General features: G+C 36.9%; 1 protein-coding gene across 11 annotated transcripts; it reads left to right on the top strand.

Moving 5' to 3' along the window:
- The first annotated feature begins 16,611 nt into the window (after nucleotides 1–16,611).
- On the top strand, nucleotides 16,612–64,601 carry RIPK2 (receptor interacting serine/threonine kinase 2). 11 transcript variants are annotated; one of them, XR_014843021.1, is made up of 12 exons: nucleotides 16,612–17,001; nucleotides 22,415–22,568; nucleotides 24,390–24,545; nucleotides 49,065–49,222; nucleotides 49,897–49,946; nucleotides 51,014–51,175; nucleotides 56,747–56,832; nucleotides 59,921–60,010; nucleotides 61,361–61,454; nucleotides 61,848–61,920; nucleotides 63,065–63,220; nucleotides 63,776–64,601. XR_014843021.1 is itself a non-coding variant. In XM_021089139.2 (11 exons), the coding sequence occupies exons 1-11, from the start codon at nucleotides 16,829–16,831 to the stop codon at nucleotides 64,096–64,098; spliced, it is 1,602 nt and encodes a 533-aa protein (XP_020944798.1). In that variant the 5' UTR covers nucleotides 16,612–16,828; the 3' UTR covers nucleotides 64,099–64,601. The 11 variants fall into 11 exon arrangements, 6 of the variants coding, with proteins under 6 accessions (XP_020944798.1, XP_084877231.1, XP_013852079.1 ...); XR_014843020.1 differs by having other exon boundaries at nucleotides 61,848–62,069; XR_014843022.1 differs by lacking the exon at nucleotides 24,390–24,545 and having other exon boundaries at nucleotides 61,848–62,069.
- The last annotated feature ends 7,488 nt before the right edge of the window (nucleotides 64,602–72,089 follow it).

The raw sequence follows: 72,089 nt of genomic DNA, 5'->3' as shown, positions 1-72,089 counted from the left end.
GGTTCTAGAGGTCAGAAGTCTGAACCAGTTCTTTCTGGGCTAAAAGCAAGGTGACAACAGGGCTGTGTTCCTTTCTGGAGACTCTGGGGATAATCCCATTCCTTATATTTTCCAGCTTTTTTTTTAAGACGCCTGTGTTCCCTTGGCTCACGACTCTTTCCTCCATCTTCAAAACCTGCAACATTAGGTTGAAGCCCTCTCACACTGAATCACTTTAACTCTGACACTAGGCTGTGAATCTTCTTCTCTGAATATTCCGCTTTTCCCTTCCATCTTTAAAAAAACCTTGTTATTACATTGGGTGTACCTGAGTAATCTAGGATATGCTCCCCAGCTTAAGATTTTTGATTCAATCTCATCTGTAAAGTCCTTTTGCCATGTAAGGTAACATTCAAAGGTTCTGATGATTAATATGTGGACATCTGGAGAGGGGATGTGAGTCAACTATTCTGTTCAACACAGGAGACAAGACATAAACAACAGCAAATAAGATTTAACCACAATAATAACACAAAACATTTATTAATGTGCTTTACTTGCCTAAACTCATTTCCTTGTCAAGAAACCCAAAGGCTCTAAAAGATAATGCAAATTGCCCCCAGTTGTACAGATAGTAGCAAATCCAAGTCTGCCTGACCTCAAAGATCATGCTCTCAACCACTTGATTACATAATTAGGTACTAGATGTGTATACATTTAGTGGTTTGCAACTTCTCCCTAGCAGTACTCCTTTTTCTCTTTTCCCACAAGGACCTTATTTTGAAAGATTTTGGTTGTTAATTTTTTTCATTAATCAAAGATAATTGTAACATCTGATGGCGTCGAGCTAACCTCTTTGCCTATTTTGGGATTTATATATTTCCAGCCAAATAATACAACTTAATATTTTATTTAACATATTTTGGCATAGTTTTGTAATAGTGAAGTAGATAACCAATTTTGTGGATGCCTGTGGATGAAAAGAAGGAAATCAATGGGGGTAGAGCCATAGGGAGAAATAGGGTCTGACTTCAGTCTCAAGTCTGAAAGACTTAAGTTTCAAAGAAGCAGACATTTCATATAGACCAGAAAAAAATAAAAACCATGATTGATGTCTAGGAAATGATAACGAGTACATGTAGGAATGAGACATAGAAAACTTGTTATGGAGGACTGGAAAAAGAGAATAAAGGAGAATAAGTGAAGTACTGAGGCTTTGAAAGACAGGTAAATAATGTTAAATTTAACCAGAGAGAAAAATGCAGAAGCTGGAAAGTTTCTGAACAGCAGTTCTTGGGCCTGGGAAGGTTGATCAGCTAGAATAAAGAGCAAAAAAAGAAGGAAGTGAGAGACCGGCAATTATAATTCACTTTCCAAGAGGGAAATTGGGTGCTTGGAAAGCATAGAAAGGAGTGAAGACTAACCTTTCACTATATCCCCTTCTAATTCTTCTCTTTTTTTTTTCTTTTCTTTTTTTTTTTTTTTTGGTCTTTTTGTGTTTTTAGGGCCACACCTGCAGCATATGGAGGTTCACCCAATGAGCGAGGCCAAGAATCAAACCCACAACCTCATGGTTCCTGGTTGGATTCGTTTCCATTGAGCCATGATGGGAACTCCTAATTCTTTTAATTCTAATTCCCCAATATATGTAATAGTTCATACACGTGCATTGTATAAAATTATATATGTAATAAACATATATATTACATTACATGTATAAATGTAATACATAGAAACAGACATATGTAAGACTGTCATTACTGACCCAAAATTCCATATAGTAAGACTAGGCATCTATGTTAGCAGACTTAAAAGCTCAGGATAAATTAATCCTCAATTCTTCCCCCAACCCCACCCCCTGCCCTGAATAGAGCAACTTCAGCAATTTTTTCATTGGTTTTAAAAATTGCTCCTTTCATCTCTGTCTACCTACCTCATCCTAAGGATCAACTCCAGGTTGGGCTGGTGCCCAAGCATTTTATATTGTTCTTACAGATTTACCCAACTGGGATGAGAACCTACTTCAGAACTGACTCAGAAATTTCAAAGGATGTGATCATTCATCCCCAGGATCACTGATCAATAATACATCCTGACCCAGCTCAAGGTCCCGACTAAAAAATGCCTTCCAGCTGGCCTCATCTCCACACCCTAGGCTCTACCTCATCACTAGTCATTGGTATCAATATTTATCTTTTCAAAGGAAATTTTTATCTCATAGGTCAACAAGTATCCTATTGTTATCCAGTTGTTTTGTTTTTAAGAGCTAATTAATAAAATAACTCCATCAACATTTTTGTGGGAAGATGTTGAATCTTTGCACTTTCTAAATAATCTATGCTTGGACTTCCTGTCGTGGAGCAGCAGAAACGAATCTGACTAGGAACCACGAGGTTGCGGGTTTGATCCTTTGCCTCGTTCATTGGGTTAAGGACCCGGCATTGCTGTGGTGTGCTGTGGTGAGCTGTGGTGTAGGTTGTAGGCATGTCTTGGATCTGGCATTGCTGTGGCTGTGGCATAGGCCAGCAGCAGCAGCTCCAATTTGACCCCTAGCCTGGGAACCTCCATATGCCGCAAGTGCAGCCCTAAAAGCAAAAGACAAAAGGCAAAATAATAATAATAATAATAGTCTATGCTTTATTTGTAGTATTAGAAAGCTCAACAGTCAAAGCAAGCACCCCATAATGCCTAGGCATCCAATCTGCTGCATTAGTGCTCCAAGCAGTAGGTGAAGCAAATGGAGGGCTTTAGAATTCTTTAAACATTTTGAGGTTTAGGGAGAGTTGCATTGGAAAACACTTTCATCATACTGTGAATTAATGACAATGAAAGCCATAGTGTCAAGCTCTTACAAATAGTTTAGAAGTCATACATGAAGTTTACATAAATAAATACAAGTTACAGCAGGCATGTGAGAGATAATAAACCAAAACTGACTGGCACAGCTAGATCCCAAAGCCAGTTTGGTTACTCTGCACGTTTTCCCATGTGTAAGATGACATGCTATATTGTATGAATGAAAGTGTTACACCTAAATACTTTATCTGGTTGTCCTATGTTAGTCAGTGGAGAAATATTTATGGAACTCCACATGGATGAGTAATTTTAGAAACCATGTTAGCAGGAACACATCCAAGGGTGGAATAAGTGCTAAGCCTCTAAAAAACAGTTCTTATTCTCATAAAACTTCTGGAAGGTAGGAAAGACCCTTTGTTTTTCTATATGCGCCTTGTACAGTAGTCACCCTCAAAGGATACTAAACTGGAATTAAAGAAACCTTAGAGAAGAGCTATGATTCAGAACTAGAATTAATTAATGTGTCACAGCTCATGAAGTACTTCCATTTGTGTTATCTCATTCATTCCTCCCATAACACTTATGAATGAGGAAAGCAAGTTTCAGTAAGGATAAGCAATGCAACTACTAAAATAGAGACTGTTAACATGTTTTAATGTATGCGATTAAGACCAAACACACATTGTCCAGATATTTAAAGCCTCTATCCATCTACCCACAAATTATAGATAAGATATTACAAACTCATATTGTGGAACCTGACTCTTAAAACATTTTATTGCCCCAGAATATAGTATGGTACAGTATTCACTCACCATGTTATTGCTACTTTGCTGCATACAGACCTACCAGTGGTCCTGAAAGACATGGTTCTCATTTCCTGGATTTTGTAGCCCTCTCTAAAATGTACCAAAAAGTCTTTGCAAACAACTTTCATCCTATCTTGTAATATTAAAAATGATTCTCTCCTTTTCAGTTACACCTTCAGAACACCTCTTTCCATAAGTTTTTCCCAAGTATTTAACTACAAAATAATAGTGATTTAATTCCTAATTCACTAACTCTCTGGTAACCTACATATTTAGGCATATAATTGAACCCGCTTACAGTGTTTCTATTACATATTTGTGTTAATAAACATGTACAATCTGCTATGTCTCTAATGAGAGCTTCTTAATGACTGAGGTATCTCAGGCATTTAATTCAGATGTATGCACCATTTGAGTACTCACTATATAGAAATATATAAAAAGTTTTTATTCTAAGGAGTTCATCACCTCATCACAAAGCAAATGTAAAGAAGACCACAAATTTGTGACATTTGGATCTAACTTTTACATGTAGAGGCTGTAGTTTTACTGTGACTCTAAGATACTATACCACAAACCTCATCTACAAGGGCTCTCTGATGCAATAAACCTAAAAATAAACTACCTGGTTTACTCTCTATCACCTTGTACTTGTAATACTTGAGGCTAGTCAATCCACTCTTAGATTCAGTTTCTCCATCTTTAAAATGAGAATAATTGAGGAGTTCCCATTGTGGTTCAGCGGTAATGAACATGACTAGTATCCATGAGGACACAAGTTTGATCCCTGGCCTCGCTCAGTCAGTTAAGGATACGCCATAGCTGTGAGCTGTGATACAGTTTGAAGACGCAGTTCAGATTCCGCATTGCTGTGGCGTAGGCCAGCTCGGATTAGACCCGTAGTCTGGGAACTTCCATATGCCTTGGGTGCAGCCCTAAAAAGACAGAAAAAGAGAGAGAGAATTGTTGGGAGGACGCTTACCATCAATCACCTCAAACTGGATATTTTCTTCCAGGAAGAGTTCTTCCATTGGAATAACGCATCCAGACTGTTGCTGTACCATCCATTCCCCTGCCTTCATCTGGCCTGGTACTTCTTCCCAGAGGAAAAGGAGTATCTTATCTGACTTGTGAGTTTGGAAGATTTCTTCAGAATCTTCCTGCCTTCAAAATATCATTTATAGCCCTATCATATCTCAATAGGGATAACAGTTACAACACAAGACTGTCTTAATAATATTGTATTTGGTAGAATGTAAAATATGGATTTCCCTGGTGGCTCAGCAGGTTAAGCATCTGTCATTGTCATCACTGCGGCTCTGGTTATTGCTGTGGCATGGGTTCAATCCCTGGCCCAGGAAATTCTACATGCCATGGGTATGGCCAAAAAAAAATAAAAAGCATTTTTTATGTATGAGGAGTTAGTATTTCAATTTTAGTTCTTCTTTAATCTATTAATTTCATAATAAGTTTTTTAAGGAAATTGATTTGTTCACTCGGTCAGATGACTGAGTTTTCACTAAATCTGCTAAGAGGAGTAAAGTTAACATCTAATTATGCTTGAAATAGAATATCTTCCATCCAATATTTTCAGTTGTACATAGTTTATTTAATAATATTTTAATTTTCTAAACAGGTGATAGAAAATACTACTGCACTAGATACAGTCTGAGTTTAGAGATACAGTTTAGATTTAGAGAGTTATCAGAATATTGGCTGCAAATATTTTTAATCTGCTACTTTTTCATAACTTTACCTCTGTGAACTATAATTATTTTTAAACATGAACTTGTAACTTTGAAAAAAAAATTTGAAGTGAGTACACCAGATAATTCTGCATGCTTTTCACCCAAGAATTACAGTCTTCCACTGGCTATAACATCCTTCCTCAGCCTAAAGTGATAATAGGTAGATTATTATCACTTTTATTCATTGTCCTAGGCTCTGTTGAAGAAAACAGATATGGCCCTTGTCTTCCTAGAGATTACGTATGACACAAGAGCATGGCTACACAGTTTTCAAGTTATTTTTCAATAATTCAAAAGCCAGCCTTGACAATCATCTTACAAAGTTGATAATTCTTACATAACTAAAATTGGAAAGGCCCAAATACATTTTTGGGGAAAGGAAACTAATATTTATTGGGTATAATATTATACATACTATCCTATTTAATTCTCTAACTCCCTTTTTAAAATTATTATTTTCACTATTTAATAGATGAAGGAAATGAGACTCACTGGGATTACAAAATACTAAAGAGGTCATGCATGTTGGTTAATGAAAGAAGGCTTAAACTCATGTCCATTGGATTCCAAAGTTCCCTGTTTTTCTGCTAGAATCAGATCAGTTAATGCAAATTATATCCCAATTCAAAGTTGTTATTATAATGAGAAAGATTTCTAAAGAATACAAATGATGTATTTAAAGATTTTAGTCCTCACTTTTATAGGTAACAATGTAGAGTTTATCCTATGTCCCATATTATATGCCAAAGAGCCATTCACATCATAATCATTTAATAAATGCTGAATTAAGTTGTTGATATGTAAAAGAAAAAGAAAAGTACAGCTACCATAAAGTTTAAATTATTCCTATGAGAAACCATTTTAAAGAGGCATATCAGGAGTTCCTGCTGTGGCACAGTGAGTTAAGAATTCGACTGCAGTGACTCAGGTCACTACAGAGGTACAGGTTCTCCTGGCCCAGTTCAGTGGGTTAAAGGATACAGAGTTGCCACAGCTGTGGCATAGGTTATTGCAGCTGCTGCTCAGATTCAATCCCTGGCCTAGGAAATTCCATATGCCACAGGTGCAGCCATTAAGAAAGAAAGAAAGAGAGAGAGAAAGGAAGGAAGGAAGGAAGGAAGGAAAAGGAAGGAAGGAGGACTTTAAGATTGCTAGACTGAACTTCTTAAAAGATATCTTTCCACACATAAAATAATTCTTCATATAAAAGTGGGTTGAGCAGTTCCAAATCATTCAGACTCCATCTCTCAGTACTCTAGTACCATGAGAACAGTTGAACTAATTCAGACTACAACAACGTAATTTCCTTGGTTCAATTGTTGACTCTACCACTTAAGAGCTGTGGGACTTTACATAAGTAACTAACATTTCTGTGCCTCAATTTGTGTATCTGCAAAGTGAGAATGGTAATAGCATCCAGTGCACAGTGTTATTGTACCAAATGAGTTGTTATACAGAAATTGCTCATAAGAGTTTCTAACACATAGCAAGCATTATATACCTGTTAGCTGTTATTGCTATTGTTGTTGCTGTTTTAGAAATTCAGGACCTTATGTCCATATCCCCATAATCCACAAAGGACATGAAGGATGAGATTATAACCAGCCAGAAGCTCTTCTTCTGCAGTTCTGGGCTCTGAAATAGAACTAACACCATAGGCAAGGCCCTAGAGAAGTCAAAGGAGCCAACTCTTTAAATGAAATGTGGATAGTGAGGTCTCCAGGCTGTGTAATAACTGCTCTAGGAAATTGTCAATCTTGTCTAGCCAGAGATGACCAGGAACATATCTGCAGTTCTATGAAGCTGGGTTTACTGACTCTCTGCAAGTAGAAGGGATGTGTACCACAAAGAACCATAGGACATTTCAGTAAGAAGATGTCAGAGAAAACTAATTACAGGATTTGGACTTGTTGTGGGTGATTTTGGGGAGCATTCAAAAAAAGGGGTATCTTCTCTGCATTGGATTCTGTCTGGTAATTCTCTGATCAGTTATCTTAATAATTCATATCTAGACAGTGAGAAGAACAAAATTGAGCTTAAGCTATACTTAGTAAAGAAGGAGCAGGCACTCACTATTAGCCAGGAAAGGGCAATGTTTGCTCATTCTTGTGTTTGAACAATGTTTTTTAACTCTGTTCAAACATGATTATGAAGTGGTCTTATTTTTTCTTATTCCATTACAGTGACAAAGTAGTCTTGTCTGAGGCTGGTGTCCTATGAAAGTGTTTATATTGAATAGGAGAATGTCACAGAGTCACAGGGAGTACCAACCCAGCTCCCAGCTAATAGGAACTGGTTTTCTCTTTCTCAAACTAGGGCAGAGATGGCCAGGAAAATAACAACTATTATTATTATTATTTACATAGATTGACAGGTTTGTAGTTTATAAAGTTCTTTCATATTCATTGTGTAATTGAGTATCTGAGAACAACCCTGGGAGATAGGTAGGCTGTAGGGTCCCCACATTGCACAACTCCAGGGGCCCACTCACAATACATTGCATGTAAATGGCACCTCTCCAGTGTGAATAGTATCTCCTGGAGTTGTGCAACAAGGTTTCCCAGGTAGGGCAGACATTTCTATTCCTTTTCACAATTATGAAAATTAAGTCAAAGAAGCTTCCTAAGTGTTCTTTAGTTCCCAATAAATTTTAGAGTTCTCTCTGGCAACTTGTTAAGCTGCTGACGTTCGATCACTGCCTTGGTCATAGTGTCCACTTCCAGACAATTGCACCAGCCTGCCTTGTTATGACCTAGACTACTGGCTACTACAATAAGACAAGCACTGCCTTCCTCCACAGCTTTGTTCCTGCCCCACTGAAAAAAAAAAAAAAAAAAAAAAAAAAAAAAAAAAAAGGATGTTAAAAAGGTTAGTGAAATTACAATCTCTTTCACATAGCCACTTCCTAAAGCCAAAAAAAAAATGTGTTTCTCTGTGTGCTTCTGTGTCTATTGCCTAACAATATACTTTGGTATATTTTACTTACAATCTGGGAGTGACATATGGAAAAAATGACTTTTATTTCTGAAGATATTTTTAAAAGCAAAATATCCTGCTAAATTCAGGGGCTGAAATTTTTAAGTGCAGACTGAGCATAGTAATATATCTTTCCACACTCTTGGAAATCTGCCAAGTAAAATGTCAAAAGAAAATGGAATTTCCCAAGAAAAGTCCATAAATAATCAATTTTTGTCCAACACTTTTTGTATCTGGGAAATCCCCTCTTGCTAATAAATTCCTCTCCTGACACATTATATAAAGTGAAACTGAAAATGGAATAATCTACTGAAAGAGCAAGTGGTTCCCAGAAAGAATATGAGCTTTAACACAAATAGATCTGTACAGGAATCTTGTCCCTTTAATTTACAAACTCTATGACTTTGGGCAATTTGCCATACCTTTCTTTATTAAATTACCATGCATGTCTCTCTCCCCTAATATCTGAGTGTGCCCTGGACTTCACTATCAGACCCTGAACTTTCCTATCAGAACATTTTTCACACTGTACTATAATTTTATGCTCAGGTTATATCTCCCTTAGAACACTAAAAGCATTTTAAGGGCAGAGCCCTTATGTCTTATCCTTGAATTTCCAGCCCCTAGCATTATGGCACATAATATTCGTTAAATTTATTTGTCACCTTAGGGGAGGTGGACTGGTGATCTGAAGAGTCAGGAAGGCTTGCTTCTCATTTACATACCTTTTCATAATTCTCAAATATTTTATCATGTCAATCTGATACATGTATTTATTTTTAGTTAAAAGTCATATTTACATGAAAAGAAGAAAAAATGTTTCTTGAACATTAATAAGCAAATAAATATTTGGTAATGGAATAATAGGTACTCAATACCATCTAGCTTCCTTTCTTCTTTAAGCAGGAATCAAAGTAGGTGAGTTTAAAGCAAATTATTTTCTCTATTTTCTTCTACACAATAAACCATACGTACAATTTGAGGATTAAAGTATAGTTCATTTGGATATAATTTTTTTATTATGAAAAAGCGATAGTCCAGCTAGCTCTCTCTTAAATCCAAAACATTCCAGTTTGAGGTTAGATGGAGGACAGCAGCAAGAGGGAAGTTTCCTTGGGCCTTTTGCCTAGCATTCTAGTAGGCTAATGCAAGCTTTAAAAATATACTACTGGAGTTCCCATTATGGTTCGGCAGGTTCAGGACCTGATGTCGTCTCTGTGAGGATGCAGGTTCAATCCCTGGCCTCACTCAGTCTGTTAAGCTGTAGCATAGGCCTGCGGCTGCAGCTCCAATTCAGTCCTTAGCCCGGGAACTTCCATATGCCACAAGTGCAGCCGTAAAAAGAAAAAATACGTATTTGTTTTTTCCTACTACTTTTCATTTTTTGGTTGCTATTATTTGTCCGTATAGATTTATCAGGGTACCTCATGAACAGGAGGCCTGGGGACTGAGGCATGATGTGGCTAAGCTTGAGCACCTTGGCCTAATGCCATAAAAAAGCACAAAAATCCCTACCCCTATCCACTACTAATTTGAATTTTTGAGCAACTTTCCCACATAGAATATTCTGAAGACTTTAATTGGTTATCTTCTTACTCTGAATGACCACAATCCTTCAGTCTTTCCAAAGGACTTCTGTTTCTTTAGTTACATAACTCAGATCATGCTCATGTAAAAAGATTTGAATCAGAATTTATCTACCAATTGCATATTTTCTACTAGCTCATTCTCTATATTATCAATTTGAAAGGCTTAACAACATGGTCCATTTCAATGAGCAAATAAAAAGCAATTTTCCCAGGCTATAATCTGAAAAGTAAAGGGAAAATTTCCTATAGTTTTACAATCTATGTGAAAAATATTTTCTAGGGAGTTCCCTAAGGATTCAATGTTGTCACTGCTATGGCTCCAGTTCAGTCCCTGGCCCAGGAACTTCTGCATGCCATAAGCATGATCAAAACATAAATAAATAAAAAGAAGCTGGGCAAGCATTTGCTAGGCATTCCAATGAGAGATTGTACTAGTGCAGTGTCTTCCAACTTATTTTTTATTTTTTCATACTTTTACAGAAAGATATGTTATGTTAGTTTAAACCTCTCAGGAATTTTTTAAAAATAATTTCGCCTCTGGATTTCCCATCATGGCACAGTGGAAATGAATCAGACTAGGAACCATGAGGTTGAGGGTTCAATCCCTGGCCTCGCTCAGTGGGTTAAGGATCTGGTGCTGCCATGAGCTGCAATGTAGGTCACAGATACAGCTTGGATCTGGCATTGCTGTGGCTCTAGCATGGTCTGGCAGCTGTAGCTCCGACTGCACCCCTAGCCTGGGAACTTGCATATGCCATGGGTGTGGCCCTAAAAAAATAAATAAAATTCACCTTGGACTTCTCTTGTGGCACAGTAGGTTAAGGATCAGCATTGTCACTGCAGCAGCTGAGGTTGCTGCCATGGCATGGGTTTAATCCCTAGCCCAAGGGTACAGCTACAATAATAATAATAATTGCACCACTTTATGAATGTTAAATGATGAAGATACATCTTTAAACTGAAAAAATGTTTGAGAAAAGTGTTATCACTAAATACTATATTAAAAGTCTGAATTTACAATAGCTGAGACATGGAAACAACCCAAATGTCCATCGACAGATGATTGGATTAGGAAGATGTGGTATATATACACAATGGAATACTACTCAGCCACAAAAAGGAAGGACATAATGCCATTTGCAGCAACATGGATGAAACCAAAGACTCTCATACTGAGTGAAATAAGTCAGAAAGAGAAAGACAAATACCATATGATATCACTTATAACTGGAATCTAATATACAGCACAAATGAACATTTCTACAGGAAAGAAAATCATAGACTTGGAGAATAGACTTGTGGCTGCCCCAGGAGAGAGGAAGGGAGTGGGAGGGATGGGGAGCTTGGAGTTAAGGGATGCAAACTATTGCTCTTGGAATGGACTTACAATGAGATCCTGCTCTGTAGCATTGAGAACTATGTCTAGATACTTACATTGCAACACAACGATGGGAGGAAAAATTATGTACACATGTATGTGTAACTTGGTCCCCATGCTATACAGCGGAAAAAAAAATAAATTTAAAAAAAGGTTGAATTTAATGTTATCTTTACTAATAATCCCATTTTCTTACAATTGGCATGCATTTTGTTTTGTTTTATTTTTTTCTTTTTAGGGCCACACTTGTGGCCTATGGAAATTTGGAAGTTCCCAGGCTAGGGGTCGAATCAGAGCTGCAGCTGCCAGCCTATGCCACAGCTACAGCAAGACCAGATCCGAGCCACATCTGTGACCTACACCACAGCTCATGTCAATGCTGGATGGCTGACCCACTGAGTGAGGCCAGGGATGGAACCTGGATCCTCATGGATACTAGTCAGATTCATCTCTGCTGCGCCACAACAGGAACATCGACATGTATAGAATTTTTTTAATTTAGCTTATCAGAAAAAGCATCATTTTATCAATCAATTTTAAAATGACATCATGGGAGATCTCACTGTGGCTCAGCACTAACAAATCTGACTAGTCAGGTTTGAGCCCTGGCCTCATTCAGTGGGTTAAGGATCCGGCATTGTCGTGAGCTGTGGTGTAGGTTGCAGATGTGGCTAGGATCCACATTGCTGTGGCTGTGCCGTAGGCTGGCAGCTAGAGCTCCAATTTGCCCCCTACCCTGGGAACTTCCATATGCTGGAGGTGTGGCCCTAAAAAAACAAAACTAAAATAAAATAAAATAAAATGACATCATGTTCAATTTTAGGACTGAATACAATTAGAGTGATAAAAAGAGAAACATTATTGTGCTAACTGCCAAAATGTGTAGTTTTCACACTTAATAATAACAAACTCTAATGTCATCAGAGGTATCAGATGTTTTCTGATATTTGGGAGGAGAAAATGTAGCAAATGTGCCCACAATTTTAGTAATATGCAGTACATGGGTAACATGCAGAACATTCATTGTTATGTAATTATGTGTTTTTTAAACTTACATGATGCTTTTAGACCAAAAAATAGAAAAGACTGGAATGTTTTTAATTCTTGCACTTGTAGTTTTTTAAGTGGTTTACTTTTCATCTTTTCTGTCTTGTTTCTTATTTAAGAGCCTATGAGAAATTTCAAGCATGTCATTTCAGGCTTCTACATCCCTAAAATAGCATGTACAGGTTTAAATAACCTTTATTTATTGGAAAATGGAAAATATAACTGAATAGAATTTTACAGAATTTTGAATAGAGGAATTCAACATGCAGATGTGATTCTTGTTTTTTTTGGGTTGTTTATTTTTTTAAGCCTAATGTGAACAATTACTCTCATTTATTTTTTTGTTTCTTGAAGTTCAGCATCAGTATTCATTAGGCATTCTGTCTTTAGCCATTCATTATGGGCATAAATTAGACAATATCTGAATGACTAAGAATACATACTTTTTTAAACTATATAATGGTGAAACTATCATGAAAGTTAAAGATTTGAGGTTGAGATAAACAAACTGAGGTCAAATATTTAGAAAGTTTGCAATAAAAAGAATTTAAGCATTTAAATGAGTTTAGAAGGACTGAAATATAGTAATCAGCAGACAAACAATGTATCTCAAAAAGGAATGAAGACAAGTATGTGGAGAAACAGCACTCTCATTTGTCTGAAGAAAAAAAATGGAAAAATTTCAGAGAAGATCAATTCAACAATACAAATCAAAATTACAAATGAACATAACTATTTGGCCCATCAATTCAGCTTCTAGGACTTATACATGTAGATATAGTTGCACATGTATGAAATGACATGTGTAGAAATTATTTATTGCAGCATTATTTGTAATAGCAAATACGTGGAAACCATCAAGTGTCCATCAATGGAGGATAAATTATGATATACCCATCATTAAAATAGTTGAGGAGACTTTTTATGCATTCATATGGAAAGATATCCAAAAAAGATGGCTAAGTGAAAAACAAGCCAAGTGAACAGACATATAGTGTAACCTAATTACATAAGACATAATATATATCCACATTTATTATTTATTTGTATTTAAACCTATGAATTTTTTATTGAAGTATAACATACATACACAGAAAAGGACACATTGTGTAAACTCAGAGAATTTCTATAACTGAACATATCCAGTTATGGCACCTAGGGTCTAGGTCTTAAATCAAGAAACAGAGTATTACTGTCACACCAGAAGCCTCATCATGTCCCTTCTAGTTAATACATCCACCCTACAAGAATAACCATTATCCTGATTTGTAAAAGCATAGTTTTTGTATTTAACAGAAATTGACTCATAAAATGTACTCTTCTGTGTCTAGCTTTTTTGCATCCAGTATTATGTTTTTGCATTTGATCAGTATTGTACACTGTTCAATATCATTGCTGTTTAGTACCCCATTGTGTTAATGTGTCACAAATTACCCATTCCATTGTTTATGGATATTTGGGTAATCTCCATTTAAAGCTATTATAAATAGCACTATGAATATTATAGTATATTATATATATAGTCTATGCATATGCATGTCCACATATGTAGGCAAGGAATTGCTGAGGATATATGTACCAGAAATTTTAATAGATTCCTCCATGCGGTTTGCAAAACTGCTTATACCAACGGACATTCCTGCAAAATGTATAAAAGTTCCAATTGCTACAAAATATCACCCACACTTGGTATACTGTCTTTTTAATTTTAGCTATTCTTGTATCTGTGTAGTGATACTGCACTGTTTTTTAACTTGTTCTCTGATGACCAATAATGTTACGCACCTCTTAACATTTATTTACTATTCGCTATTTAGATATCCTCATTTGTGAGGTATCTAGGTCTTCTGCTTAATTATCTACTGGATTAGAACCGTGTAAATACATTTATTTTCTAAAGTAAACTTAAAATATAATTAAAAATAAAAATTATAGAGCTCTATGCTGCATGTTCTATCCTTCTTAGAGATTTATAATATACTACTATTTCAGGAGCTTTAAAAAGTCTTAAACTTTTCACTACCACAATAGTTTGGAGAAATGCTGTTTCCATTCCTCTATAATTTTTATTTTTCATAGAATTAATAATTACCTCATTTTTTCACTTGCTTATATTTTTAAAAATTCTGTCCAGTTTTATCACATATATCATTAGATCTATCAAACACCTATGAATGTAACTACCCAAATACTCAAAATTAGGTAATCTGTAATTCAATTATTTTAACTAGTTTCTCTTCTTGGAGCCTGCCCTCCTCCTGCTTCAGTGAAAATGGATTGCTCTCTAATTCTGCCACTTACCTTTCATCCTAATATTTCCCTTCATATTCTTCTGTTCTTGTGTTCTGAATCCTATGTCATTTTCTTTTTTTGTTTTACTCTCATATTTTGTGGGAGCACATCTTCTAGAAGCTTTCTTTAAAAAAAGGCAAATGGATGGAAAATAAATGTTTGCGTCTTTATATATAGGTGCAAATGTTTTTATTCTGTTCTTATACTTAATAGTTTGACTACAGAATTCCAGGCTGAAAGCTACTGTCCTTCAAAATTTGAAAAAAATCTCTGCAGTGCATTAGCATAAAATCATTATTATTGAGAAATCCAATGCCATTCTAATTCCCATTCATTTTTTTGTTTCTTCCCTCCGAAAACTTTTGGAATCTTTTCTTTCTTAGGGTTCTTATCTTTTTATTGATGTGTTTTAATATGTATCTTTATGCAAACTATTACATTTAGAATTAATAAGCAATGAGGTCCTACTGTACAACACAGGGAACTATATCCAATTTCTTGGGGTAGAGCATGATGGAAGACCATATGAGGAAAAAAAATGCACATATAAGTATGACTGGGTCACTATGTTGTACAGCAGAAATTGACATAATACTGTGTATCAACTATACTCTAACAAAAAATGTAAAAAATTTTAAAGATATAGGTCTTTTTTCATTCACTGTGAGGAGCTAATGGGCCCTTTCAATATGAAGACCTTTGTCCTTTGATACTGGAAAAATTTCTTAAATTGTTATTTTGATCATTTCCTCTTTATTTACATTTTACTCTCTTTGGAACTCTTTTTTAACTGGATGAAAGAATGAAAGGAAAAAGTTTTCTGAGCACTTTTTGAGCAAAAAGCTTATTAAGTAATAAACCACAGATTATCAGACCATATCTTTGAATCTAGACATTTTATTTTGAATGATCAAATTTTAAAACACTCTCATTACAGTTTCCATTTATTGTAAAATGTAACATTGCCACTATCATTTCAGACAATACAAAAAAGGAAGCACCGATTCTCTTTAGGCAAAAATCTCTCATTGAAATCAGGCATTCCTTATTACTTTTGTCTTAGAATTCATTAAATGTCTGGCATGATCTTGGTATTGCATATATTTGCACGCACACTTTGCAAAATAGTCATTTCAGTAGAAAAGTGTTTAAGGTAAAAAGATGAACAGATGTTTGCAGTTTTTTCTGACTGACATTAAACACTGTTTTCTTCCCAGATCTATAAGACAAGCGTTTTCAGTCTTATCTGGAATCAGAGGGAAGGAGAGACTGAAGGTTATTTTTCAATCTCTGTCTATAATTGTGGACTTTGGGGGTGGGGGAAGGAGTAAGAGAAATAGGTCTCATAGTGAACTAAACAGCTGAACTTTTTGTCGGGGTTAAACTCCGACAATCCACCCCCTCAAGACTGAAGTAGCTGGAAGTAATGGAAGATTGGAGTTCAGATAGGCAGGTAAATTTACCCCTATCTGACTCACTGGGTTCAAGAGCTGAGTCCTGGTTAGTCACCACTGCATTCCCTCAAAGCACATTCTGCGCAGGCGCACAGTCCTAGTTGTCAGTCATCACACCCGCCCCGCCACCCCTCCGGGGTTTAGCGACTCCCGGAACACTCGGGGCCCAGAGGAAATTCCTCCGGGGTAAGGTGGGGGGGGGGGGGGGCTGCTGCCCGGTATGAGGCTGCAGAGAGGAACTGTGCCCAAAAGCAAACTTTCCAAACCTAGCAGGTGGGGGGAGAGAAGACAAAATTGAGCGCCTCTGGTTCCCTTCCCCATCCCAAGCCCGCCCGTACCCCGCCGAAGCGGCACGGGTTTTCTGGGCGCCACCAGGCAGAAATCCTGGCCTCATATCGAGGCCGGAGCCAGCTGGAAGGACCGCGGGCTGTACAGGGGCCCTCTTCGTCGCTTTAGCGTCAGTCGCTGACGTCGACTGAGAAGTCTAGGGAGGGAGGAGCCCCGACGGGCGGGCTCTGGTGGCTGCGCCTGAGAGGAAGCTCCTCCTCCACCCGCCCAGCGACCCCAGTCTCTAGAGGAGTACTCGGGCTCGGGAAACGCTGCGGCTTGGTGTGGGCTGCTCGGGGAATGGATGACCTCGTGACCTAGCGTCCAACAGCGGGGAGGGCTGGCCAGCCCCGAGCGCGCTGGGACGGAGCCGCGGGAACAGCGGGCACACCCGGAACCGGCTGGTGGCCGAGTGCCCGCGCCGCCCGCCACCATGAACGAGGAGGCCATCTGCAGCGCCCTGCCCACCATCCCGTACCGAAAGCTCGCTGACCTGTGCTACTTGAGCCGTGGCGCGTCCGGCACCGTGTCGTCCGCCCGCCACGCAGACTGGCGCATCCAGGTGGCCGTAAAGCACTTGCACATCCACACCCCACTGCTTGACAGGTAAGTCTCCCCAGCGGTTCCCCCGCGGAGTCCCGAAATGTATGTGCCCTGTCCCCTCTGGCTCCAACCCTGGGCTGGCGGGCTCTTCTGCCCAAACGACGGTGACCATGGAGTCGGCCCTACCATTCGTCACTGCTAGGCAGCCCTTCAAGGCTCAGGGCTAACCTGATAGGGAAAACTGGCTTCTCTGAAGATGCAGCAGCCATCGCACTTCTTTTCACAGCCTTCTCCTCCTTGGCCTTACTTTCTCCAGGCACCAAAAATCTGCAGTCACAGCCCAACTCTAAACGTCCTCTTTATTGAAATTGGATTTTGTTTGCTTTGTTTTCACCCCTTCTTTTCTGTTTTTGTTGTTGTTTTTTGGGGTTTTTGGTTTTTTTGATTTTTTGTTTTTTTGTTTTTGTAGATGGGTTTCTACCCAATAGGTAGCTCTTAACCATAGGTGGCTTTTGAGCACTTGAAATGTGGCTTTCTGAACTGAAATGTGCTCTAAGTGTAAAATACACAGCAGATTTCTACCACTCACTATTGAAAAAATATATATATATCATTAATACTTTTATATTGATATGCTAAGATGATATTTTTGATACACTGGGATAAATATATTAAAGTTCATTTCAGGTGTTTCTTTTTACTTTTAAAGTGGCTGCTAGAAAATTTTTAATTGTGTGGCTCACATATTTTTATTGCACAGCATGGCTCTAGAGTCAGGGATGTTTCAGTTTTGGCTTTTTATTGTTGTTTTGGTTCGCTGCATGTAGTCATGAAAGTTTAGATATCAAATTCAATTCAGTTTGGTTTCTACCCTTAGTCTCACAGAGAAGGAAGCCTGTCCCTAGAGGAAATACATATTGTTTTTTGCTAACAATAAACCAAAATCAGAAGATGGTTATATGACCAAAATTTTTGAATGTCTTTCAAATCCAGCAACAATATTAGTGCAGTTGTCCAGGTTTTAAGGGACAGCTAGCAATGGTTTCTGTTTCCAGAAAAGTCTTTGAACCATATGTATTAGTCAGTGATCTAGTCAGCAGTCTTGTGTATTTTCTTTCCAACAGGAATTTAACTAGGCCCTGTATTCAATTCTTAGTGAGTTAACATTCATGATTGCAACATTCTCCTCTCCTCCTCCCTGTGTCTAAAGTGAAAATACATCATGCTAGATGCCTGATTGGCCAGAGGCTGTAGGCATCCAATAGCAGATTAATTCCTCAGCTTCAGCACTGCTAATATTTAACTTTCATCTGCCTGGGGCTTTTCTTTGCTCTCTTGTTGTCAGGCTTGGATGGACTAGATCTTACAGTAAGTTTGAGACATCTTTAGATATTTTTCACACTTTTTGTGTACCATAATCCAGACCTACTGATATACAGGGTGTGTTTATCCTGGGCCTTGAATTCTGTGGAGCAGGTCCTGGGCAATGTTGTGTATGTGAATGTAGTCAGCTCTGAAGAGTGGTGATTGATTAAAGAAGGCGGACATATTTTAGAATCAACTGTTTTAAAATGTAGAAGTCTAGTACTTATGTACTCATTAGGTATTTTAAAGCAAATTGATCCATTTTGGATCTGCTTCTCAAGATTTTAATTTAAGTTTTGTGCCATTTGGGGCCAAGAAATGAAGATGGAGTTTCCTTTCCATGCTCATTAACAATTTTTATAATCTAAAATTCTTTACTAAATTTGGAAGGAGACTAATTCTGTTGTCAAAGAAACCATAAAAACCAGTGATACGCTTTGGCATTACTGCATCACATTTTTTTCTCCCACTTATTACCTAGAATGTTAACATTAGCAGTATTTTGGTAGTCTGAGCATAGGGCTAGGCTGTGCTGTTGACTCACAGGTGTCTATTTCCTCACTTGTAAAGCCAGGCATACAAATACATGTACTTCTTGGGCTCTGGTGTGGATAATGTTTGCTTTGTTCTTTGGAATCATGAAAGAAAAATAAATTTATGTGCTGTCACATGTTCATTCTTATTTTAGTGATTGGTGAGTTCTCTATAACCTGACTTCTGCCCAATGAGTGGTCCTTCAATAGTCTTCCAACTCCTTATGAGTAGATGAGTCTGATTGGTTTTATGAACACCCTGTGTAGACAACATAGCTGTTTTGTGACTGAATTTTTTTTTTTTTTGGTCTTTTTGTCTTTTTGTCTTTTCTATGGCTACACCCACGGCTTATGGAGGTTCCCAGGCTAGAGGTCTAATCGGAGCTGTAGCCACTGACCTACGCCACAGCCACAGCAACGTGGGGTCCGAGCCACGTCTGTGACCTACACCACAGCTCACGGCAACGCCGGATCCTTAACCCACTGAGCAAGGCCAGGGATTGAACCCACAACCTTATGATTTCTAGTCAGATTCTTTAACCACTGGGCCAAGATAGGAACTCCCTAAAATTTTGATTTGTGTGGTTTTGGTGATGTGTCTGTAGAAGTTGTATTTTACATTTTTATTTTTAAAATATAAAAACCTATTTTTAACCTGTTTTGGCTTTTTCTGTTTTCCTAATCACTCATTCTTCCCAAAATCTGACTTCAAGAACTTTTCTTCTCTGATCAAGCAGTGAATGGAAAGAACAAAGGCTTTAGAATCCCACAATTAACAATTCACATCTGACTCCAACCCTGCCACTTATGGTTGGTATGATGGTTAGAAAATTACTAATTTTTCTGAGCCAGAGCACCTTCATATATAAAGTGGAGATAAACAAAAGAAACCAACTTTAAAGGGTTGGTCTTAGGATGATGGTGACTATAAAGTGGCTGACACTTAATATGATCATGGGAGAAGGAAGAATGCCTCATACTCTTAAAAGGAGGAGGCATTATTACGTTAAGTATCACTAAGATTTCCCTAAAATGCCCTCTCTATAGTTCTTTCTCATAGTATCCAGGAACCTTCAGGTCCATCCTGTCTCTGCAAATTTCCTACTCAATAACTGCCTTGTTGACCTACATCTCTTGAGACAAATACAAAACTGTTTCAATTTAGGAAATATAAATTTAATTAAAACAGATCTCACAAACGTATGTAATTGGTTGCCTCACAGCTGGGATATTAAGTGGCTGAAGAACAGGGAGAAGGAGGGAAACTTTTTGCTTTATCCTTTCTTATAACTCCTGAATTTTGAAACATGTAAGTATATTACCTAGCTAAGATTTTTTGCTTTATTTTGTTTTTTGTTTGTTTTTAAGGGAGGCCTCATAGTCTGGTCTGAAATGTCCATTGCTTTTCTTACTTCAGTAGCCATTCATCAAGAGCTTGGGTGATTTAAGCACCAACCAGTCGTCATCACTTACCTAATAAGCTTCTCCTAGAGACATTTCTGTTTCTGTTATTGCTCCTACCAACACCAAATCGTCCACAATAAAAATTGGTGGAAAATCTAGTTCCCTTCCTTTTTATATATTTATATACACCCCCCCCCCACTTTAGTCAATCAGTCAGTTACCACAGCCTGGGCATTCTATTCTGCTAGTATTTTTCTTTCCATTTCTACTGCAATCTTTATAGTTTCAGACTCTCATTGCTTCACATCTTAACTAATATTATATCTTCTAACACCTGGTTTTTCAACTCTACCTCTTTCTGCTGAGCCTACACCCTTGCTGCCAAGTTAATCATCCTAAAAGTTTGTCCCACTAACGTCATTCCCTTTCTCAATAACCTGCAGTCACAACTCAGTGACCACCAAATAAAGTGTGAACACCCTCACCTGCTTAAAGGCTCTGAAATGAGGCCCTACCCTACACTCTTCACCTTCACTGTATACATGGTGTTACACACCTATTCGTACTAAACAATTTGCCATTTTCCAAATATACCTTTCACTTTAACTTCCTTGAATACATTTGATACATACCTCTTAGACATATTCTGTATACTAGATACTATTCTACATCCTGGGGATACAGTGATGAAAAAGAAAGGCAAAAATCTCCCCCATCTTGCAGGCCACATCCATCTTGGATACCATTTTTCCAGTGGTAGAAATTTTATCCATCCTTAAAGTACTATTGAAATCTCTCTCTAAGAGCTATAGCAACTCCCTTAGCCCAAGTTACTAGTTCTTTGAGCTCTCTATAGTTATTTATTTACTTACTTACTTGCTTATTTACTTGTTTTTGATGGCAGCTCATTCTACTTTATATTGTAAGTATTCGATATTCTTTTTTATTTGCTTTTCTTATTTTTTAACTTTATTGAGGAATAATAGACAAATATAATTGTATATATTTAAAGTACACAAGGTGATTGTTTGCTATACATATCCATCATCATGGGATGATTAACAAGATCAATATAATTAGCATATCCAAAGACATACAAATGACCAATAGTTATATGAAAAGGTCTCAATATCGCTAATCATTACAGAAATGCAAATCAAAACCACAATGAGTATTTTCCTTAAAAAGAGTTCTGGACAGCTTGGGGTCACAGACTTTTTTTTTTTTTTGCATTAATAGTCTCCATAATGCTAAGCACAGTTCTTTATTCATAATAAAAGTTCAGTCATCTACTTGTCTTAATGATAAGCAAATGAAACTGGGATCCAGAGTTATAAGCATTTACCTGTTCCCATTGTTCTTTTCCTAAGTTCCAGTGTATAGTTTCTAAGCATCATTGACCGTCATGAAACTATTATCATCTAGCCGTTAAGATCTGTAATATTTAAGCATTTTAATATTGAGGATATTTAGAAAAACTTTATGTGATATGCAACCATAAAATTTAATGTAACATTCTAATCAAATTTGATCATTTTAATCAACATAAACTTAATGTAATTAGTTAAAGCACCTCTCATTCTAATATAGTAGACTTTTTTAAGGGGCCGGGGGGGTGGGCACACCTGCAGCATATGGAAGTTCCTAAGCTAGGGGTTGCATCAGAGCTACAGCTGCCGGCCTATACCGCAGCCACGCCAGATCTGAGCCGTGTCTGCAACCTATACCACAACTCACAGCAATGCCAGATCCTTAACCCACTAAGTGAAGCCAGGGATCGAACCTGCATCCTCATGGATACTAGTCAGATTTGTAACCCACTGAGCCACAACGGGAACTCCATAATAGAGTAGACTTTATAGACTTAAACATCTTGTTCTTTCCCTTCCCTAGGAAAAGGACAATAATAATTTGTATGTAGCAATTTTTTCTGTCAGCACTTTTTCTACAAGCACGTCTGGCTTATACAAGTTATTTTGATCTCTAATCAGACCTATAGAATATATACAGTAGATATTATCTCTACTTTAAATAGGAAGAAACTAAGATAAGTTGCATAATTTACATGACCAAAAGCTAATGAATGAAAAAAATCTAGGTTTAATTAATATTATGGGCATGATAATTGTCTATTTTTCGTTAATTTGAAATAATTATGCATTTTCTTTCTTTAGTGAAAGAAATGATGTCTTAAGAGAAGCTGAAATTTTACACAAAGCTAGATTTAGTTACATTCTTCCAATTTTGGGAATTTGCAATGAGCCTGAATTTTTGGGAATAGTTACCGAATATATGCCAAATGGATCGTTAAATGAACTCCTACATAGGGTAAGTATTATTTGTTTTCAGCGCCTGCAATTCTCTTATTCAGGTCATGTAGTGCTTTGGTTTTACATATGATCATATTATTTGGGGATATATAGATGAATAAGAATAATGAAAAACAATTGCAATGGTAAAGTTTCACCATTTATTTTATCAGAGAAGCCTTATTACTTCTTTAAATGATATAATTTTCAAAAGTTACCTTTTTTTTTTATTATTTATACGGTTGCAAGTACGACATATGGAAGTTCCCAGCCTAGGGGTCAAATCAGAGCTGTAGCTGCTGGCCTACAACACAGACACAGCAACGCCAGATCCAAGCTGCATCTGCAACCTATACCATAGCTCACAGCAACACTGGATCATTAACCCACTGAGCAAGGCCAGAAATCGAACCCCCATCCTCATAAATACTATTCGGGCTTGGTACCACTGAGCCACAATGGGAACTTCCAAAGTCACCTTTTTATAGATTAAAAGATTCAGTTACTCAAGGGAATGGGGATCTGTGTATACAGGAGAAAGTAATGTTCACCATTTGTGTTTTGTGTTTCTTTTGGTGTGCTGCGTTGTGTTATTAGGGTAGGGTTTATCTTGACATACCCTCCCCCAACCTCACAAAGATTGAACGAAATACTTATCAACACAAAGTATTTTGATCCATTCCCCTGCCAAGTTAATCAGTGAACTATAAGCTGACCCATTCACAGAAAAAAAATTCTCAAGAACAGTTTTGAGCTTTCACTAGAAGTGTACTTTATCATATCATTTAGAAAAATATACCCAGTGATCTCTCATGGTTCGTTGTCAAATTTTCCCAAATTATCTAATTTCTCTGAGTATGTTCATCCTCCTAGGAAGCTGTATAAACTTTTATGTTTAGAAAACATTTAAGAAAGTTCAGATGGTTATCACTTGTAAGTAGCAGGAAATAGAAAAAATTACATTTTTAATTGTCAATGTTTTTTTTGGTTTTTTTTTTGTTTGTTTTTTTTTTTTTTTTTTTGTCTTTTTGCTATTTCTTGGACCGCTCCTGCGGCATATGGAGGTTCCCAGGCTAGGGGTCTAATCGGAGCTGTGGCCGCCAGCCTACGCCAGAGCCACAGCAACGCAGGATCCGAGCCGCGTCTGCAACCTACACCACAGCTCACGGCAACGCCGGATCGTTAACCCACTGAGCAAGGGCAGGGACCAAACCCGCAACCTCATGGTTCCTAGTCGGATTCGTTAACCACTGCGCCATGACGGGAACTCCAATTGTCAATGTTATATACGCTTAGAAATTAAAATGATCTTTGTCCCCTTCATGAAAACTCCCAAAAGCTAATTTTTCAGGCTTGAGTGCAAATAAATTAATTAATATGATTTAAAAGTTTTATGTATTAATGCTTATTGAATATAATATAGTCATAATTCTAATTGATACGTGTGTATGTGCACGTGCATGGGCACAAGTTACTTGATGAATCCATAGAATGGGGAGATGGGCATAAGTATAAATATATATGTCTGGGTATTATATATAAAGGAATTAAAAACTGTCAACTAAGAAAAGACCTCATACTATGTAATTGCATTACCTATATAAACTAAAAGGAAATATCAGTAAAGTCATTTTCTCTGAAAATTGAGGAAAAGGAGATATAGGGATCTTAAATAATGTCAAATTGATACAATTTAATAAAAATGAGCATATTTTTGATCTATATTTAATTATACTAGATATTTAGTTTATATTTCCTCAAGGAATATTTCATTTTCTAAGTGAAAATGTAATGAAATTTGGCCACTAATTTTGGTTTTGTTTCTTTCATATATATGAAGAAAAATGAATATCCTGATGTTCCTTGGCCTTTGAGATTTCGTATTTTGCATGAAATTGCACTAGGTGTAAATTACCTGCACAATATGAATCCTCCTTTACTTCACCATGATCTGAAGACTCAAAATATCTTATTGGATAATGAATTTCATGTTAAGGTAATTGGTAATTACTTTTTTTAAAAAAAAAAAAGCTTATCTGCATCCTTGTGTTTAATAGTTTTAAAGACTTTTTAGTTGTTTCTTCTACCCAACCAGTTTAATACCTCTTCCTTTTCCATAGCTCCTAATATATTATAGTGGCTTGGTTATTCCTAGACTATAGAGATTGATAAAATTATGGTTCAAGAGAATTCCTGTCATGGCTCAGTGTAAACAAATCCAACTAGTATCAGTTAGGATGCGGGTTTGATCCCTGGACTTGCTCAGTGGGTTAAGGACCTGGCGTTGCCATGAGCTGTGGTGTAACTCGCAGACGTGCCTTAGACCAGCATTGCTGTGGCTGTGGTGTAGGCTGGCAGGTGCAGCTCTGATTCTACCCCTAGCCTAGAAACTTCCATATGCCGTGGGTGTGGCCCTAAAAAGCAAAAAAATAAAATAAAAGTTATTATGTTCTTAATTGATATTGTCAAGTATACCTGTAGTCTACTTTTTACTTTGAAATTATTATAGATTCACTGAAAGTTGCAAAGGTAAACAAAGAAGTTGCATGTATCCTTCACCCAATTTCTGCCACGTATAATTATAGCACCGTTTCAAGACCAGGAATTTGACATTTGTACAATGCATGTATGTAGTTATATATTGCTTTACAAGGTAAAAATTTGTATAACCACCACAGCAATCAGCTGTAGCACTGTCTATCATAACAGAGATATCAGTTATACTACCTCTTTCTAGTCACTCTCACCTCTTCCCCTTCATCATCCCTAACCATCATCAGTCACTAATGTGTTTTCCATCTGTATAATTTTGTCATTTTGAGAATGGTATATGAGTGGAATCATACAGTGTATGATGTTGGCATTGTTTTACTTAGCGTGTTCTATCTCATAATGCCTTTGAGATCCATTTAACTTACTGCTTTATCAATAGCTGATTCTTTTTCATTGGTGAATACTATTCCATGGTATGGATATACCAAAATTGTTTCACCATTCATCTATTGAAGGATATTTTGGTTATTTTGAGCCTTTGGCAATTACAATAAAGCTCCTATGAACAGTCCTGTGAAACTTTTTGAACAAACGTAAGTTTGCATTCCTCTGAAATAAATACCCAAGAGTATAACTACTTGGTCATATAGTAATGGTATGTTTAGCTTTTTAAGAAACTACCTATCTGTTTTCCACAGTAGCTGTACCATTGTACATTCCACCAGCAATGTATGATAGACTAAGCTTTTCTGCACCCTCACCAGCATTTGGTATTATCATAGTTTTTTGTTCTAGCATTCTAATAGGCATATGGTGATATGTCATCATGGTCTTAATTTTCATTTTCCTAATTGCTAATGATGTTGAACATTGTTATTTACTTATTTGCCATCTATATATCCTTTTCGGTGAAATGTCTCATTATATCTTAAGACCATGTTCTACTTGGATTCTTTGGGTTTTTACTATTGAATTTTAAGAGTTCTGTATATTTTAGATACAAATCCTTCATCAGATATGTAGTTTGCAAAATTTGTCTTCCAGTTCAAAGTTTATCCTTTCCATTCTTTTAAGAGAGTTTTTCACAGAACAAAAGTTTTTATTTTTTCTTTAATGATCATGCTTTTGCTGTCCTGTCTAAGCAATCTTCACCAAGCTATAGGGATTAAAGATTCATTTCTATGTTATCTTCTGCAAGTTCCATACTTCCGTGTTTTACATATAAATCTATGGTCTATGATATATTTCAAATTAATTTTTTGCATAAGGTGTAAGATTTAGATACATAAAGTTACCAGAGGAGTAATGATTTAAGTTACCCTAAATCTAACTGATGACAACAAATAAAAAGCAGTTGCTGGAAAATTAAGACTAAATAAATTCTCTTTATTTTTATATGTTAATTTGCTATACTTCTTAGGATAATATACATATTTGAAGGTTTTTTTTCATTTTATTTAGTTATTTTTATTTATTTTTTTTTTTTGCCTTTTTGTTGTTGTTGTTGTTGTTATTGTTGTTGTTGTTGTTGTTGTTGCTATTTCTTGGGCCGCTCCCGCGGCATATGGAGGTTCCCAGGCTAGGGGTTGAATCGGAGCTGTAGCCCCCGGCCTACGCCAGAGCCACAGCAACGCGGGATCCAAGCCGCATCTGCAACCTACACCACAGCTCACGGCAACACCGGATCGTTAACCCACTGAGCAAGGGCAGGGACCGAACCCGCAACCTCATGGTTCCTAGTCGGATTCGTTAACCACTGGGCCACGACGGGAACTCCAATTTAGCTATTTTTATTTATTTTTTATTTTATTTATTTATTTATTTACTTATTTTTTATTTTATTTTATTTATTTTTTCATTTTATTTAGCTATTTTTATTTATTTTTTTAATTGTTATTTCCCTAATGCAGTTTTTTTCTGCTGTACAGCATGGTGACCCAGTTACACATACATGTATATATTCTTTTTTCTCACATTGTCTTGCTCCATCATAAGTGACTAGACATAGTTCACAGTGCTACACAGCAGGATCTCATTGCTAATCCACCCCAAAGGCAAAATTCTGCATCTATTAACACCAAGTTCCCAATCCATCCCACTCCTTCCCACTCCCCCTTGGGAACCACAAGTCTATTCTCCAAGTCCATGATTTTCTTTTCTGTAGAAAGGTTCATTTGTGCTGTATATTAGATTCCAGATATCAGTGATATCACATGGTATTTGTCTTTCTCTCTTTCTGACTTAATTCACTCAGTATGAAAGTCTCTAGTTCCATCCATGTTGCAGCAAATGGCCTTATTTTGTTCATTTTTATGGCTGAGTAGTATTCCATTGTGTATATATACCACATCTTCCTAATCCAATCATCTGTTGATGGACATTTGGGTTGTTTCCATGTCTTGGCCATTGTGAATAATGCTGCAGTTAACCTGCGGGTGTGTGTGTCTTTTTCAAGGCTAGTTTTGTCCAGATATATGCCCATGAGTGGAATTGCTGGGTCATATGGTAGTTCTATGTATAGTTCTCTGAGGCACCTCCACACTGTTCTCCATAGTGGCTGTACCAGTTTACATTCCCACCAACAGTGCAGTAGGGTTCCCTTTTCTCCACACCCCCTCCAGCATTTCTTATTTGTGAACTTATTGGTGATGGCCATTCTGATGGGTGTGAGGTGGTATATCATGGTAGTTTTGATTTGCATTTCTCTATTAGTCAGGGATGTTGAGCATTGTTTCAAGTGCTTGTTGGCCATCTGTATATCTTCCTTGGAGAAATGTCTATTCAGGTCTTTGGCCCATTTTTCCATTGGATGGTTGGCTTTTTTGCTGTTGAGTTGTATAAACTGCTTATATATTTTAGAGATTAAGGCCTTGTCAGTTGCATCATTTGAAAGTATTTTCTCCCATTCTGTAAGTTGTTGTTTTGTTTTCTTTTTGGTTTCCTTTGCTGTGCAAAAGTTTGTCAGTTGGATTAGGTCCCATTGGTTTATTTTTGTTTTTATTTCTATTGCCTTGGGAGACTAACCTGAGAAAACATTGGTAAGGTTGATGTCAGAGAATGTTTTGCCTATGTTCTCTTCTGGGAGTTTGATGGTGTCTTGTCTTATATTGAAGTCTTTCAGCCATTTTGAGTTTATTTTTATGTGAGGGTGTGTACTGGTTTCATTGGTTTGCATCCAGCTGTCCAATTTTCCCAGCAATACTTGTTGAAAAGACTGTCTTTTCCCCATTTTATGTTCTTGCCTCCTTTGTCAAAGATTAATTAACCGTAAGTGTCCGGGTTTACTTCTGGGTTCTCTATTCTGATCCATTGGTCTGTATGTCTGTTTTGGTACAGGTACCACACTGTCTTGATGACTGTGGCTTTGTAATATTGCCTGAAGTCTGGGAGAGTTATGCCTCCTACTTGGTTTTTGTTACTCAGTATTGTATTGGCAATTCTGGGTCTTTTGTGGTTCCATATAAATTTTTGGATTGGTTTGTTCTAGTTCTATGAAAAATGTCATGGGTAATTTGATAGGGATTATATTGAATCTGTAGATTGCTTTGGGTAGTATGGCCATTTTTACAATATTAATTTTTACAACCCAGGAGCATGGAATATCTTTCCATTTCTTAACATCTTCTTTATTTTGCTTGATTAATGTTTTATAGCTCTCAGCATATAAATGCTTCACCTCCTTGGTCAAGTGTATTCCCCAGGTATTTAATTTTTTGGGGTGCAATTTTGAAAGGTATTGTATTTTTGTATTCCTTTTCTAATAGTTCATTGTTAGTATACAGAAATGCGACTGATTTCTGAATGTTAATCTTATATCCTGCTACCTCGCTGAGTTTGTTGATCAGTTCGAGTAGTTTTTGAGTTGAGTCCTTAGGTTTTTCTATATATAGTATCATGTCATCTGCATACAGTGCCAGTTCTACCTTTTCTCTTCCTATTTGGATGCCTTTTATTTCTTTTGTTTGTCTGATTGCTGTGGCTAGGACTTCCGATACTATGTTGAATAACAGTGGTAAGAGTGGGCATCCTTGTCTTGCTCCATATTTTAGTGGGAAGGCTTTCAGCTTTTCTCCATTGAGTGTTGTATTTGCTGTGGGTTTTTCATAAATGGCTTTGATTGTGTTAAGGTATGTTCCCTCTATACCCACTTTGGTAAGAGTTTTGATCATGAATGGATGTTGTACTTTGTCAAATGCTTGTTCTGCATCTATTGAGATGATCGTGTGGTTTTTGACCATATTTAAAGATTATTATAAGTATCCAAAAAACATTCAGATAAGTAATAGCAAAGTTGCAACAATAGAAATATGCATACAGGAGTTCCCATTGTGGCTTAGCAGTTAACAAATCCGACTAGCATCCATGAGGACAGGGTTTGATCCCTGGCCTTGCTTAGTGGGTTAAGGATCCGGCATTGCCATGACCTGTGGTGTAGGTTTGCAGACTTGGCTCGGATTCCACATTGCTGTGACCCTGGCATAGACTGGAGGCTACAACTCCCATTGGACCCCTAGCCTGGGAACTCTATATGCTGTAGATATGGCCCTGAAAAAAAAAGAAATATGCATATAAAAACTGTGAGAAAAACTAAGTGAAAAAAAAATAAACTTTTATTTAAGGCACTTCCTCTCTCTGTAATAAAATGGAAGAAAAGGGAAAAGGGAAGCAAGCTGCTGCTTCAGTAGTGCTTTAACAAAGAGACTAATCTATTACATCAATTATAGCACCCTATCAGTAGAGTGACTTAGTTTAGTCCCCTAATCAGCTAGTCCCCTGAATTCTCACTACAACAGTCCCTCATCTCCCAAGGTGGTTATCCTATTGACACGGGAGTCGTTAACATACATACCTGAATGGCTGTGACATTTTCTTTTTTTTATGATCCGTCAAAACTCCTCCCCAGTAGATTCCACTGACTGGTCCTAGTTCTTCGCTATGTGATAAAATGGTTCAAAGTCCAATTTTATGTCCACCTGACAGCCATTCTGAGATTTGAAATTAGTCATAGTCCTTCTGTCCCTCACATACACTTGTGTTTTGTCCTTCTCCCTTATACATATCTTTATTCATTCATCTCGTTTCCTTATTACATGGGTTTTAATCCCAGATGCTATCTAGATGCATTTGTGTAAATCTCTTTTAAATTTTGATCCTCACAAGTAAACAAAACAGCTATATTACCAAACTTAAGTTCATGTGCTGGACACACAATGAGGTCAAACAAACAGAACTGTCAGAGCAGAGAAAGATTTATTTCAGGGCCAAATAAGGAGAACAGGTGGCTCATGCTGAGAAAACCCAAACTCCCCAAAGGGTTTCAGCAAAGCATTTTTTAAAGGCAAGGTGAGGAAGGAGTGTTCCATCGTGTATGATCAGCTTATCCACAGTTCTCTGATTGGTTGATGGTGATCAATCCTTAAGTGCCAAAAGGCCTGACATGATCATCATGTTAATTTCTTCCATTTGGTGGTGGTTTTAACATCTGAACAACTCAGGAAATATGCATCAAATACTGGTATCTAGGTACTTCAGAAAGGAGCTAAATCAGAAGATATGGGGGAGGGGTCTGTCCCCAGAAGACCTCATAGGGTCATGCTGGGTAACACTCTTAATGTGGTCTGGTAAATGTAGAATTGTGTGGAGATTCATTTCCCAGGTCCTTAAATACTTCACTTCGTATTCATAGTTCCTTAATAATTCATGTTTTAGGGGCAGTCCTATAACAACATTAAATTGGGTTCAATGTCAACAAAAAGCACTGCGAGGTTTTCTTTTTTTTTAATGTATTGTCAGTTAAGTCATATCTCCTTGTCCTATACTTTACAGAATACATTCTGGCAATCATCAGAGTTTAATCTTGTTAGATTTGGGTGATAACTTCAGCTCTTAAGACCTTTCTGGGAAGACAGCTCACGCAACATGGGATCCTTAACCCACTGAGTGAGGCCAGGGATCAAACCTACATCCTTATGGATCCTAGTGGTCTCATCTTCAGTCACACTGAAAATATACATGTATGTTTAAAATGCCACCTTGGGAAGACGGGATTAAGATGACAGAATAGAAGGACTGGAGCTCAACTTCTCTCCTAAAAACAGCAAAATTCACAACCAGAGGCTGAGCACACTTCACCAAAATGGACCGTAAACCTTAAAAAAGATACCCTACTCCAGAAGAAAAAGAGGAGGGCATATCAAGAGGTAGGAGGGGCAATTTCTGCTATAAACAACACCATACCTCCTGCGTGGGAAGCTCCACAGACTGGAAACTAATTCACAGAGACTCACCTACAGGAGTGAGAGTTCTGAGCCACACATCAAATTCTCACGTGTGGGGATCTGGCATGGAGAGAAAAAGCCTCTGGAGTGTCTGGCGTTGAAGACCAGTGGAGCTTGTGCTCAAGAGCTCCACGGGACTGTGGGAAACGGAGACCCCATTCTTAAAAGGCGCACACGGACTTTCACATGCACTGAGTCTCAGGGCAAAGTAAAGTCTCCAAGGGAATCTGGGTCAAACCTGACTGCAGTTCTTGGAGGACATCCTGGGAAAACAGGGGTGAACGTAGCTTGTTGTGAGGGAAGGACATTGAAAGCAAAGCTCTTGGGAATATTCAGCAGCTGCCTTTCTCTGGAGGTGGCCATTTTGGGAAAATATGGCCCCACCCATCAGTCAGCTGCTGAGATGCCCCAGGGCAAACAAAAACCCAGGTGGGATCAGAGCCCCACCCATCAGTAAACAGGTTACCCAAAGACCCCTCAGGCACACAGCTGCCTCTAATCCAATCCAGAGACTAAGCCCCACCCACCAGAGGGATTAGAATCGGCTCCTCCTACCAGGGGGCAGGCATAAGCCCCTCCCATCAGGAGGCCTACAGCAAGCCCCCATACTGACTTCAGCCACAAGGGAGTCAGCCACCAGATGTAAGAGAGGCTACAACTCTATTCTCTGTAAAGAGGTCACCAAAAACCTATAAAAATGAAAAGAACTATAACTCAGATGAGGGAGAAAGGAAAAACGCCAGAAAATCAACTAAGTGATCAGGAGATTCCAGCCTCCAGGAAAACGACTTTAGATTGTTGATGCTGAAGATGATGCAAGACATTGGAAATAAACTGGAGGCAAAGATGGATAACTTACAGGAAACACTGAGCAAAGAGATACAAGTTATAAAACTTAAACAAGAAGAGATGCAAAATACAATAACTGAAATAAGAAATTCACTAGAAGCAGCCAACGGCAGAATACAGGAGGCAGAAGAACAAATAAGTGGGATGGAGGACAGATTAGTGGAAATTACAGATGCGGAACAGAAAAGAGAAAAAAGACTGAAAACAAATGAAGAGAGTCTCAGAGAAGTCTGGGACAACGTTAAACTCGCCAGCATCCATATTATAGGGGTGCCAGAAGGAGAAGAGAGAGAGAAGGGGACAGAAAAAAACATTACAGAAGATAATAGCCAAAAACTTCCCTTGCATGAGAAAGGAACCACTCCCTCAAATCCAGGAAGCACAACAAGTACCATATAAAATAAACCCAGGGAGGAATACCCCAAGACACATATGAATCAAACTGACCAAATGAAAGACAAAGAGAAAATCTTGAAAGCAGCTAGGGAAAAGAAACAGATAATATACAAGGGAACCCCAATAAGGTTATAGGAGCTTTCTCAGCAGAAACTCTGCAGGCCAGAAGGGAGTGGCATGATATACTTAAATTGATGAAAGGAAAAAAGCTCCAACCAAGATTACTTTACCCATTGAGGCTCTCATTCAGATTTGAAGGAGAAATCAAAAGCTTCACAGATAAGCAAAAGCTAAGAGAATTCAGCAACACTAAACCAGCCTTATAACGAATACTGAAGGAACTTCTCTAGGCGGAAAAGAAAAAGAGAAGAAGGAAAGGAAAAAGAGCAACAAAGCAAATCTAAAGTAATTAATAAAATGGCAATAAGAACATACATATCAATAATTACCTTAAATGTGAATGGACTAAACGCCCCAGCCAAAAGACATAAACTGGCTGAATGGATACCAAAAAAAAGACCCATATATATGCTGTCTTCAAGAGACCCACTTCACTTCTAGGGACACATACAAATTGAAAGTGAGAGGATGGAAGAAAATATTTCATGCAAACAGGGATCGAAAGAAAGCTGGAATAGCAGTACTCATATCAGACAAAATAGACTTTAAAATGAAGAATATTTTAAGGGACAAAGAAGGGCATTACATAATGATCAAAGGATCAATCCAAGAAGATGATATAACAATTTTAAATATCTACACACCCAACACAGGTTCACCACAATATATAAGGCAACTGCTAACACCCTTAAAAGGAGAAATCGACAATAACACAATCATAGTGGGGGACTTAACACCCCACTTACAGCAATGGACAAATCAACCAGACAGAAAATGAATAAGGAAACACAGGCCCTGAATGAAGCATTAAACCAGATGGACTCAATAGATATTTATAGGACATTTCATCCAAAAGCAACAAGACACATTCATCTAAAGTGCACATGGAACATTTCTAAGATTGATCATATCCTGGGCTTTAAATCCAACCTCAGTAACTTTAACAAAATTGAAATAATATCAAGAATCTTTTCTGACCACAACGCTATACAACTGGAAATCAACAACAAGAAAAAAACTGCAAAAAACACAAACACATAGAGACTCAACAACAGGCTACTAAACAATCAGTAAATCACTGAAGAAATCAAAGAGGAAATTAAAAAATACCTAGAAGCAAATGCCAACAAAGATACGACACTCCAAAACCTATGGGATGCAGCAAAAGCCATTCTAAGAGGAAAGTTTATAGCAATACAAGCCCACCTCAGGAAACAAGAAAAAGCCCAAATAAACAAGCTAACTTGACATCTAAAGCAGCTCAAGAGAGAAGAACAGACAAGACCTAAAGTTAGTAGAAGGAAAGAAATCATAAAGATCAGAGAAGAAATCAATGAAATAGAAACAAAGAAAACCATAGAAAAGATCAATGAAATGAAAAGCTGGTTCTTTGAAAAGATCAACGAAGTTAATAAACCCCTAGCCGGACTTATCAAGCAAAAAAGAGGGAGGACTCAAATCAATAAAATTAGAAATGAAAAAGAAGTAACAACGGACACCACAGAAACACAAAGGATCATAAGAAACTACTATATGCAACAATAGGCCAATAAAATGGAAACCCTAGAAGAAATGGACAAATTCTTAGAAAAGTACAATCTTCCAAGACTAAACCAAGATGAATCGACCCATCACAAGAACTGAAATTGAAACTGTGATTTAAAAACTTCCAACAAACAAAAGTCCAGGACCAGAAAGCTTCACAGGCAAATTCTATCAAACATTTCAAGAAGAGCGAACACCTCTCCTTCTGAAACTATTTCAAAAAATTGCAGAGGAAGGGATACTCCCAAACTCATTCTATGAAGCCACCATCACCCCGGTACCAATACCAGACAAAGACTCCACAAAAAAAGAAAACTACAGGCCAATTTCACTGATGAACATCGATGCAAAAATCCTCAACAAAATCCTAGCAAACTGCATCCAACAATACATGAAAAGGATTGTACATCATGATCAAGTGGGATTTATCCCAGGGATGCAAGGGTTCTTCAATATCCGCAAATCCATCAGTGTAATACACCACGTTAACAAACTGAAGAATAAAAACCAGACGATCCTCCCAATAGATGCGGAAAAAGCCTTTGACAAAATCCAACACCCGTTTCTGATAAAAAGCCCTTCAGAAACTGGGCATAGTGGGAACCTACCTCAACATAATAAAGGCCATATAGGACAGACCCACAGCAAACATCATTCTCAATGGTGAAAAGCTGAAAGAATTCCCACTGCGATCAGTAACATGACTAGGATGTCTGCTCTCGCCACTACTCTTTGACATAGTTCTGGAAGTCCCAGCCACAGCAATCAGAGAAGTAAAACACATAAAAGGAATCCAAATTGGAAAGGAAGAAGTAAAACTATCACTATCTGCAGATGACATGATCCTATACCTAGAGAATCCTAAAGACTCTACCAGAAAACTGTTAGAGCTCATCCACGAATTTGGCAAAGTCGCAGTATACAAAATCAATACGCAGATATCGACAGCGTTTCTATATACTAACAATGAAAAAGCAGAAAAGGAAATTAGGGAAGCAATCCCGTTTACCACCACATCCAAAAGAATAAAATACCTAGGAGTAAACCTAACTAAAGAAACAAAAGACCTATACTCTGAAAACTACAAGCCACTGATGAAAGAAATCAAAGATGACACAAATAGATGGAAAGACATACCATGCTCGTGGATTGAAGAGTTAATATTATCAAATGACTATACTACCAAAGGCAATCTACAGATTCAATGCAATCCCTATCAAATTACCAAGGACATTTTTCATAGAACTTGAGCAAAATATTTTAAAGTTTGTTTGGAAGCACAAAAGACCCAGAATAGCCAAAGACATCCTGAAAAAGAAAAATGGAGCTGGAGGAATCAGGCTCCCAGACTTCAGACTATACTACAAAACAACAGTCATCAAAACTGCATGGTACTGGCACAAAGACAGAAATATAGATCAGTGGAACAGGATAGAAAGCCCAGAATTCAACCCACGCACCTACAGCCAACTAATCTATGACAAAGGAGGCAAGAATGTACAAAGGAGAAAGGACAGCTTGTTCAATAAGTGGTGCTGGGAAAACTGGACAGCCACATGGAAAAGAATGAAATTAGAACACTCCCTAACACCATACACAAAAATAAACTCAAAATGGATTTAAAACCTAGATATAAGACCAGACACTATCAAACTCCTAGAGGAAAACATAGGCCAAACACTCTCTGACATAAACGACAGCAACATCTTCTCAGATCCATCTATCAGAATATTGACAATAAAAAGAAAAATAAACAAATGGGATCTAATCAAACTTAAAAGTTTCTTCACAGCAAAGGAAACCCTAAACAACACAAAAAGACAACCCACAGAATGGGAAAAAATCTTTGCAAGTAAATATTGACTGACGAGGGATTAATCTCCAAAATTTATACGTACCTTCTGCAGCTCCATACCAAAAAAACAAACAACCCCACAAAAAAAATGGGCAGAAGATCTAAACAGACATTCTCCAAAGAAGACATACAAATGGCCAAGAAACACATGAAAGGATGTTCAACATCACTCATTATTAGAGAGATGCAAATCAAATCCACTCTGAGGTACCACCTTACACCCAGCCAGAATGGCCATCAACAAAAAGTTTACAAACAATAAGTGCTGGAGAGGGTGTGGAGATAAAGGAACCCTATGACACTGTTGGTGGGATTGCAAATTGGTGCAACCACTGTGGAAAGCAGTATGGAGAGTCCTCAGAAAACTAAACATAGAACTCCCATTTAATCCAGCAATCCCACTCCTGGGCATCTATCCAGAGAAAACCACAACTCGCAAAGACACATGTACTCTGATGTTCATTGCAGCACTATTTACAATAGCCAAGACATGGAGACAACCTAGATGTCCATCGACAGAGGAGTGGATCCAGAAGATGTGGTACATATACACAATGGAATATTACTAAGCGATCAAAAAGAACGAAATACCAGCATTTTTTGCAACATGGATGGACCTAGAAATTATCATGCTAAGTGAAGTCAGCCGTACAATGAGACACCAACATCCAGTGCTTTCACTGACATGTGGCATCTGAAAAAAGGACAGACTGAACTTCTTGCAGAACAGGTGCTGACTTACAGACATTTAAAAACTTACTCTGGAGGAGACAGTTTGGGGGAGGGGGGATGTGCTTGGGCTGTGGGATGGAAATCCTGTGAAATCAGATTGTTATGATCATTATACAACTACAGATGTGATAAATTCATTTGAGTAATTAAAAAAAAAAAAGAGACCTTTCTGGGGAGTTCCCTTTGTGGCTCAGTGGTAATGAATCCAACTAGGAACTATGAGATTGCAGGTTCGATTCCTGGCCTGCTCAGTGGCTTAAGGATCTGGCGTTGCTGTGAGCTGTGGTGTAGGTTGCAGACGCGGCCCAGATCCTGTGATGCTGTGGCTGTGGCTTAGGCCTGCGGCTACAGCTCCAATTAGAACCCTAGCCTGGGAACCTTCTCATGCTGCGGGTATGGCCTGAAAAAGGCAAAAAAAAAAAAAAAAAAAAAAAAAACCTTTCTGAATGTTTTTTCTGTCAATCAAGGTTTTTTTTAACTTTGTCTTCTAGCTTTGTGTCATCTTCAAATTTAATTTTTTTTTTTTTTTTTTTTTTTGTATCTTCAAGTCGTGATTAACTACTAACTAGTACAGAGGTAAAATCAGAGCTACACAACATGGCCCTAAAAAACCTCCCTTCAGGTCAAGATCAATCCTTTATTAATTAGCACTTTTGGAGACTATGCATTCATTTTGTTTGGAATATTCTTGAAAGAGCTGTTATACAGCCCATGTTTCTTCATTTTGTTTATAAGAATATTACAAAAGTCCTTGCTTGTTTTCTTAGGTATCCTGTCACCAAGTCCAAGCACATACTGCCCAATGCACAACAGGCCAATAAATTGATAGACAAAATGTTGGAACAAGGAATAATAACTTATTTTTAAAACCATCATCTGATCAAGAAGATGGTAGAATAGTGTCCCAAAGAACTACCTTACTCAAGTTAGAACTCAGGCTTCTTTTATACTAAAAGGGGAGAGGGTGTGGTTGGTTGTTGCAAACTTCTTGGAATCTTTTGTTCTTGCAGCTGTCCATGTAGATTAGGTCATGATATTCATGTAAACCATCAAGACAAATGTTATTCTCTGTTCTGTAACTTTTTATCCCTATATGAATGGGAAAATGTTATACTTTCAAGGGTCACAGCCTTGCCAGTGGGCTATCCTGCATATTTCAGGCAACATTCTTAACTTGTAGCAAAAGCAGTAGAAACAAAGGTTAAAATAAAAGAAATAGATCCAATACAGAGTGATTTGTTCTTCCCCATCACATCCTCTTGGTTTATTTACATCCTCCCCTTCTTGAAACTCATCACAGTGACTTTGCTGGATGCCCCATCCAGTTCTTTGGTTTACTCATACCTTAATTAATGCTTCTCATAGTATTTTTTATCATCTAACAGCATTTTTTATTAATGCCTTTGAATAACCATCTCCCCCAATTAGAATATAAAGTCTGTAAAAGCTAAAATTTAGTCTTTTTTATTAACTACCACCTGCTCAGCACATGCCGTATAGAAGCATTCAGTTATTTGTTGAACAAATGAATGAATTTCAGATGGGAATAGGCCTGATAATTTAATAGTCAAGGATATTATTATAGCACCTCAAAGTGTTTTATACAAACTGTTTTAATATTTGTTCTTTGACAGTAGCACTACGGTCATTCATTTATTCAGTTAAGTAGTCGTGGAGCAACGGTGTTGTGGTAGACGTCTCAAGTACTTGGTATATGTTACATGAAATCTAAAATTGACCACTGGTCTGATATAATTTTTCCTTTTTTTTTCATTTTTTAAAGTTTTATTGAAGTTTGTTGATTTATAATGTCATAATTTCTTCTGTATAACAAAGTGATTCAGTTTTACATATTCACACATCCATTCTATTTCAGATTCTTTTCCCATATAGAATGTCACAGAATATGGGGTACAGTTCCCTATGCTATATAGCAGATCCCCATTAGCCAATCAGTCCATATACCACAATGTGCAGATGCCAGTCCCAAACCCCCAATTCATACCTCCCCCCGCCTGTCTACTTTAGTAACCATAAGTTTATTTTCAGTCTGTGGGTCTTGTTTCTGTTCTGCAAATAAGTTCATTGTATCTTTTTTTTAGATTCTACATGTAAGTGATATCATGATATTTATCTCTCTCTGACTTATTTCACTTATGTGCTAAATCTCTAGGTCCATTCATGTTGCTACAAATGGCATTTTTATGGCTGAGTAATATATGTATATATTCCATATATATATACACCACATTTTCTTTATACATTGCTCTGTCAGTGGACATTTAGGTTGCTTCCATGTCTTGGCTATTGTAAATAGTGCTGCAGTGAACATGGGGTGCATGTATCTTTTTGAATTATGATTTTCTCTACATAAATGCCCAGGAGTAGAATTGCTGAATCATATGATAGTTCTATGTTTAGTTTAATTGGAGAACCTCCGTACTGTTCTCCATAGTGTTTGCACCAATGTACATTCCCACCAAGAGTATAGGAGGGTTCCCTTTTCTCCAGACCCTCTCCAGCATTTATCATTAGTAACATTTGGACAATAGCCATTCTGGCTGGTATAAGATGGTACCTCATAGTAGTTTTGATTTGCATTTCTCTAATAATTAGCAATGATTGGCACCTTTTCCTATGTTTTTGTGCATCTGTATGCCTTCTTTAGAGAAATGTCTAATTATGTCTTTTGCACCATTTTTTATTGGATTGTTCATTTTTTCTTATATTGAGTTGCATGAGTTGTTTGTATACTTTGGAGATTAATCCCTTGTCAATCATGCCATTTGCAAATATCTTCTCCCATTCCGTGAGTTGTCTTTTCATTTGTTTATGGTTTCCTTGGCTGTGCAAAAACATTTAAGTCTAATTAGGTCCCATTTGTTTATTTTTGTTTTTATTTTCATTAGCCTAAGAGGTGGATCTGAAAAGATATTTCTATGGTTTATGTTAGTATTCTGCCTCTGTTTTCCTCTAAGATTTTTATAGTATCTGGTCTTACATTTAGGTCTATGATACCTTTTGAGTTTATTTTTGTGTGTGGTGTTAAGAGTGTTTTAATTTCATTCTTTTACATGTAGCTGTCCAGTTTTCCCAGAACCACCTATCAAAGAGACTTGTCCTTTCTCCGTGATATATTCTTGCCCCCTTTGTCATAGATTAATTGACCAGGTGTGCATGGATTTACTTCTGGGCTTTCCATCATGTTCCATTGATATATGTTTCTGTTGTTGTGCCAGTACCATTACTGTTCTGATGACTATAGCTCTGTAGTATAGTCTGAAGTCAGGGAGCCTGATTCCTCCAGCTCTGTTTTTCATTCTCAAGATTGCTTTGGCTATTTGGGTCTTTTTTGGTTCCATACGAATTTTTTAAATTTTTGTTCTAGTTCTGTGAAAAATACCATTGGTAATTTGATAGGGATTGTATTGAATCATTAGATTGCTTGTGTGTGTGGGGGGGGTAGTATGGTCACTTTGACAATATTGATTCTTCCAATCCAAGAACATGATATATCTTTCCATCTGTTTGTGTCATCTTTAATTTCTTTCATCAATGTCTTATAATTTTCAGAGTACAAGTTTTTGCCTCTTCAGGTAGGTTTCTTCCTAGGTGTTTTATTCTTTTGGATGCAGTGGTAAATGGGATTGTTTCCTTAATTTATCTTTCTGATCTTTCATTCTTAGTATGTAGAAATGCAACAGATTTCCATGTATTAATTTTGTATCCTCCAACTTTACTGAAATTATTGATGAGCTCTAGTAGTTTTCTGACAGCATCTTTAAGATTTTCCCTGTATAGTAATGTCATCTGCAGATAGCAACAGTTTTACAAACAGCAACAGCTTTACTTCTTCGTTTTCAATTTGGATTCCTTTTATTTCTTTTTCTTCTGGTTGCTGTGGTTAGAAAGTCCAAAACTATTCAACTTTCGTGTTGAATAGAAGTCCATTCTCACAGTGGACATCCTTGTCTTGTCCTTGACCTTAGAAGTTCTTTCAGCTTTTCATCATAGAGAATTATGTTAGGTGTGGGTTTGTATATATGCCCTTTATTGTAGCTTCCCTCTATGCCCAGTTTCTGGAGGGTTTTTTTTAATCATCAATGGGTGTTGGATTTTAGCAAAAGCTTTTTCTGCCTCTGTTGAGATGATCCTATGTTTTTACTCCGCAATTTGTTAATGTGGTATATCACACTGATTGATTTGTGGATATTGAAAAATCTTTTCTTCCCTGGGGTAAAACCCACTTGATCAGGGTATATGATTCTTTTAATATCCTGTTGATTCAGTTTGCTAGTATTTTCTTTAGGGTTTTTGCATCTATATTCATCAGTCATATTGGCCTATAATTTTCTTTTTTTAGTGGTATCTGGTTTAGGTATCAGCATGATCATGGCCTCATAAAAAGAGTTTGGGAGTTTTCCTTCCTCTGAAGTTTTTTGGAAGAATTTCACAAGGATAGGTGTTAACTCTTCTCTAAATGTGTGATAGAATTCTCCTGCGAAGCCATCTGGTCCTGGACTTTTGTTTGTTGTCAGTTTTAAAATCACAATGGCAACTTCAATACTTTTTATTGGTCTATTCATATTTTCTATTTCTTCCTGGTTTAGTCTTGGAAGATTGCTTTTGCTGCATCCCATAGGGTTTTTTGTTTGTTTGTTTGTTTTTGCTTTTTGTCTTTTTAGGGTTGCACCCACAGCATATGGAGGTTCCCAGTCTAGAGGTTGAATCAGAGCTGTAGCTGCTGGCCTACACCACAGCCACAGCAACACAGGATCGGAGCCACATCTGTCACCTGTGCCATAGCTCAGGGCAATGTCAGATCCTTAACCCACTGAGCAAGGCCAGGGATTGAACCCACATCCTAATGGATACTAGTCAGGTTCATTAACCACTGAGCCATGATGGGAACTCCTTGGATCATTGTGGGTTTTTTTGTTACTTGTCCCTAGGATTTGTTTTTATTGGTCTTTTCCTTCCCTTCCTCTTTTGTTCTCCTTGTTTGTGGTTTGATGACTACTATTAGTGTTGTGTTGGATTGCTTTTTCTTAACTGTGTATGTATCTATTGTGGTTACCATGAAGTTTTCATTTGCAGTTACCATCCTTTATATATATGAAGGATTGTTTTTTGGGTGTTTTTTGCTTTTTAGGGCCACACCTGCAGCATATAGATGTTCCCAGACTAGGGGTCGAATCAGAGCTACAGCTGCTGGCCTACACATGGGATCCAAGCTGTGTCTGCAACCTACACCACAGTTCATGGCAGCGCTGGATTCCCAACCCACTGAGCAAGGCCAGGGATTGAACCCACATCCTCACAGATACTAGTCAGATTTGTTTCCACTGCATCATAACAGGAGCTCCCTATACAGGATTGTTTTTATGATGCTGGTTTCTCTTCTTTCTGTCTTTCTTTTTTTTTTTTTTTTTTTTTTTTTGCTTTTCAGGGCCATGACCATGGCATATGGAAGTTCCCAGGCTAGGGGTCAAATCAGTTACATCTGCCAGCCACAGCCACAGCCACAGCCACAACTACAGTCAATCCACAACAATGCCAGAACCATGCCTCATCTGTGACCTACAGCACAGCTCATAGCAGCACCGGATCCTTAACCCACTGAGCGAGGCCAGGGTTCAAACCTGCATCCTCATTGATACTAGTTGGATTCGTTTCTGCTACGTCACAATGGGAACCTCCTGTTGCTGGTTTCTTAACTGCAAATGCATCTCCAGCATCATGCATTTGTACTCTCCTATTCTCACAGTTGATGGTTTCGATATCATATTTGCATGTGGATGATTTCCTACCTTTATTATGTTTGCCTTTACTGGTGAGCCTATATTCTGCTGTCAGTTCCATATAGTGAACTCTTCATTTTGATTGTTCTGTTCATCTGTGCTTATTTGTTCTTTAAATCTCCTAATTCTTTGTTAAAAGTTTCTTGTAACTATGAATTCTTTGTTAAATATTTCTTGTAATTTCTTGATCTTTGCCTCCAGTATTTTTCCATGATCTTGGATATCCTTACTATCATTACTGTAAAGTCTTTTTCATTTAGGTTGCTTATCTCCACTTCACTTATCTGTTCTTCTAGGTTTTATCTTGTTCCTTCTTCCAGAGAATATTTCTCTGCTATTTCTTTTTGTCCAGCTTTCTTTGTTTGTAGTTTTCTTTTTGCAGGCTGCAGTGTAGCCATTCTTGCTTCTGGTGTCTTCTTGTGGATGATGTTTATATAGTGGCTTGTGGCAGGCTTCCTGGTGGGAGGAACTGATACCTGCCCACTGGTGGGTGGAGCTGAGTCTTATCCCTCTGGTAGGTGGGGCTGTGTTCCCACCCTGTTTATTGTTTTGTCTGAGGCTTCTCAACAGTCATGCCTGCATGCAGTTGTTGGGTGGGGCCAGATTTTTCCAAAATGGCAGCCTCTAGTGGAGCTCACACTGATGATTATTCCCTGAGTCTTCTGCCTCCTGTGTCCTGCCCTCATAGTGAGTTACAGCTGACCCCTGCTTTCCCAGAAGACCCTCCAAGACTCTAGGTAGGTCTGGCCCTGATTCATGTAGAGGCCCTGCTTTGCCATGGGACCCAGTGCACGTCATACCATGTGTGCGCCTTCCAAGAGTGGAGTCTTTGTTTTCCCCAGTGCTGTCGAGCTCCTGTAGTCAAGCCCCACTGACCTTCAACACCAAATACTTTGGGGGCTCCTCTTCGCAATGCCAAACCCTGGGGATTGGAACTCACACTCCTGTGGGAGAGCCTCTAAAATAGTGATTTTCCTGTTTGTCATATGCCCACCTGGCATGTATGGGATTTTTAATATTGTGAAAATGCTCTTCCTACCACCCTGTTGTGGCTGCTTCTTCATTGTTCAGTGTAGTATATCTTTTTTGGTAGCTTACAGTCTACTTTGTTCATGGTTGTTCACCAGTTAGTTGTGATTTTGGTGAGCTCAAGTCCTTCTATAACTTGTCTAGAATTTCTGGTATAATTTTTCATCAATTCTTTCTGGCTCTTTGAAGTACCCCTTTCATTAAATCTTCTATTTTTTTTAACCTTTATTTAAGAATATTTTCTATCAGCATGTAGATTTGCAAAAATCAACATTTTTTTTTTCCTGTTTAAAAATCAGTATCAGGAGTTCCATTATGGCTCAGTAGTAACAAACCCAACGAGTATCCATGAGGATGCATGTTCAATTCCTGGCCTTGCTCAGTGGGTTAAGGATCCAGCATTACTGTGAGCTGTGGTATAGTTTGTAGAAACGGCTCAGATCCCATGTTGCTGTGGCTGTGGCTTAGACCTCTGGCTTGGGAATTTCCATATGCTGTGAGCGTGACCCTAAAAAGATGAAAAAATAAAAAATAAAATCAAAATGGCATTTGGTTTTCTCATAATATGTAGTGCACAAATATTCTAACTAACCTAAAATATATGTATTAAATGACCTGAGATTTGTATTTTATGAACTCCATTCTCTTTGGATTTATTTTTATCATCTCAGTCTGAAAAGTATTCTTTTTTTTTTTTTTTGTCTTTTCAGGGCCACACCAGCGGCATATGGAGGCTCCCAGGCTAGGGTTCTAATTGGAGCTGCTGGCCACAGCCACAGCCACAGCAACGCCAGATCTGAGCCACATCTCTGACCTACACCACAGCTCATGGCAGCGCCAGTTCCTTAACCCACTGAGCAAGGCCAGGGATTGAACCCACAACCTCATGGTTCCTAGTCATATTTGTTTCTGCTGTACCACAACAGGAACTCCTGAAAACTATTCTTGATAGTGAAAACAGAAGCAGAGTAATAGGTGATTATTCCTACTTTCTCTTTTTCATTGATCAGTAGGGTACCCTTGGCCTTTCTTTGAAAAGAATATAATTTAATGTAGTTTTTTAAATTCTATTGTGTGGGGTTTTTTTAGTTTTTATTAGTTTTAGCACATACAGAATTGTTACCTTTCTAGTACTGTTCTTATAAGACAGTGACATTCTTTTTTATTGGAATATAGTTGCTTTACAGTGATATGTTATTTTCAGATATGTTATCACAGCAAAGTGATTCAGTTATACACATACATATATTCCTTCTTTTTTTTTTTTTTTTTTTTTTGTTTTGGTCTTTTTAGGGCCACACCCACAACCTGAAGATTTCCAGGCTAGGGGTCGAATCAGAGCTGTAGCTGCAGGCCTACTCCAGGGCCACAGCAACTTGTGAACCAAGGCATGTCTGCGACCTACACCACAACTCACAGCAGCACCGGCACCTTAACCCACTGATTGAGGCCAGGTATTGAACCTGCGTCCTCATGGATGCTAGTTGGGTTTGTTAACCACTGAGCTGTGATGGAAACTTCCATATATTCATTCTTTTTCAGATTTTTTTCCCATATAGTTTTTACAAAATACTGAGTGGCATTCTTCTTTATCATCCTATGTGTCCCTAATTTTTATTTTATAAATGTGCCTTAAAAGTCAAAATTTATCCACAACTCAAGAAAAAGTAACAATGGAGTTCCTGTCAAGGTCCAGTGGAAACTAATCCAACTAGGAACCAGGAGGTTGAGTGTTCGATCCCTGGCCTCGCTTAGTGGGTTAAGGATACAGCATTGACATGAGCTGTGGTGTAGGTCACAGATGCAGCTCAGATCCTGTGTTGCTGTGGCTGTGGCATAGGCTGGCAGCTGTAGCTCTTATTCCTTAGCCTGGGAACCTCCATATGCCATGGGTGCAGCCCTAAAATAAAAAGGAAAGAAAAGAAAAGGTAACAGTTATCTGATCTTCTTGGAAGGGCCTTTAAGTGCAAAAAAAAATCTTTGAAAATAGTACAAAAAAATCTTGTGAGAAATAGATTTTTAAAAAGTCTATTACTGTACCTTAGATACAGATGAACCAGTGATAGTCTTAATTGAAATAAATATTCGTATGTACTATATTTGCTTTCTCTACTATCCTCTCAGTCCTAGGTAGAAAACAGAATACGTAGAAGTTATTCTTCATAGCTTAGCTATTCTAGTAGGGTGATAGGATCATGGATTGTTTTTATGAGTAGTGTGTTTCAATTTTTCTAATTTTTTAATCTTTTTTTAATTGACATTAATTGATTTACAATACTGTATTAGTTTCAGGTGTACAGCAAAGTGACACAGTTACATATTTTTTCATGTTATTTACCTGTATGTGTTATTATAAGGTACTGAATATAGTTTCCTGTGCTATATAATAAATTCCTGTTCCTTTTTTTTTTTTTTTTTTGCTTTTTAGGACTGCACTCGCAGCGTATGGAGGTTCCCTGACTAGGGGTCTAATCAGAGCTACAGCTGCCTGCCACAGCCCCAGTAACACAGAATCTGAGCTGTGTTTGTGGCCTGCACCTCAGCTCACGGCAAGGCCAGATCCTTAACCCACTGAGCGAAGCCGGGGATCAAACCTGCAACCTCATGGTTCATAGTCGGATTCGTTTCCGCTGTGCCAGGATGAGAACTCCAAACCCCACTGCTTTTGACTGCTTTTTTTTAAAATTATTAAAAAAGAACATTTGGAGTTCCCATCATGGCTCAGCAAAAACGACTCCAACTAGGAACCATGAGGTTGCGGGTTAGATCCCTGGCCTGGCTCAGTGGGTTAAGGATCCAGCATTGCCATGAGCTGTGGTGTAGGTCGCAGACGCGGCTGGGATCCCATGTTGCTGTAGCTGTGGTGTAGGCCAGCGGCTACAGCTGATTGGACCCCTAGCCTGGGAACTTCCATATGCCACCAGTGAGGCCCTGAAAAGACAAAAAAATAGAAACTTTAGCTTTTAAATGGATGTTAAGATCATGTGTAGAATAACAAACTTTCTATTCTCTGTTTTCATTGCTGAATACTAAATATATTAGGACCTTCAAGAAGTCATGGAACTCATATTCCTTTCATCATATTTTTCCCTTTTTTCCTTCTGTGGAAGATGCAGATTTAATGAGTCATATCTCTTGTTAGTGGTGTTGGTAATAGAGAAAAGGAAAAATATGGTTCCATGTGAAAGACAGACTAAATTAGCTGATAGAGGGAATTCTGATTAAGTTTTCTGGTATAGGTTTGAAAACACAGAGATGAAGTAAAAGGAGTACATAAGGAAGTAAGCTCAGAATACATTTTCTCCAGCACTATAAACAAACCAATATTTAGCCTGTTAGTTTGCATGGACCATGTCCCCAATTTATTTTTAGCATTTTTCACTCTGGCACAAAAATAAACTTTACTTCTCGTAGTAATGCATGTTATCTTAGCAGATGTGCAGCTGGAATACTCTTTTTTGCTTTTAAAAGGGTGAGTAGGAGGAATAAGAGCTAGGAATAAGTGAGATACATGGTCCCCAAAGTCTTAATACCACCTAAAAGTGATTAAAGGCCCTGAAAGTACATAATGTGCTTTTTGGTATTGTATGAATAAGTACAACTTTTAGAGGTTTATTCCTTTATACAAAACATTAAAAATACACATGGGTGACTTACTAAGTGCCAAATATTGTTCTGAGTGCTTTGCTTAGAATAACTGGTTTAATTTTCTCAGTAAAACTCTGTGTTATATTTACTGTTACTATCCTCAGTTTAAAGATGGGTAATCTGAGGCACAGAGAAATTAGAAAATGTGCTCAAGGTCACCCAGCTAATGAAGTGGTTGAATTAGAATGTAAGTCTAAAATAATTAAGGTTCTAGGAGTTCCCATCATGGCTCAGGGGAAACGAATCTGACTAGCATCCTTGAGGACGCAGGTTGGATCCCTGGCATCACTCAGTGGATTAAGGATCTGGCTTTGCCATGAGCTGTGATGTAGGTCACAGATGTGGCTCGGATCTGGCATTGCTCTGGCTATGGCATAGGCCAGTGGCTACAGCTCTGGTTGGACCCCTAGCCTGGGAACCTCCATATGCTGCTGGTGGGCCCTAAAAAGCAAAAAAAAAAAAAAAAAATCAAGGCTCCAGAATCCATGTTCCAGAACACATACTGTATTGCCTTTAGAAGTTAGTCCAGTTTAGCTCTTCATGTATTGGCACAATGTTTCCTTTTCATCTTTTCTATTTTATTTTTCTTAGACCTACCCTTTTATTATGACAATGTATGAAAGATTCATATAGTCAACCCCTCCCCTTTTGGATTGAGGCCATAATTCTTTTTAATCTCAAATTCATCTGAACACTAGATAAATTATTTTATCTCTTAAAAGTAGTAAATATTTTAAGAGTTAAATGATTAAAACACAAATGGTGTCCTGATGGAGCTCAGTCCACCTTGTTGACTCCTAAATTGTGTAGTGGTCTAAATAATTTGAATTAAATGTCTAAATAATTTAAATGTCTTCAGAGTTTTCCTACACTTTTTTCACTAAATATTGTTTCTGTTCTTACATTTGTGTGCCCCACTTTTTAAGGAACATTTTGTTAGATAGTTTAGAGAATTATAAGATATTGTGTAGTATCTGAACAAAATTTGCAAATGAAATAAAACTCTAAAGGACATGTCAAAAGTACAGAATGGTTGTCACTGATAGTTTTTTAGGCAATCCTTGTCATGAACATAAATATGCTTTATATGCTAATTATACTGTTGTCAACAGATATTCTTTTGTGGTAGGCATAAGTCATATAGGAATTTTATTTATTTCAAAATTTAAGGATACTATTTTTAGCAGATTATAAATAAGAACACATAAACCTGAATTGTAAATAGAACCCAGTGATAATATTAGATATGAATAGTTTAGCAGTTCTGTGAGATATGGATAAATTTTAAAAGCACATGACACAAAGCCGTTTGTCATAAAAAGCAGAGTATTCAGGAGTTCTCCTGGGGCTCAGTGGCTTAAGGATCCGGCATTGTCACTGCAGTGGTTCATGTCACTGCTGTGACTCAAGTTTAGTCCCTGGCCCAAGAATTTCTATATGCCACAGATGCAACCAAAAAAAGTAAAGTATTCAATATATATACTCATTCAGAATAAAAGGCAAAAAATACTCCTGTTTAATTTTTCAAAACTTAGTCTCTCTTTTTAAACCTGTGATATTATGCTAAACTCCAAATTGCTATTGCTTCTAGAGTTGTTGGATTCAGCACTATGGAATCCAGTTTGTTAAGAAACTGGTGAAATATATAGAAATAAAATATTAATATATATATAGCATTTACTGTGGCCTCAAATCCAAATATAAACAAATTCAGTCAATTCTTAGGTTTAAGAGAAAATTCATAAATCAATTATTCTTTTCCCTTACAGATTGCAGATTTTGGTTTATCAAAATGGCGTATGATGTCCCTCTCACAATCACGAAGTATTAAATCTGCTCCAGAAGGAGGGACAATTATCTATATGCCACCTGAAAACTATGAACCTGGACAAAAATCAAGGGCTACTGTCAAGCATGATATATATAGGTACAGTATATTACTTTTCCTCAGAGTTAATCTTGTCTACAAAATAAAAATTTTGAAGCTACATTTTAAAAGTATGATTTTTATGCTTGTCTGAGTTTGATGAAAATAAATTAGAGATAGTGGTTAATATTTTTCAAATTAAAGATGCCTTGCTTTAAGCCACTTTTACATCCTTAAAAAATATTAAGGTATTTCTTATTGTTCTATTAATTTATAATATAATATCCAAGGATCTTTATCATATGACATTGATAAGGGGAGAGAAACAGTGTGATTAACACTTAACACTACCAAAGGAGATGGTACTTACCACCAAAAAAAAATCTGTAGAATAGGGCTACCTGGGAGAGTTTTTTATTACTCTTTGTGTGAATAATAGAATCATGTAATTAGAGGGCATAGCTTAATGTGTTCAAGAGTCACTCACAAGTTATCCTTGCCTATAACTTCAAGTTTTCATTACAATAACTTCCTAATTTTTCAAATTGAGTTAATTCCCCTTCAAAACAAAACTATATATGAACATTCATCATCTTAGTTCTATATAGTGATTCTTTAAGCAGCATTTCACTACCTGTCTCTACAGTCAGCTTTTAAATTCAGTACTATTTTAGTTTATTATGCTAGTTTATAATGTACTGTATATATATACATATGTATTTTATCTTAAACAGTTATGCAGTTATCACATGGGAAGTCTTATCCAGAAAACAGCCTTTTGAAGGTAAGTGTACTTTGGCTTCCTTTTTTCAGATGATATCATTTTGGCAAGTCTTACTCACTTGTTTTATTTATTTATTTATTTATTTATTTATTTATTTATTGTCTTTTTGCCATTTCTTGGGCTGCTGCCGCAGCATATGAAAGTTCCTAGGCTAGAGGTCTAATCAGAGCTGTAGCAGCTGGCCTACACCACAGCCACAGCAACGCCGGATCCTTAACCCACTGAGCAAGGCCAGGGATCGAACCCACAACCTCATGGTTCCTAGTCGGACTCGTTAACCACTGAGCCACAACAGGAACTCCCATACTCACTTGTTTTAAATCTCTCTACCATTCATTTTGTGGAAAACACTAGAAAAACATAATAATTTATCAATGTGACTCTATGATATATTGAAAGGTACAGAATTAAAGGTCAGAAAAATGTAGTTTCTTCTTGTTCTGATAGTTATTACCTCTATTAAGGCACTAAGTCTCTTGAGTCCTTATTTTTTTCATCTGCAAAATAAAATTTTGAGTTTTTATTTCTAAGATTCTTTCCAGCTATAAAATTCTTTATATGAATATTTAATTAGTTCTCCTTCTATAAAGACCAGCAAACATTGAAGAATAATTTTTAAATTTTCTGATAATACTGTCTCTTTCTTTTTTGAGGTTTATTTAGGTCATTTTGCTGTGTAACAACCCCAAAATCTCAATAGCTTACAAACTAAACGTTTATTTCTCATTCACATTAGATTTTAGTTGCTATGGCCCTTCTTGGTTCTGTTAAGTTCTACTCAGCTCTGCCAAGCTCTGTTATGCCCTGCTCTCTTCATACTCCATTGGCCAAATCAAATCACATTGCCAAGCCCAGAATTAAAGAGGTAAAGATATAAACTCTTTCCACAAGAGGCAGCCAAGTCTGGCAATAGCTGGGATATAAATATTCCTTTAACAGAAGGGGAGGTAATAAATTATTCCTAAGGTTTTAAGATTCCCTCACTTTCATTTGGTTGGCTTTAGAATATATTTAATATATTAGATCATAATGTATTTCTAATGAATGAAATATATTTGTTTTGACAGAAGTCACCAATCCTTTGCAGATTATGTATAGCGTGTCACAAGGACATCGACCTGACACTAGCGAAGAAAGTTTGCCGTTTGATATACCTCATCGAGCACTGATGATCTCTCTAATAGAAAGTGGATGGGCACAAAATCCAGATGAAAGACCATCTTTCTTAAGTTAGCATACAGTTTAATCTTTTGAAATACAAAAATAGTGAATATGTTGTAAATGAAATATTCCTTGAAAAATAACACGTTAGATAACACAAAGTTTTTCTTTTTAATCGAATTGTTTTTATTTTATAAGATGAGATTGAAGTATCAAGGAGAGGCTGTTGACTATCATAAAAATATTAGAAATTTATTCCCTATACAGTGGAAGGCCTTTAAAGTGAGTTTTTCATAGAAATGACATGATTAAATTTAAATTTAGGAGCTATCACATGCTGCTATTTATAAAATTGATTGGAGGAGTTCCTGTCCTGGCTCGGTGGTAGTGAGCCCAATTAGTATCCATGAGGATGCAGTTTCAATCCCTGGCCTCACTCAGTGGGTTAAGAACCCATCGTTGCTGTGAGCTGTGGTGTAGGTCACAGACATGGCTCGAATCCGGTGTTGCTGTGGCTGTGATGTAGACTGGTAGCTACAGTTCCAATTCGACCCCTAGCCTGGGAACCTCCATATGCTGCATGTGCAACCCTAAAAAGACAAAAAAAAAAAAAATTTGATTGGAGAGGAGCAAGAGTAGAGTCATAAATCAACTAGGAGACTCTTGTAGGAGTTTTTTAATTAAAGTGCTATTCTTGGAGATTGGAAAGTCAGATAGAATTCAGATTTTTTTTCTGAGGTAGAATGGATCATCACCTAAATAGAAAATCAGAGGAAATCTTCATGACCTTGGGTTAAGCAAAGAAGTCTTATATATGACATCAAAAACAAGATCCAATGAAAAAAATTGTTGATAATTAGACTTTGAAAAAAATTGAAAACTTTTGCACTTAGAAAGATTCTATTAAAAAAGTGAAATGAAAGTGAAGTTCCCTGGTGGTTCAGTGGTTAGGATTCATCGCTTTCACTGCTGCGGTCTGAGTCCCTGATCTGGAAACTGAGATCCCACATCAAGCCACTGCACACCATGGCCAAAAAAGAAAAAGAAAAAAAAAAATGGAATTCCCTGGTGGCACAGCATTTAAGCTTTTAGCATTGTCACTGCTGTGGCTTAGGTTAGATTCCTGGCCCAGAAACTTATGAATGACGCAGGCGCAGGCAAAAAAAAAAAAAATAGAAAGACAAGCTATAGACTGGGAATCCTCTTTCCAGCTAAAATAGCAATGAAATATATTTCCCATTGAAAACTTAGGCCCAGTTCTTATTAGCACTGTAATTTAAAAAAAAAAAAAAGTTGCTATAATAATGGATTAACATTTTATCTCTTATTTCCCAGAGCCATGTAAGGGGCGGGGGGTGTGCGTGCATGCGTGTGTGTGTGTGTGTGTGTGTGTGTGTGTGTGTGTGTGTGTGTGTGTGTATTTGTCCTCAGTGCCATTTCCAAACTGTTACTGATTTCTTCTCCATTTCCTAAAGATTCTAGCTTTTCTGAAGCTCATGCCATCAGGCAATATGTACTTTTCTTGTTTTTCCCTATTGTTCATCGAAGTCACTGGCTTTTGGCTTACGGACTTCTCTACCCTGCGCTGATCAGTGCTGCTGAATATTTAAGAGGAACCCTCTGCAGATATCTAAGAGTTCTCTGTGTACCTCTCCTCTTTGGTACTCTGTCCAATTAACTCTATCTGCCTCTGCCTACCTTAATTCTCAGTCCTGTCTCCTCAACTCTGAGCATCCACTGTGCTCCACCTGACTTTTCTGTCCCTATAGTGCAATTGGAAACTCTCTCAAGGCAGTAAGCCTGAGCAGTCACGCTATTTTAAGGCTCACCTCCATATATCTAGTGTCCTGAAAACCACTGTTTCATGTATTTTGTCTGTCTAATGGTTGTTGGAGGAAGGAGGGTAAATCAGTCCTTGTTGCTTCATCTTAGCCAGAGTGGAATTAATCGGTTTCTCTCTAAATTAATGGCTAAAACTGGGCATTAAACACTACTTAGCGGAGTTCCCATCATGGCACAGTGGAAATGAATCCAACTAGGAACCATGAGGTTGCAAGTTTGATCCTTGGCCTCGCTCATTGGGTTAAGGATCCGGTGTTGTCATGAGCTGTGGTGTAGGTTGCAGAGGCGGCTCGGATCCTGTATTGCTGAGGCTGTGATGTAGGCTGGCAGCTGTAGCTCCGATTAGACCCCTAGCCTGGAAATCTCCATATGCTGTGGGTGCGGCCCTAAAAAGACAAAAAAAAAAAAAAAAAAAACCCCACTGCTTAGCAATTCTGCTATGTTTCTCAAATGTAGCTGCTATTCGATTCTCAGAGATCAGCTGTTCTTAAAGTGTGGTGCAAAGACCCCTGAGGGTGGGGTTGGTCCCTGAGACTTTTTTTTTTCTTTTTACGGTGGCACCAGGTCAGGGATCAAATCAGAACTGCAGCTGCAGTCAATGCCACAGTCCTAGCAGCACCAGATCCAAGCCACATCTGTGACCTATACCACAGCTTGTCGCAACATCAGATCCTTAATTCACTGAGTGAAGCCAGGGATCAAACCCACATCCTCACAGAGACATCAAGTTCTTAACCTGTGAGCCACAAAACCGGAACTCCCCTGTGACTTTTTATAAGGGGTTCACAAAATTAATTGTTTTTGAAATAATAAATATTATATTATTTTCCCTTTTTATTCTCATCTTATGGAAAAATAGTGGGTTTTTCCAGAGATTAAATGAAGTGTGATGATATCATTGCTCCAATAGATAATATAATGTGTTCTCATATTCTCTGATGTTTTAAAATTTTCCTTTTTAATTTCTAATATACTAAATATCAATAGATATTTGTACATTAACGGTATTGTATATTGACATATACAAAAGCATTTTGGGATACACAATAATTTTGAAGAGTTCCGAGACCTAAAAGTTTGAGAATTACTGACTTAGATGATCATCTTGTACTACTGTAGGAGATGCATAAGTCTCATTCTTCCTGTTCCCCAGTAAAGATGAAATTCCATTTCCACCCCCAAGAGGGAAAGCATCGGAACAACATTTCCAGCTTCTATCTGCCCCTTAGCAGTCCTTGTCATTTGCTAATTTTGGAGAAAAAATAGGCATACTTATCTAGTCCTTTTTCATTTTTCTAAAAAAGTAAGCTTGATTAAGGATGCTTACATTTTCTGCTTCCCCATGTAGAAGCAGGTGAGGCCTGTGGCTTAGTGAGTAAAACTGTCAACTATAGGGGCAAAGTATTGCCAAGTTCATCAGCTACAGATCTAAAAAGGGACATATTCCAATTAGCTTTAGTAATAAGAGTGATATTTTGATCACATCTATCATTATTGTGTGGCTTTTCTTAATAGATTCTGAACTTAGGAAGGGAAGATAGGGCTAATGCATACTGTACGTTGTCCTCTCTTCTTAAACCTCCTAAACGCCATGCACCATATTTCATTTGAGCATTGGGAAAATAGAAACAATGAAAGAGAACTCCCTCATAGTTCCATTACCATATCTACAAACTTGGTTGTACTTTATCTCTCTTTCCTACCTTATCTTTTACAATGGAAAAAAGTATCCTTATACTGAACACAAATGTACAGTATTACTTGTGCTTTGGATACCATTCCCTTCCTTTCTCTAGCATTCTGTTCCTTATATTCTCTCTGCTCTTTGATTGCCAATCTCTGCCCACCAACTGGATCATTCAACTGTCATACAGATATATTCTATTATTATTTCCTATCTTTATATAGGAAAAAATTCTTGACCCTGTCATCCTTCAGCTACTACCTCATTTTTCTACTCCCATTTAGATCTAATACCTTGTAGGAATTGTCCATAATGTCTCTACTTCTTCCCTTCTAATTCATTTTTTAAAAGCTTAGATCAGTGTTTTCATATCTCCACTCTAGCTACATTTGCTCAAGTTACCAAGAATGGCAGTACTGGAAAATCCTTATCTCATTTGGCCTGTCTGCACATTAAATATGGCTGAATGTTTCTCCTTGAAACTTCACTTCTGATGGCTCCCAGGACACAAGAGACTATATTCCCTATTGTCCTCTCTTTCTTAATCTATTTTTCTCTTCCTCTGCTCAATTTCTAACTGTTGGAATGCCTCAGAGCTCTAATGTGGGTCACTTACTATTTGCTGTCTGTATTCTCCCCAGATGATCTAGTCCAGACTGGTTTTATATATCATCTATATGTTAATGATGCTCAATTTTACATCTTGAAGCCTTGGCCTCTCCCTTGTTCATATATTTTAGTAGTAGTAGTAGCAGTAATAGTAAGTGGTAATAATAAGAGTGATTATGAAGGTTTCCACTTGTTGGCTATTCTGCATAATGCTGCTATGACTGTTCATATGAAAGTCTGTGTGTGAATATATATTTTCATTTCTCTTAGGTAACTACCTATGAGTGGGATTTCTTGGTTGTATGGTACATTTATCTTTAATTTTTAAGAAACTGACCATCTGTTTTTCCAAAGTGGCCATATCGTGATACATTCCCACCAGCAATGTGTGAGGTTTTCAGTTTCTCTACATAATTGTCAATACTCACTGTCTGTCGTTTTAAGTATAGCCATTTTAGTGGGTATGGAGTGACACACTTCACTGTTTTAATTTACATTTCCTAATGACTAATGGTGTTAAGCACAGCTGTTTTTTTCAGTGGCTGCAACCACGGCCTGTGGAAGTTCCCTGGCCAGGGATTGAATCTGAGTCACAGCTACAGCAGCAATGGAACCTTTAACTCACTGCACCAGGCTGGGGATCAAATCCATGCCTCTGCAGTGAACCTAACCACCACAGACTGATTCTTAACCCACTGTGCCCCATTGGGAACTCTGGTGTTAAACACATTTTCATGTGCTTTTTAGCTGTTTGTATCTCCTTTGGTGAAATTCAGTCTCTTACCCATTTTTGAATCGGGTTATTTACTAAGCTGTCAAAGTTCTTTTTATATTCTAGATATAAGTTTTTTAGCAGATACATGATGTGTAAAAGTGTTCTCCTAGTCTGGGGCTTGTCTTTTCATTTTTCTTAATAGCATCTTTTGAAATGCAGAACTTTTCAATTTTTTTGAACTCTAATTATCAAAAATGTTTCTGATCCTGTTTCTGATGTTGAAGTCTAATTATCAAATTATCTAATTATCTGATTTTGAAGTCTAATTATCAAAAATGTTTCTGATCCTGTTTCTGATGTTGTAGCTATGAATTATTTATGTAATCCAAGGTTATGAAGATTTTTTTTCCTATATTTACATTTAGGTGCATCATAGTCCATTTCAAGTTAGTTCTGTGTATGGTGTTAAGAGTCTAAATTTATCTGTTTCAGATATCCAACTGTCCTAGTACCATTTGTTGAAAAGACTGTCCTTTCTCCATTGAATTTCCTTAGCAGCTTTGTCAAAAAACAGTAGACCATAATTTGAAGGACTTATTTTTAGACTCTCAGTTCTATTCCTTTGATCTGTATGTTTATCTTTATGCCTGTAATAAAGGCTTGGAAGACAGTTGAATGTCATCAATTTGGGGAAAAATTGACCTAGAGCCTTATCAATTAAATGTTACCACTTATGTTTTTCATTTTAATGATTAAAGGTAATCTGAACTCAATTTTTTTCTTATTTAGAATGTTTAATAGAACTTGAACCTGTTCTGAGAATATTTGAAGATATAACTTTCCTTGAAGCTGTTATTCAACTAAAGAAAACAAAGGTAAATTTGCTAAATGAAATGCTGGAAATTAGAACTTTAAATCATGGAGATTTTTAGTTTAATTTAGTTTCTTTCTATGTACCTTCCACAGATAAAGGCTACAGCACTGAGGCAGTGGAGTTTACCAGAGATTATGAATAGTCTTTAATCTGTGACCAAAGAACATTTCCATTTCATTCAGATAGCCACCTCCAAATTTGAAAGACAGACCTCCCACATATCAAATTTAATTTAAAATGTATAATGAGTGACAGTTATGTACAGTGAATACCCTAAATTACTACAGTTATTTTCTTTTAAATCATGTTTCTTTCCCTAAAGTTTTGATATATACAGAATGAAAAAATGTCTGGGTTATTGCTCTTCTCCTTATTCAGTAGTCTTGAGTTTTTCTGAGGTTTATTGTCAAGTTAAGTTGTAAAATTTTGTTCTCCCACTCAAACACACCATGGGCATAAATAGGTCAAAGTAGCAATTGATGTGAATTATCTAGAACGGTTGTCTTTTTTACTTATTCTGGCTCCTGTAGATCAGAACAATTGAAAGGACCTATTACTGCAGGGTTTTTGTACAATTATCAAAGTTGTTTAAAAAGCAGCTACAGTCCATTTGGGACAGAGTTAACCTAGTTTAATACTTGCTAAGTTTCATTGAACTGTGCTTAAAATGTGATAATAAAAACCATCCGTTTTTAGCCAAACTGTTGATTGTGAACAGGCATAATCTACAATTGATTTCTCACTAAATGACATTGCTTGCCTCCTGCATTTGGCTGGATCTGTTAACATATAACCTTTGGTTTAGAAGGGAAGGTGCATAAAGGAAATGTCTGCCCTTAATCAAACTTAAAATTGCTAATGACAGTATTAGTGCCTGAGTTTTTTAAGGAACTAAGGAGGAAATGTGTTTTAATCTTTTGATAAATTTTCATTGACTTTCCCACTTCTGAATAGGTAGCCTTTTCCAGAATATGCCAGTCTTTCCACTTCTTAGTATATACAAACTTCTAATAACATTTCTATTTGCTTTACCTTTTCAGTTTCCTTTTCTCTCCTCGCAATTTTCTTCTCTTCTGTAGAGCAGAGGTAGATAGAAAGGTCTTTTTTCTTGGTTATAAGAAACCAAACTGGAAGAAAATCAGTTCCTTTTTTTGTGTCCAACCAACTTAAATACTAAGAATCTATATTTAAAACTGTTAATTTAGGGGAGAAATTTTTGCTTTTTAAATAAATAATTTAAATTATATATTTTCAAATACTTGAATAACACTTAATAATATTATTACTTTCTTTGGTCATTGTTTTTAAGTTACTGTATTGTTTTCACTTAGAGTTATTGTAGTTATATTTTCTTTTTTTTTTTTTAATCCTTGTGTCAACTCTATAAATCTGTTAGGGAAAGAGTATCATCTCCACTTTGTATATAAAATAACTGATATTCAAGGAAGTAGTCACATAACACCCTGCATAGCTGAGAGTAGAATGGCCAGTCTAAGAGTAGAATAAGATTTAGCTTAATAAGATTTAATTTAAATTAAGTTAATATAATAAGATTTTTCATAAAGAAATTTCTGAAAACAAAGATCACCATTTAGAATGCCTTGTTTTCTTTGAGTTTCCTACATTTTTTTAGTTCTTTGAACTGACTGTTCTAATTCAGGTTTTCATAAATAGCATCTCTTACATCTTGAGTAATAAAACTGAATCAAAACTGTCTTTCCTTAATATTCCATTTCGTTTCTTTTAGTTCATAGATAATTTAATTGTCATTAACGGACTGTTTAAGAAAAATTATGTTAGTAATTAACAACATTACTTAATCAGGAATTCCCTTGTGGTTCAGTAGGTTAAGGATGCGGTGTTGTCACTGCCACGGCTTGGGTTGCTGCTGGGGCATGGGTTTGAGCCCTAGCCCAGGAACTTCTGTGTGCCACGGGCACAACCAAAAAGAAAAAAAAAAAACAATATTGCATGATCAAAAATATTTCAGTAAATTTAAAAGCACAGAAAAAACTTATATAACAGAGGTGGATCCAAAGATGAGTTTTGAAGTTTCATATGAAAATATATGTAACAAATGTTAATTGGACTCTGTATGAAAAGTACTATGCTAGATAGATTATATACACAGACGAATAGTAGTCTTTCCTCCTAAAACTTCGTAGACCTGTAATGGAGCAGACAGTCATTAAGCATGGATGATGAAGGACTGGGTGTGAATCCCACCAATGTCTAAAGTTCTCTAGAGCAGTTGCCATTATATTGGTTTGGGGAAGAAAAGAAGACTGACGGGTTTGTTTTTAAATCACTCAGTAGTGATGACTACTAATCCAAGCCTAGCTTAGAGAGAGTAAATCACTAAACAATTTTACATTGATGGTACTAAATTGTTTGGTACTAAACAATTTTAGTACCAAAATTATAGCATTTAAATAAATAATTCTGCTTTAAAAAGCTACTATTTATTGAATGTTTCAAAGTAATGTTACTTCTCATCTTCTTTACAATAATACTGCAGAACAGGTATTATCTCCAGTTTACAAATAAGTAAACTAAGATTAAATCTTATGCCCAGAATCAAACAGATATCCTGGGATTCTAAGCCAGATCTGATTGACCCCTATCATTCCTTTAGGGTACTCTTCCTCCTTCACTTATTCCAGCCCTCAATTTCTTATCTACAAAATGAAAATAATAATAGACAATAGTGAATGCTTATAGCTATGGATAGATAGACACACAAATTGAAATTTATTAAGCACATAATTTGAACCAGATACTTTTATATTCATTATCTCACTTAATCTCTAGATTGATCCTGCATGTAGATATTATTGTTTTAAAAGATGAATTTTCTCAAGGTAATCAGTTAATATGAGATAGAATTCAGAGCCTGTGTCTTTAAAGTTATTTCCCCTATTCTACATTATCTCTGCTATAAATTATATACTATATTCTTAACTGATGGAGATTTTCTTTCCTTTGATTTTTTTGTATAAACATATAAAATATGTTAAATAGACTGCATTTCACTCATATAATTTACTAATCACTTCTAATTCAAGTAATATATGTATTATTTATTCCAGTTGCAAAGTGCTTCCAGTACTGTTCACTTATGTGACAAGAAGAAAACAGAGTTATATCCGAACACATCTGTAAATCATGGTTCACAAGAGGTAAAAAAAAATATGTTGATTAACTCAAAATGTGAGAAAAATATGAAAAATCAGTCTATCTTGCTCTTTTATAAATGGGAAGCTAAAGTCCAGGAAGATTTTAGGATTTGTTAGGTAGCCCATGGCAATCTCCAATTTGAAAGCCAGCTCCCCTAATTCTCAGTTCTTGGTTCATTTCATCAAATCACAGTCCTTGTTTCCTTCATAGGCATTGTTTTATGTAATGAACAGTGTTCCAGTGTAGTTCATAGGCAAATCATCAACACAGTTCTGCCACTATATTTATACTTTCTTATCCAAATGTAAAAAAGCTATAATACTAGTTCTTAACCTCTTACAATGATTAATAAAAGGAAAATACCATTTGTGTGGCTATCCAAAAAGAAAGATTTCTTTAGTAGCACTCATTCAGAATTATTTCACAGTAATCATATCTTTTAAGAATATATATGTTGGAGTTCCCGTCGTGGCTCAGTGGTTAACGAATCCAACTAGGAACCATGAGGTTGCGGGTTCGATCCCTAGCCTTGCTCAGTGGGTTAAGAATCCAGCGTTGCTGTGAGCTGTGGTGAAGGTTGCAGACGCGGCTCAGATCCTGCATTGCTGTGGCTGTGGTGTAGGCCGACGGCTACGGCTCTGATTAGACCCCTAGCCTGGGAATCTCCACATGCCGTGAGAGTGGCCCAAGAAATGGCAAAAAAAAAAAAAAGAATATATATGTTCTCTTTACAGATTCAGTAAAGTAATGATACCTTTAAAATGAACCTTAAAACTCAGTATAGTATTTGAATCACCTTTATATACACTCTCTCATTGGATCTTTGAGCCCATACATGCACATTTTGGGGTAAATATTACAAGAAAAGAACCTGAGAGCCATATTGTTTAAATGTCTTGCCAACACTTAAGCAGTAATCCTATGACAGAGCTAGGATTAGGGCCAAGTTTTACATTACTTTTTCTGTGGGTTCTCATTCTTCCATGTTGAAGGAACCTGAGGTATTGAGAATAGGCATTTGCTCTAAATTACTAGGTAATCAGAGTTGCAGATCTCAAATTTTTCATCAGCTGGACATAGTATTAATATTTTGTACATAATCTCAGCTCTTCTGGAATTATGTACAAAATACTGAAAAACTCATATTTTAATATATTTAATTATTTCCCCATCCCCCAATTTGACCTGATTTAAAAAATCAAGTTCATTTTTGTTATTTTATATATGTGTTTAATTTTGTAAGGTATAATTTGTGTTAGTTTTGATTCTTTGTTTGTAATAAGCCAAAAGCAAGAATAATTTTTTAAATGATTTTTCATTAACCTAAATCATTTATCTATTATTTACTTTAGGAATCATGTGGATCTTCGCAGCTTCATAAACCTAGTAATTCTCCAGGAACCTCAAAGTCCCTGTCAGCTACTCAAGACAGTGACTTTTTATCTAGTATGTAAATTTTTCAGCCAATATTAATGGCAGGTTTTCCATTTTCTTTCAAAATCATATTTTGACAAGCAGTCTTTGTTTGTATGGAATATGTCTTTCACTTGCATTCATAACTCGTTTTTTAAAAGTGACAGTCTAAAAATAATGAAAATACTAGTGGGGTATTAAGCAAACACATTTAAGTATTAAAAGCATCATGTTAGACACTATAGAAAGATAAAAAAAAAAATCTCTTGTAAGAAAGAGGAGAAATGTTTCTAAGTGACCATAGCATAAGATAGCAATGTAAGAAGTACAGGGATATAGAGCTGTGGTAGTATAGTGGAAGAGTAACATTTTTAACCAGAGTACTTTCACAACAACCTTGTGAGGGAGATATTCCTCATTTTACAGATTCTTAAGATCAAGACTTCTGGATCACATAGTTAGTAGCTGGGAAATCCAAGATTCGAAGCCAGGTCTTTTGGTAAATATTTTCATGTCACTCTACTACACCATGTTGTCATCATGAAGAAGTTATTTCTGGCTGAAGGTTGGACCTATAGTTATAAAGAATGGGCATTCCAGGCAAAAGGAACAACATAGAGGCAAAGAAGGAAGAAAACACAGAGAACAGTGAGTAGCTGGGATTAGCTGGTAAGGACGGTGAATGAAAGGAGATAAAAGATCAGGAGGGTGGAGTCTTATCATCATGAATTCTAATACCAGACTAAGCCATTTGGGCTCTTTTGCTTGGGTAGGGAACAACTATTGCAAATTTTTGAGCAAGGGTGTGTGACATGATAAAATTTTTGGCTTTAGGAAGCTTCATCCTGGCTGGAATATGTAAAATGTTTTAGAAAGAAAAGAAGACTCAAGGTGGGGAGATGAGTTAGGAAACTGTTGATCTATTACCAAACTACAGGTGTGAGATTATGAGACTTACTCCAGAATACAAGAATGGTGTGAGAGATGCTATGGAGGGCACATTGATAGGACTTTATAACTTTTCACTTGCAGGAGGGAAGTGAGAAAAAAATTTAAGCTGAACAAGTTTGCTGGGAGAACATTGGTATAATTAACAGAATTAGAAGTTGAAATGGCTTTTAGAGTTAAGTTTTTGTTTTTTTTTTTTCTTATTTGAAGTGCATGTGAGGGTAATGTCGAGTGGGCTATTGAAAATATAAGACTAAGATTCAATGAAGACAGAAAATTAAATTACATGGATTTGAAATGAGAGGTGACAGTTGAGGCCCTGAAGTTGAATAAGATTACCAAAAAAGAGTGTAGACAGACACATATAAATTTAGGGGGTATGTTTGATGTGCAGAAGGAGAAAGACGATACAGGAGAAAAAATGTGGGACCACATGAAGAAATAAAATTCCATGATTTATAATTTACATTGGACAGATAAGCACGAACAAAAGTGTTTAAAAAAAAAACCATTCAGCATAAACCTTTTTTTGTTCTAAAAAATATTTACTTGTGAAATTAGGTCTATGAACCAGCTTATATAGTGAAAAATTAAAGACATTGAATACTGCTCTCTGTATGACCCAGATGTTCATATTTTAGCTAATAGGAAAAGCTGAGGAATATTCTACCCCTAAAAGATATTGTCTTTTATAGGAAAAACTCAAGACTTTTCCACGCCACGTCAGTGTCCAGTAAATCGCAGTTGGGACAGTAACATTTCTGTGGCTCAAAGGGCAACATTCTGTGATCACAAGACCACCCCATGCTCTTTAGCAATAATAAATCCACTCTCAGCCGAAGGAAATTCAGGTAAATATATACTGTGAGATGCATTGTAAATTATGCTATTTACGCTACAACTATATGTTCATTAGATCTGCTGTACAAAAAGTTTTATTTATAAATAAATACTTACCATTTGTGAGAAAACATTTAAAATCCCAGAAGATATGGTGTTGACATGTAATAATAGGACTAAATGGTATTGCATGAACATCTGTCTAGGGAGGGACTGCTGAAGAAGGTGTGATTTAATATGTTATGAAAGGTAAACATGTTTCTATTTATTTATCAAATATGCAAGTATCATTTATATTAAAGAAAAAACCCTGAAAAAAAGTGTTATTTGCCTCCATGATTTATAACATGTAAAAAGGTAGTGCTTTTTCTTGGAGGAGGGGGAAGAGAAAACCCAAATATCTGAATGTTTACTGAAAGTTAGTAGCATCCCTCAAAATAGTGGTATTCCATGTTAGCACAATCATAGTAAAATTAGGTTTTATGCCTTATTTTGTTTTTACCTTAATTTTATTCATAGCCACATATTAGTTACCTTCTTACTTTTCATCCCTGGATTTTCTACAGAGCGATTTCAGCCTGGTATAGCCCAACAGTGGATCCAGAGTAAAAGGGAAGACATTGTGAACCAGATGACGGAAGCCTGTCTTAACCAATCTCTGGATGCCCTCCTGTCCAGGGATTTGATCATGAAGGAGGACTATGAACTCATTAGTACCAAACCTACAAGAACCTCAAAAGTCAGACAATTACTGGATACCACTGACATCCAAGGAGAAGAATTTGCCAGAGTTATAGTACAAAAGTTGAAAGATAACAAGCAAATGGGACTCCAGCCTTACCCAGAAATACTTGTGGTTTCTCGACCACCATCTTTAAATTTATTTTAGAATAAAACCTTATAAATAACTCTTTCTCAAGAAGAAAAGTCAGTTTGTAAAAGGGTGTTTTATATTTCTTTTGCTCTGATAGTGTTTTTATGAGATCCATCTGAGTATTAGATATTTTAATGAAGTTTCTTCAGATAAATATTAGTCTCCTTCCATGACATTACAGTATTTTTTAAATTAATAACAGTGGAAAGTTTATATTTTGTTACGTAGTTCAATTTTTTTGTCTCTGGTTAATTGAAATTATTTTTTCAATGTACTAATTATATTTTTCTTGTACATAACAATGTCTTCAGGTTTCATGTGTTTCTCATGGAAACCATTTTCATATTCACTTTCTTTGTGGATTATTTATTACTTGTCTAAGTGTGCATGGTTTTTTTTAAAGTGTACCCTTTAGATTTAAATCAGAGATATTACAGCATTCCTACCCTACAGTCCCATGTTTCTGTCCTCTCCAAAGGTTATTCATTAAACCCTGCTACCTACATTACACTTTTAAATGTTATTGATTGAATTCTTTTTAAAAAATTGTTTCAAAAGATAAAGCAGTACAGGAATTCCCTTGTGGCACAGTGGGTTTAAGGTTCCATCCTTGTCACTACAGCAGCTCAGGTTGCTGCTGTGGTGCAGGTTTTATCCCTGGCCAAGTATCTTCCACATGCCATGGGCATGGCTGCCCCAGAAAAGATAAAGCAATACAAAGTGTATAAAGAAAAGGCTTATATTTCAACATGTGTTTGTATCCCTATTTCTAGCCTCAACTAACAGTCAAGGCAACTGAAGTTAATAGGATGATGCGGATTGTTCCGTTCCTTTCTCCCTGCTCATATTAAAGTATATACTTATTTGGGGAAGAATCTTAATATTATCATCATTATGACATTCATACTACAACCTAATTTGTGCACCTAATAATACAACATGTGCAGCCTTCCAGATCGCATATGAACCTAACTCATTCATTTAATTGCTGCATACTATTATCAGAGCTGCTTTGTTCTCACTAATAATAAAGGTACAATATGAGTTCCTTTTTTGGTTAATGGGTTATGTCACTAAAGTGAAAACTTAGAAGGAATAATAGCCCTTTCCTGAAAATGTTTATTAGCAATGTCAGCAAAACATGGTACAGGACAAATTTGAAAATACAAACCTTCCGGTTGAGCTATGACCCACAGTATAGAGAGAAAAAAAATCAGAAAGGACTAGCTGGCATTGAGAAAATTAAATATTTTATTAAAATAAGATTTTTAATTTCCATTTTGGAGTTGCGCATAACCTGTGATGCCTCATTACTGTGCCTCTGAGAAATATGAAAATTAATAGGGAAGATGGAAACTAAGGATATGAGTTATCTTTTATATCTTACTTTTTAAAGTGTTTAGATAAATAATTTGGGAAATGGGGCATTTTGAAGGCTTTTCCCTTTTCTACATATTTTTTAAATTACTGTAAATTTTTATTATTTCATATTGACTTTTATATCAATTTGATGATGTAGTATCTGGATTGATAAAGTGAACTCTTCCTGTTTTTTTCATTTTCTTCCTGGATCTAATAACTCATAGCTTTCCAGTCAGTCTGTATGTTTACAGCTCCATGCATACCAGCCACTTATTCCCATGACACAAGGAAGGCACAGATGCAGTCATCCATCATTTCAGGTCTGCAAACTTTTTCTGCATAAATAACAACAGCAATGTACTGATGAAGAAGATGATGACGGAGATCGAGATGGATCTACAGGAGTTCCTGCTGTGGCACAGTGGGTTAAGGATCCTGCATTGCTGCAGCTGTGACATAGGTTGCAGCTCTGGCTTGGATTCTATCTCTGGCCCAGGAAATTCCATATGCCATGGAGGCAGCTAAAAAAGAGGGGTGGGGGAAGAAGATGAATCTTACAATGAGTTCTCATCCCCGAGTAGAACTGTTACAATCTTAGCAAGCAATTTTCATTATACTCATATCTCATAACACAGTGATGTTTAAGGGAAGGTGGAGTAGGGTATTCTGAGTATGACCAGTCAGCATAGGACAGGGTCTGGCACAGACACTTTCTAAATATGTTTCTTTGGAATGAAAGCTGGAGAAGGAGGTATTTCCTTGAAGTCACATTTCCCAAGATGTAATTACAAGTGCATCTAGTAGAAGATATGATTGTTTTAGGTGGTATGCAGACAAAGAGCACTAAATTAATATTTGAGTAACATAGTAAGGAAATTCCTTGTAATTCTTTATCAAGCCTTCCAGTTAAGTAAAGGAGAATGTCACAATTGTACTATCATCCTTTTATCCCCTGTATTTTCCTTTATTGTTAACAAAAAGAATAGCCTTCAGAAATAATATTTAGCAAGAATTTTATAAATTTTAAATTATATTCCATTTGAAAATGACCTACATATAACAAATGGTACTAGTTTTCCATTTATAATACTTAACAAAGTTTTCATTTTGTAATATTCAAAAATAATTTGAAGTACTAAATTCTAGATAGTATACATCAATGTGAACAATAGAGATAATAAAATGACATTAAGATACAATATAAAATACTAAAGTTTTGTAATAATCTATTTTAACTAGATAGTAATAGATAATGCTAAAGATGGTATTCTTTGCACTGTGTTCTCAGACAGTGCTTCCCAGAGGTCCACAGAGTAGCTGCATTAAATTAGCATAGCCTGGAGCTTGTTAAAAATGCAAACAAACTCTTGGCTGTTTAACCAGACCTTTTGACTCAATAGCTAGCAGTGTGTACAGGAAATTGTTTTAACAAACCCTCCATACATTATTCATGTTAAAGTTTGAGACCCACTGTTTCAAAAAACAATAGAGGAAGGGATCAAGATGGCAAAGTAGAGGGATGTGGAACTTACCTCCTTCCACAAAAACATAAAAAAACACATCTACATGTGTAACAATTCTCAATACCAACTGAGAGCTTACAGGAGATCTCATACAACCTAAGCTACAAGTATGACCCCCATGTAATGGGTAGGCTAAAAGAAAAGGAAAGGAAAGGAACTGAGAAAGGACTTGTGCCCCTGGGCATGAGCTGTGAAAGGGAAAATTCCCTCACTTTGGGACCTACTTCACCAGCTGGGAGGTCTGCCAGGGCAGATAAGAAGCTTCAAAGGCTCAAGAGGAGAGTGCAGAAGCTGGCCTGTGGCCCTGTAGAGTAGAAAGAGACCAGCACAGAGGCCCTCACCACATCACTGCACTTCCCACCCTCAGATGTGTGCCTGCTGGTGTGCACAGCTTTTGGGTGATGAAACTTGGGCTTCAGCCGACAAACTTGGGGAGGCAACTCAGTTTGGCTGTGTGAAGACAGCCCAGAGGGCCTGGAGGCCCAGACCACTACTTGTGGTGCATGAAGGATAGAACATGGGTCTGTTATAGGAGCCCCATTGTCAATATGGTAATGAAGGGGTGGGGTGTGTGGGTCCACAGTAACAGCCTCATTATCAGCATGCTCACAGTGGAGCATAGCTCCAATCACCCTAGGTTTTGCAGACTTTGTGGGCATCAACAGTTGGAGATGAGGCTGATACCTGAGCCAATTACCAGCATTCTCATAGTGGGCACCAGGGCCAGCTTCTGTGGGTTTTTGCACCAGTGTTTTTGTGAGCACACATGCATGCCTAATGGACTTTCAAGCTAAATACTGGCACTTCCCCAGTGGAGGTGTCCACCAAGGGTAGCACCAGCAAAAGTAATCTTTGTTGGCGTGCACACCAGGTGTCAGGGAGCATCACAGAGTTACACTTCCAGCAGACAGCTCCTGGGGAGAACACACAACAGCTCCTTTCCCAGAGAAAGTCCTCCAATCCCACCTACCTCACACTACAACTTAGAACTGGATCTGAGAGCTTCTACTTCAAAGACTGGGAAGCAGACGCTGCTCCCAACAGGGTCATGACAACCAGTGAACAAAGAGGTAGCCATACCCAATGTCCAGTTCAGGAACTGCTCACCACAACACCAAACACCCTCTATCAAGGGAACAAGTTCCAGCACATCCTGAGGAAAGACTTGGCAAGCATCCACACCAAAAAGAGCCCTTGCACCAAAATATTGGACACATATAGCCTACAGTATCACTCCTACATAAAAACAGCCCTTAGTGACTATGGTAGATAACATTCTCCTAAATTCATATTCAAAGAAATAAAACTAAATTGAAAAAGCAGAGTAACCATTCCCAATTAAAAGAAAAAGAGAAATCCCTGGAGGGGACAAGCAATGAAACAGACCTCTCCAGTCTACAAAACCCCAAGTTCAAAAAAGAGTTACTAAAAACGCTGAAGGAATGAAGAAAGGTTATACATAGACATGCAAATGACTATAATAAGAAACTAGAAAACATAAGGAGAAGCCAATAAAAATTAGACAACTTAATCACCAAGGTGAAAACTGAACTAAGGGCAATAAATACCAAACTAAATAATGCAGACATAGTTGGGAAGATAGAATAATGGAATTTACCCAATCAAAACCAGACACAAAGACAAATTTTAAAAACGAAAGCAATATATGAAATCTATGGGATAATGTAAAGCATGTCAATTCTCCACATAATAGGAATCCTAGAAGGAGAAAAGAGAGAAAAATGGACTAAAAAGTAGTTGAAGAAATTATGGCTGGGAGTTCCTGTTGTGGCGCAGTGGTTAACGAAACCGACTGGGAACCATGAGGTTGCGAGTTCGGTCCCTGCCCTTGCTCAGTGGGTTGACGATCTGGCGTTGCCATGAGCTGTGGTGTAGGTTGCAGACGCGGCTCGGATCTGATGTTGCTGTAGGCCAGTGGCTGCAGCTCCAATTCGACCCCTAGCCTGGGAACCTCCATATGCCACGGGAGCAGCCCAAGAAATAGCAAAAAGACAAAAAAAAAAAAGATATTATGGCTGAAAACTTCCCAAACCTAAAGAAGGAAACAGATATCCAGATAGAGAAAACATGGAGGGTCCCAAATAAGATGAAAGCAAACAGACATACTCCAAGACATATTATAATTAAAATGGCAAAAGTTAAAGATAGGATTCTAAAGGCAGAAAAACAAAAACAAAGAATTGGTTACAAGGGAATCCTCATAAGGCTATCAGCTGATATCTCTACAGAAATTTCACAGGCCAGAAGGGACAGGTAAGATGTATTCAAAGACCCTAAAGAGAAAAAAACTGTAAGCTACCATAGGTTACAGCAAGGATATACCCAGCAAGATTATAACTTAAAATAGGAGAGAGAAAGAAATTCTTAGACAAGCAGAAACTAAAAGAATACAGCAATACTAAACCTATCCTAAAAGAAATATTGAAAGGTCTTCTCAAAACAAAAGAAGGAAGAAGCTACAGGAAAGGAGAAAATCACTATAGGAAAGGTTAATATTTAAAAGGACTAAAATCACTTAAAGAAGCCAGCTTATGAATTAAAAAAACAATTTTAAAAAATCTGTGAAAGCAATTATAACTACAATGAACAGCAAAAGTATAAACATGGAAGATATAAAATATGACATCAAAATGCCTAAGAAGTAAGAAAATATATATCTTTTATAATGTGTTTGAGCTCATATGACCATAAGTCTAAAGTAAGTAGACATAGTTGTGAATTAACATACTTAAAAATCAGGTTAACTACAAATCAATAACATACAATAGATTCACAAAAGCCAAAAAAAAAAAAAAAAAGGAACTCAAGCATAACGCAGAAGAAAATCATTGAACCATATTGGGGGTGGGGGGAGAAGCAAGGGACAAGAAATGCAAAATCTACTGGAAAACAATTTAAAATGGAAATAAGTACATCCCTATCAATAATCGTTTTAAAAGTTAATGGAAAAATTCTCCCATCAAAAGACATAGCAAGAAATATTGGATAATGAAAAAAAGAACCAGAGTTCCCATCATGGCTTAGCAGTAACAAATCTGACTACTATCCATGAGGACATGGTTTCAATCCCTGGCCTTAGGTTAAGGATCCAGTGTTGCTGTGAGCTGTGGTGTTATTTGCAAAGTGGCTCAGATAATCATTGCTGTGGCTATGGTGTAGGCCAGCAGCTACAGCTACAATTTGACCCATAACCTGGAACTTCCACTGCTGTGGATGTGGCCCTAAAAAAAATACAAAAAAAAAAAAAAAAGGTACATACAATATGCAGCAACAAGAGACACACTTTACAGAATGTTGCTGACAAAAGACAAACTTTAGGGAAAAAGATAATATAGATTTATGGTGAAGGAATGGGAAAAAGATTATCATGCAAATAAAAATGACAAGAAATTGGAGGTAACAATACCCATATCAGAAAAAAATAGACTTTAAATAAAGTCCATAAAAAAGGAATTCCAGTTGTGGTGCAGTGGAAACGAATCCAACTAGGAACCATGAGATTACGGATTTGATCCCTAGTCTCACTCAGTGGGTTAAGGATCTGATGTTGCCATGAGCTGGGGTGTAGGTTGCAGATGTGGCTTGGATCTGGCATTGCTCTGGCTGTGGCATGGGCTGGCGGCTGTATTCCGATTAGCCTCCTAGCCTGGGATGCCTGGGGTGCAGCCCTAAAAACCAAATAAATTAATTAAATAATTAATTAAAATAAAATAAAGCCCATAAAGAAAAAGGACACTCTAATGTATCAATTAATATTCACATATTAATTAATGCATATGTTCTCAATATAGAACCACCTAAATTCTTAAAACAAATACTAACAGACATAAAGAGAAAAACTGATGAGAATAAAATAACATTGTGAAAATTTAACACCCTGCAGACATCAATGGAAAGATCTTCCATACAGAAAATCAATAAGAGGACAGAGATCCTGAATGACAAAATAGAACAGTTAAACTTAATTGATATCTACTGGACAGTACATCTGAACCAGCATACACATTCTTTGGAAGAGCACATGGAATATGTTCGAGAATAGACCACATACTAGGACACAAAAGAAGCCTCAACAAATTTTAGAGAATAGAATTTTTTTTTAATCTTTTTAGGGCCATGTCCGTGGCACAGGGAAGATCCCAGGCTAGGGTAGAATTGGAGCTATAGCCACTAGCCTACACCACAGCCACAGCAACACAGGATCTGAGCCACACCTCTGACCTACACTACAGCTTACAGCAATGCTGGATCTTTAACCCACTGAGCTAGGCCAGGGATCGAACCTGCTTCCTCACTGATGCTAGTCAGATTTATTCCTACTGAGCCACTACAGGAACTTCCAGGAAGATAGAAATTATTTTGAGCATCTTTTCTGACCACAGTGGCATGAAAAAAAAAAAAAATAACCATAGAAACATAAATGGAAAAACATAAATGGAAACATAAATGGAAAAAAGATTAATGCAAAAAAGATGGATGCAAACCATTGCCTTTGGAATGGATTAGCAATGAGATCCTTCTGTGTAGCAGTGGTAACTACGTCTAGTCACTTACGATGGAGCATGATAATGTGAGAAAATATAATGTATACATGTATGTATAACTGGGTCACCATGCTATACAGTAGAAAAAAATTTGTATTGCAGAAATAACAATTAAAAAATTAAAATTAAAAAAAGATTATATGGAAACTAAACAACATGTTACCAAAAAAACAATGATTCAATGGTGAAATCAAAGAGGAAAATTAAAAATACCTTGAGACAAAAGACAATGAAAACACAATGACACAAAATCGATGGGAGGTAGTAAAAGTAATCTAAGAAATCAGCTCATAATGATAAAAAATATCATCAAAAACACCCAAAAACCCAAGAAAAATCAACCTGAATAAACAATCTGACCTACCAACTAAAATAGTTAGGAAAAGAAGAACAAACAAAAACTAAGGTGAGCAGGAGGAAGGAAATAATAATATAATAGAGGAAATAAATAAAATAAAGATTAAAAATATGGAAAAAATCAATAAAACCAAGAAGTGGTTCTTTTAAAAGAGTAAACAAAATTAACAAACCTCTAGCCAAGCTCACCGAGACGAGA

This window comes from Sus scrofa, chromosome 4 (genome assembly GCF_054392235.1).
Source record: "Sus scrofa isolate SSC_HxYL_T2T_F1_AM1 chromosome 4, Sscrofa_HxYL_maternal_Yorkshire_Landrace_v2.0, whole genome shotgun sequence".
Taxonomy (NCBI): Eukaryota; Metazoa; Chordata; class Mammalia; order Artiodactyla; family Suidae; genus Sus; species Sus scrofa.
Note: the sequence above shows the minus strand (reverse complement) of the source record. Positions and strands in the feature narration are given on the sequence as shown.

Excerpts from the sequence above, each read along its gene's own strand:
- RIPK2 (XM_021089139.2), top strand. The coding sequence starts at position 16,829 with ATGAACGAGGAGGCCATCTGCAGCGCCCTGCCCACCATCCCGTACCGA. Across the intron at positions 49,223-49,896 it reads GTCAAGCATGATATATATAG|TTATGCAGTTATCACATGGG; the intron begins GTACAGTATATT and ends TATCTTAAACAG. Across the intron at positions 49,947-51,013 it reads CAGAAAACAGCCTTTTGAAG|AAGTCACCAATCCTTTGCAG; the intron begins GTAAGTGTACTT and ends TTGTTTTGACAG.